The sequence below is a fragment of the Callorhinus ursinus genome, unplaced genomic scaffold (genome assembly GCF_003265705.2).
Source record: "Callorhinus ursinus isolate GAN/ISIS: 27379988/994484 unplaced genomic scaffold, GSC_fseal_2.0 scaffold50, whole genome shotgun sequence".
Taxonomy (NCBI): Eukaryota; Metazoa; Chordata; class Mammalia; order Carnivora; family Otariidae; genus Callorhinus; species Callorhinus ursinus.
Genome location: NW_027397112.1, coordinates 4,981,858 through 5,052,097, shown reverse-complemented (window position 1 = coordinate 5,052,097; position 70,240 = coordinate 4,981,858). Strand labels below are relative to the sequence as shown.

At 46.8% G+C, this 70,240-nt stretch overlaps 2 protein-coding genes across 5 annotated transcripts in view; one reads left to right on the top strand and one right to left on the bottom strand.

Moving 5' to 3' along the window:
• The window catches only part of PRKAR1A (protein kinase cAMP-dependent type I regulatory subunit alpha), a 22,067-nt gene extending 8,190 nt beyond the window's left edge, over nt 1-13,877 (top strand). For both annotated transcript variants that reach the window (XM_025889900.2, XM_073883210.1), the window contains 9 exons: nt 919-1,089; nt 1,904-1,995; nt 2,206-2,267; nt 5,712-5,758; nt 6,697-6,855; nt 8,137-8,197; nt 9,330-9,451; nt 10,950-11,031; nt 11,381-13,877. In XM_025889900.2, coding sequence (XP_025745685.1) covers nt 919-1,089; nt 1,904-1,995; nt 2,206-2,267; nt 5,712-5,758; nt 6,697-6,855; nt 8,137-8,197; nt 9,330-9,451; nt 10,950-11,031; nt 11,381-11,553 — 969 coding nt within the window. In that variant the 3' untranslated portion in view covers nt 11,554-13,877. The remainder of the gene's footprint in view (nt 1-918; nt 1,090-1,903; nt 1,996-2,205; nt 2,268-5,711; nt 5,759-6,696; nt 6,856-8,136; nt 8,198-9,329; nt 9,452-10,949; nt 11,032-11,380) is intronic.
• A 4,584-nt stretch (nt 13,878-18,461) lies between these two features.
• Nucleotides 18,462-66,866, bottom strand: FAM20A (FAM20A golgi associated secretory pathway pseudokinase). 3 transcript variants are annotated; one of them, XM_073883211.1, is made up of 12 exons: nt 65,929-66,866; nt 57,119-57,208; nt 28,120-28,304; nt 27,346-27,396; nt 26,233-26,311; nt 23,898-23,990; nt 22,994-23,109; nt 22,465-22,645; nt 21,853-21,962; nt 21,368-21,449; nt 20,864-20,923; nt 18,462-19,099 (listed from the first exon to the last, which is right to left on the bottom strand). In XM_073883211.1, exons 1-12 carry the CDS (start codon nt 66,318-66,320, stop codon nt 18,835-18,837), a joined length of 1,704 nt encoding a protein of 567 aa, XP_073739312.1. In that variant the 5' UTR covers nt 66,321-66,866; the 3' UTR covers nt 18,462-18,834. The 3 variants fall into 3 exon arrangements, with proteins under 3 accessions (XP_073739312.1, XP_025745796.1, XP_025745797.1); XM_025890011.2 differs by lacking the exon at nt 57,119-57,208 and having other exon boundaries at nt 21,853-21,986; nt 65,929-66,865; XM_025890012.2 differs by lacking the exon at nt 57,119-57,208 and having other exon boundaries at nt 65,929-66,863.
• Nucleotides 66,867-70,240: the final 3,374 nt, after the last annotated feature.

Genomic DNA, 70,240 nt, shown 5'->3' with positions numbered 1-70,240 from the left:
AACTTTCTTGGTTTTAATTTTGGTGTAAACCCTGATAATAAAGAAGGCTTCTAGCTCTGCTGGGAGAAGTACTTTTAGATCTGATCTTAAGATTTTATTTATTTGACAGAGACAGAGCGAGAGAGGGAACACAAGCAGGGGGAGTGGGAGAGGGAGAAGCAGGCTCCCCGCAGAGCAGGGAGCCCGATGCAGGGCTCGATCCCAGGACCCTGGGATCATGACCTGAGCCGAAGGCAGACGCTTAACGACTGAGCCACCCAGGCGCCCCGTTACATCTGATCTAATTTAAATTCTTGGTTACCATCACATCATTTTGTTATTTGTTTCTGTCTGAGACTCCAGCTAGAATATGAATTCCACAGGCTTAGGACCCTTTCCTGTTAGTTTTGACACCGTCTTTTCCTAGCATAGACTTGACATGGCAGATCTAGAGATACTTACTGAGTTAATGAAATAATACAGTAACCTAGACATTTGTGTATTGCTTTGCTGTACTAACATTCTTTTGATATGTGTGTGTGTGGGGGGGGGTCTTCATGCTATCTGTAGCAGCATACAAAAACCCCAGGATTTTGTTTTGCAGTTTTATTACTGTTGTGTGCATTACAAAGCATTGTTGTCAGTGTATTACCATAACAAGTATCTAATTTTTCATTTGTGGGTTGTGTCTGTATTAATGGTTTTTGCTCATTAATAAGTATAGTATCTGTTATTGTCTGAGGAAACATTATAGTCCTTTCAGAGTATTTCTTTTCAAACTTGACTCCCTTTTTTTGCATTTGGAATTGGCATTTCCCCTTTCACATTGGTAATAGAGGAAGAGATTTGAAGTGATGGAGATTGGTTCTCACTGGGATGTGAGCATACTAAATTTATATCCTGAAGGATCTCATTTTATAAAACGGTAATTTTTTTCAGGAGGAGGCAAAACAGATTCAGAATCTGCAGAAAGCAAGCTCCCGTGCAGATTCGAGGGAGGATGAAATCTCTCCTCCTCCCCCCAACCCAGTGGTTAAGGGCCGGAGGCGACGAGGTGCTATAAGTGCTGAAGTCTACACGGAGGAAGATGCTGCATCATATGTTAGAAAGGTAGTCTTGTCACCTACTCATTGGGGCGATGTGTTCAGGACCCACGTGGTAGTCAGCCAGCCTCTGTTGATGAGTACATGTACCGTTTTGCAGAGTAAGACACTGACAGTATGGATTGTACTTCATCCTGTACAGGTCTTGGGTACTGAAGAAACAGACTTTCTGTAATAAGCTGTCATCAGAGGAAATAACTAACAGTGATTATAAAATAGTGAATAATTGTATTTGGAGGGGGTTTCCTTTCCATGTTGTGTTGCAGTAGAAGAAGCAGGCAGTACTCTTTTTTTCTCTTGAATCATGGTTGGTTTTTTGACATCCTAGAATTCATGTTGTGACTTTTAACTTTTTATCCTATAAGCTTCATCCTTTTGACTCCTCCTTAGAGTTAGCCTGCCATTTTGAGTTATGCTATTAGACCAAAGGGGGAAGAGAATTGCCCTGGCAAGAGGCTTGTGAAGTTAGTAGTACCTAATCACAGTTTAAAAAATGACTAATTATCATAAAATGCTTAGTTTTGCCTCAGAATAATGACCTTACTTAAGGTGTGGATGATTTGTTTCTTTAGTTGTTGACTGGAAACCAAATACCAGCCTTTAAATACAGGCTTGGTTGTAGGCAAGGGGATTAATTAGCCAATATTTATTGAGTACTTTGTAGATCAAAGATATTACAAGTGTGTTGTGTTAAATACTTAACACAAAGCTATCTTGTTTAAATACTGTAATGTATCTTGACATTTAATTGAAATGCATGTTCAAACATGGATCTGCTTTTCATTTATGGACTTGTTATTCGACCTTCTATTCTTTTCTAGGTTATACCAAAAGATTATAAGACTATGGCTGCTTTGGCCAAAGCCATTGAAAAGAATGTGCTCTTTTCACATCTTGACGATAATGAGAGAAGGTAGGTACAGGTTCTTTGTTACACTGTTATTTCAGTACAGTTGTGGCCCCAAACTAGTTTCATCATTGTTGCGAGTTTTAAGACTCTTAATAATTGTTCACCTGTGGACAGTCCAGGGTGAAAATCTGGGAGCTTTAAGTCTAAAGTTAATGTTTGAAATCCATAGAAGACGCAGATGAGATGTAACTTGAGGCCTTTTGTCTCTTGCAGTGATATTTTTGATGCCATGTTTCCGGTTTCCTTTATTGCTGGAGAGACTGTTATTCAGCAAGGTAAAGGCTACTGCCTCTGGGTCCTGTAGTACTGTGGGAATGTAGGATTTCTTTATTGAAGTTTGTTTTCCTCTTCCAGTCTACCATTTTCTTCTGTTATAATATGATTGGATTTTCGTATTTTTTTGTCTTCGAGTATAGCTGACAAACAATGTTATATTAGTTTCAGGTATGCAACTTCATGGTTTGACAAGTTTATATATTATGCTATGTTTACCACATTTGTAGTATCATCTGTCCCTTTATCGCTATTATAGTATTGTTGGTTGTATTCCTTATGCTGTGTCTTTTATTCCTATGATTCATTCATTCTATAACTAGAAGCCTGTACCTCCCACTCCCCTTCACCCATTTTGCCCAACTCCCCACCTCCTTTCCCTTCTGGCAACCATCAGTTTGTTCTCTGTATTTATAGGTCTGATTCTGCTTTTCGATTGTTTATTCATTTGTATGTGTGTGGTTTTGCTTTTCTTTTTTTTTTTTTTTTTATTCCACTCATGAGTGGAATCATATGGTATTTGTCTTTCTCACAGTCTTAGTTCACTTAGCATAATACCCTTTGGTCCATCCATGTTGTTTCACATGGTACCGTCTCATCCTTTTTATGGCTGTGTAATATTGCATTGTGTATGTACACCAGATTTTCCTCCTCCATTCATCTGTTGATGGACACTTTGGTTACTTCCCTATCTGGCTATTGTAAATAATGCTACAGTAAACATAGGGGTGCATATATCTTTTCAAATTAGTGTTTTCATTTTTTTCTGGTTAGTACCCAATAGTGGGATCATTGGATCATATGGTAGTTCTATTTTTAATTTTTTGAGAAACTTCCATAAGTTTTTCCACAGTGGCTATGCCAGTTTACATTCCCACCAACAGTGCAATGAGGATTCCTTTCTCTCTGCATCCTCCCCAGCACTTTGTGTTTCTTGTCATTTTGATTTTAGCTATTATAACTGGTGTTAGGTGATACCTCATTGTGGCTTCGATTTGTATTTCCCTGATGGTGAGTGATGTTGAACATCTTTTCATGTGCCTGTTAGTCATGTATGTGTCTTTGGAAAAATGTCTATTCCGATCCCCTGCCCCATTTTTTAATCAGATTGTGGTTTTTTTGGTGTTGAGTTGCATAAGTTCTTAATATATTTCAGATGTTAACCCCTTATTGGATATATGATTTGCACTTATCTTCTCCTATTCAGTAGATTGCTTTTTTGTTAATGGTTTCCTTTGCTGTGCAGAAACTTTTTATTTTGATGTAGTCCCCTGCTTTAGGAGACATATCTAGAAAAATGTTGCTACGGCCAGTGTTAGAGAAATTACTGCCTGTATTGTGTTCTTTTACAGGATTTTTATGGTTTCAGGTCTCACATTTAGGTCTTTAATCCATTTTGTGTTTATTTTTGTGTATGGTGTAAGAAAGTGGTCCAGTTTCGTTCTTTTCCATGTAGCCGTCCGGTTTTCCCAGCACCATTTGTTGAAGAACCTGTCTTTTCCCCAGTATATTTTCTTGTTTCTTTTGTCATAGGTTAATTGACTGTATACTTGCAGATTTTTCTCCGGGTTCTCTCTTCTGTTCCATTGATAGAACAGAAGAATCCATTTTGTGTCTGTACCATACTATTTGGGTCACTACTGTAGCTTTGTAGTATATCTCAGAATCTGTCTGGTATTGTGATACCTCCAGCTTTGTTATTCTTTCTCAGGATTGCTTTGGTTATTGGGGTCTTCTGTGGTTCCATACAAATTTTAGTATTATTCTAGTTTTGTGAAAAATGCTGTTGGTATTTTGATAGGCATTGTGTTGAGGCTGTAGATTGCCTGGGGTAGTAGGGACAGTTTAACAACATTAACTCTTTCAGTCTATGAACATGAAATATCTTTCCATTTGTTTTTGTCATCTTCAATTTCGTTCATTAGTGTTTTATAGTTTTGGAGTACAGATCTATCATCTCCTTGGTTTATTCCTTGTTTTTTATTCTTTACTGGTGCAGTTGTAAATAGTGTTTTTTAAATTTCTCTTCCTGCTTTGTTATTAGTTTATAGAAATGCTATTTATTTTTGGCTTTTATTTTGTATCCTGCCACTTTACTGAATTCATTTATTCTAATAGTTTTTTGTTGGAATCTTTAGGATTTTCTATGTGTAATATTGTATCATCTGCAAATAGTGGCAGTTTAAACTTTTTTACCAATATGGATGCCTCATTTCTTTTTCTTGTCTGATTGCTGTGGCTGGGACTTCCGGTATTATGTTGAATAAAAGCGGTGAGAGTGGACATCCTTGTCTTGTTCCCCACTTAGAGGGAAGGCTTTTTCACCATTGAGTATGATGTTAGCTTAGCTGTGGGTTTTCGTATATGGCCTTTACTATATTGAGGTATATTCCCTGTAAAGTTCATACCTCCTCAAACTATTCCAAGAAATAGAAGAAGAAGAAAAGCTTCCAAATATATGCTACAGGGCCAGCATTACCCTGATACCAAAACCAGACAAAGACACCACAAAGAAAGAGAACTACAGGCCAGTCTCAGAACATAGATGCAGAAATCCTAAACAAAATTTTAGCATTCAACAATCCATTAAAAAGATCATTCACCACAATCAGGTGGGATTTTTTCTGGGGATGCAAGGATGGTTCACTATTCACAAGTCAGTCAGCATCATACACCACATCTGCAAAATGGCAAAAGTCATATGATCAACCTAAGTGATCCTGTTTCTTTCTTAAGTTAAAATCCTTTGAGCTAAGAGGTACACTTTCCTTAAAGGACTACGATTTTTCTAGTATGTGATACGGTTTTGTTTATAGTAACTCTTAAAGAATATTCTTACATTTTAATTTTGAATGTTGTGTCGGATTTCAGAACCATATGTATTTCATATATCCCTTATATTGATTAGTAAAATAAAGTAGGAAGTAGCACAGCATTTGCATTCTTAATCATATAGCCCATCTGTTTGTAAGGTTCTGTGCCTTCTCCTGATTCTTAACCTTTTTGCCCTGTATACAGACATGGATCTCACTAACCTTATGGGTCCGCCCCCCCACCTTTTAAAATTTATTCTTGAATATTTTCATTATGGGTCTCCATAATTCATGTATTTTCCAGGTTAGTGACAGTCTGATATTTTGTTACTTACTCTTTGAGTTGTTTCTTGTTTTGTTGTTACAAATGATGTAGCAGTTACTATCTTTGTACACATGTAGCTTTTTTTTTCCCCCAGAGATATTCTTCACTATGAGATGACTAAAAAAATTGATCAGTTTTATGGCTTTAAAAATATATTGCTGGACTTTTTTTCCCCTGAAAGGTTGTGTTAATATAAAAATACGTATTTTAATGTATAAAATAAATTTACTATTTTACATTAACTTGGTAGTTCTGATATATGTTTCTTTAATTTCTATTATACATCTAACATTTTTACTCTCTTTTAGGTGATGAAGGGGATAACTTCTATGTGATTGATCAAGGAGAGATGGATGTAAGATTTAATGATAGCAAAAATATATTGGTAATCGTAGAAGTTAATGTGTTGATATTTATTACTATTAAGAGTTTCTGAAGGGCATATATAACCCTTGTATGTCAAATTCTATCAGCATCTTTTGCTAAATATTTTAATGACACAGAGAAACTTTAAACTACTGAAGACAATTTCTTTAGCTAGACATTACATTTTACATTTTTTTTTTTTAGAGAGAGAGCGCGTGCATGTGTGCTTGAGAGTGGCAGGCGGAGGAGGGGCAGAGGGAGAGAGAGAATCTTAAGCAGACTCCATGCCCAGCGTGGAGCCTGATGCGGAGCTCTATCTCACAACCCTGAGATCATGAGCTGACCAGAAATCAAGAGTTGGATGTTTAACCAACAGCCACCCAGGCGCCCCTTGGTTTAAATCTTGCTGGAGTCACGGTTGAAGCCTGTGTGTGTGTGCTGTGTGGTAAGACAAATGGAAGGGAGAGGCTGAGTCCTACATGGTCATTAGCTCCGAGACTTGGTGTAGCTTTCTTAATTTTGTGAGTCTTGTTTACAAGTGAAATGCGGATAATAACAGCATTGCTGTCCCAGGATTATTAGATAGTTCAGTGTCTTCTGCAGGGGAGATGCTTAGCATAGTACATGACACAACACTCTGTGAATATACATGGTTGTTAATGCTGTTTACCTTTTTGCCCTGATCATCCCTATGGGAACATTTTTCTTTCTTATCTGGTAATTAAGTCAGGTAAATCACAGACCCTCTGGGTTTTTTTAACTCACTGTCAGACAGCAACTGTTTTGCTCTGCTTTGTAAAAACGTAATATACTCTATTTTTTGAAAGAAAATTCAGGATTCTGCCCCCTTAGAAAGGTTTGTGGGTTTTTAATAGTTCTGTGTTTGTATATGTGGAAAAAACTGATTCTTTGTCATTTGTGTTTTAGGTCTACGTCAACAGTGAATGGGCAACCAGTGTTGGGGAAGGAGGGAGCTTTGGGGAACTTGCTTTGATCTATGGGACACCTAGAGCAGCCACTGTCAAGGCAAAGACGAATGTGAAATTGTGGGGTATTGACCGAGACAGCTATAGAAGAATCCTCATGGTGAGACAGCATGGCTTTTGGAGTGCAATTTTGAATTTCAGTCTGTGTAACTGATGTTTGAGTAATATCACCAGATCTTGTAGAACAAACATGTGGCCAGAGAAAGCATGGGAAACAAATGTGTGTATGTAATGGTTAGTTCATGTTTGGAAGTCTGTCCATTTGCTGATCTTTACTTACTTTATCTTTACACTTGAGGTAGCTTGATAGATGCTACTCGTAAGTGCATTAAGTGACTTAAAGCCATTCAGGAGTAATCCACTTCTCTAAACTGCAAGTGGGTTATCAGTAGTGCAAATGTCCCCTTTCACTGAAGGAATAAACAAAATAATAAAACCATTGGAACGTTCTGCTGATATAGTCAGACTTCTTGAGAACTTTGTGACAGATTTATAGAGTAGCTTTAGATGATTAAGTGCCAGCTAATGGCATTCGTCATCTTGAATGATTTCCTTAAATGTGTACAGTGCCTATCTGGCTATTTGACAATATACAGTTGGATGTACTTTGAATATTTTCTGTATTTGGGGGATGTGTATGTATAGATAAGTATATATGTGTGTGTAAGGATATTGTAGAGGACTGTGTTTCCCTCTGGCCTTCCCCCAGATATATTTAACAAACTTTACAGATAAGACAGCTTGGTTGGGTTTGGGGCTATGGCAGTGTTTTTGGTGGGAGGTCTAGAAGTGGTAGCAGCTTTATTTCCTTCCTTCTGTGGAGAATTGGGGTTGTGGGGAAGAACCCTGGGCTGGAAATATATTCAGCTATAGTCACACATGTAACTTGGCTGTTTTTTTTTTTTTTTTTGAGAACTGAGTATTTATATAACATTTCACTTATTGGTGGTATTAGGCACCTTCTTTGCTGTATGCCTGGTGTTATACTTCTTTGTTTTTTTTTGAGGAGGGGTGGGAAGGGGAAGGGAGAGGCAGAGAGAGAATGCCAAGCAGGCTCCACGCCCAGCACACGGAGCCTGACCTGGGGCTTGTTCTCACAACCCCAACATCATGACCTGAACCAAAATCAGGAGTTGGACTCTTAAGTGAGACACCCAGGTCCCCCAGCTTGGTGTTACTTTTAAGAATGAGTTACACAGCTTTTTATTGAGCTGAATCAGAGGGTTTACCGTCGCCGACCTGAAGAAAAATAATCATGTATCAAGAAGCAGCAGCAAGCGTGGACTTTTTATTGTTTACTTAACACTTAGTATTTATTATTCCACAGCATTATGTGATAATTACACATTTTTGAGATGACTTTTATTTTTTTCATTTATAGGGAAGCACTCTGAGAAAGCGGAAGATGTATGAGGAGTTTCTTAGTAAAGTCTCCATTTTAGGTGAGTTTGGGAAGATCGCACAGAGAATCATTAGATTGAAGCGTTGGTGATGGTTAAGGAAAACCTGTTGCATTTCATAAATACTGCTCTGGTTATTAACTCGCTTTTTTTTTTTGCTAATAGTAATGAAAAACACGTGGGATACAAAGTTGAAGTTTGACTAAGAAGTAATTTTACAGTGTATTTAATTTGCTAGTATGTGACAAACCTCTTAACTAGAAATGGTGGACCTGAGAAAAGCTTCCTGGAACTATGTGTTCCTCATTCCTCTGGGGGAGACAGAAAGGCTGAAAGTGTCCTCCTTTGACAGTGGACATTGGTAGTCATCCCCCTGAGATGTCTGTCTCTGTTGCTCCGTTTGGTGAGTTTATTGGTTCAGGACAGTGAGTGTTGCCAAGAATGCCTTTTCTCTGTAGAAAGATTAGGTGTTATTTTCTGGCTTTCTCTGAAAAAGTGCTAGAAGTTTGGTGAAGTTTAGAGTAAAGCAGGTTAACTTGAGATAGCTGTCTGTATTTTGTTTTGTGGCCTTACAATATTGTTACAACCTGTTCTTCCCTGGGAGGGGGTGTGTGGTGATTCTTAAGTAATAGTCTTCTGCCATCATTAGAGCGAATGGACTTTTTCCCTTATTTTTCCTTTCTCTGAAAGGATTACATTTACTTAGTGACCTGGGTTTCAGTTTGGCCTTTGGGAACTAATATTACTGTCTGGTTCTCCTTGTTGGTTTCGTAAATAAATTCAACTTAGGATTTAAACAGATAAGTTATTTCTATGAACCTTTAGAATAGTACGGTTGCTAACACTATGACTTTTGGGTCTTGTAGGTTTGATTTGCATTGCTGGTGTTCATTAGGAAACTTAATGGTTACATTTTTTTACTCCTTTACCATTGAGTGCAGTTGATATAAATTAACGTGGCCACTGGACTACTGAAGTAAGGATCTAAGGGTTATCTGTAAATAATAGGAGGATCTTGCTGAGATTTGAGGTAATTGAAGAGGGGTGCCATGTTTAATCTGTGACACTAGAATATTGAATGGGCATGGCTGTTTGATTCTCTTTATAGTTTTGTTTTGACATTTTTAGCATTGACAGTTAATGGAGAGAAATTCTTTTGATTCTTGCCTTTCAGAATCTCTGGACAAGTGGGAACGTCTCACGGTAGCTGATGCATTGGAACCCGTTCAGTTTGAAGATGGGCAGAAGATTGTGGTGCAGGGAGAGCCAGGGGACGAGTTCTTCATTATTTTAGAGGTAAAGGCATCTGTGTTTGATGCTATTAAAAAATTGTATAGCGTAAGAGAAAAAAGGGCCTAATTCTGATTTATAGTTTGGTTTTTTTTTTTTTTAAGAATACCTGACAGTTTTATTTAAAAATTATCTTTCACTTTGAAATGGTGCCCTTTGGTTTTCTGCCAGGTCACCACATTTTATTTATTTTTTAATTTTTTAAAAGATTTTATTTATTCTTTTGAGAGAGTGAGAGAGAGAGAGAGAGAACGAGCAGGGGGGAGGGGCGGAGGGAGAGGGAGAAGCAGACTCCCTGCTGAGCAGGGAGCCCGATGTGGGGCTCCATCCCAGGACCCTGGGATCATGACCTCAGCCGAAGGCAGACGCTTAACGACTGAGCCACCCAGGCGCCCAGGTCACCACATTTTAAATGAGTTTGTGTTAGAATTCTGGAAGGGCTATTCATGAAGTAGTAGCCAAATTCTGGCCTACTCAGTCCTTATGCAAGCCAAATGAAACTCAATCATTTAGCATTAACTGTTAATGGTTCTGTACCATTCTTGTTAAAATCCTATGTTTGGACTATTGGCAAACAAGGATTAAAAGCAAGTACTAAATTCTAACTGTTACTATGTTTGTTTGTTTTTATATTTGCCAAATTTTAGTTTCTGAAACAGTTTTCTGTAATCTTTTTTTTTTTTTAACATATAATGTATTATTTATGTCAGAGATACAGGTCTGTGATTCCTCAGTCTTACACAATTCACAACCCTCACCATAGCACATACCCTCCCCAATGTCTCTCACCCAGCCACCCCATCCTTCCCACCCCCCACCACTCCAGCAACCCTCAGTTTGTTTTTGAGATTAAGAATTCCTCATATCAGTGAGGTCATATGATACATGTCTTTCTCTGATTGACTTACCTTGCTCAGCACAATACTATTACTATGTTTTATATTTTCACAATTCATGGAAATGTAGAACATACTCTTGCCTGCCAAGCAGAGCCAAAGAGCAGATTTTCTATGAAAGTGGCTCAGTAGATGCTAATTGGATAATTCAGGAGTCTAGGGACTCTTTCTCTGAAGGGCCAGTTGGTAAGTCGTCGAGGCTTTTGTGAACCATAGGGTTTCTGTTGCAAAGACTCAGCTCTTGCCATAGTGCAAAAGCAACATAGACAGTGTATAAATGAATGGGTGTGTTGTTCCCGTAATGTTTTATTTATAAAAACCGGCTGAGCTTGGGTCTGGCCCTCTGGCTGCAGTTTGCTAACCTGGGTGTGAGCTCTCTGGGTTCCTCAGTGTGATGAGGCGGCCCTCCCAGCGGGGGCTGCTGGGTAGATGGGGTTTGATCCTCATGCTGGGACTCTTCTCAGTCACCTTTTATATGGACGGGAGGATTGAAATCACTGCTAAATCCTTTTTTTTTTTAAACAAAGTAATCAAAATTGTGTTGGATGTTTAAAATGTCACCCTGCATTTGAAAGTATTTGTTCTGCCGTTTGGTGATTTTATTATAGGGTTCAGCTGCTGTGCTACAGCGTCGGTCAGAAAATGAAGAGTTTGTCGAAGTGGGAAGACTGGGGCCTTCTGATTATTTTGGTATGTGGATTTCCTTGAAATAAGTAAGCTTAAGTCGCCTTTCATTGAGATAGCATAGTTTTTTTTAATTTTGTCTTTCTCCCGACGTTTATTTTTTAATTGTCTTTTTGGCTCTCAGAGAGTGTGAGATTTTGGAGTGCCTGCCTTTACTCTGTGAATAATCAAGTTACTGGTTGTTTTCTGTCAGTTTTTTTTTTTTTTTTAAATGCCCATCTGTGGCCTGTCCTAAGTTATTGAGTTATTTCAGACAAATAAATCTTGTTTTCTCATTGCTGTCAGAAGTGCGCCCCCGGGCATGTGTTTCCCATCGATGCTCACCCCACCCCGTCGTGTGTCCTCCCCTCCCCAGGTGAAATCGCACTCCTGATGAACCGCCCTCGTGCCGCCACGGTGGTGGCTCGCGGCCCTCTGAAGTGCGTGAAGCTGGACCGGCCCAGATTCGAACGTGTTCTCGGCCCGTGCTCAGATATCCTCAAACGGAACATCCAGCAGTACAACAGTTTTGTGTCGCTGTCCGTCTGAGATCTGCCTCCTGTGCCTCCCTTTTCTCCTCCCCCCAGTCTGGGCTTCACCCCTGCAGACTGCTTTCTCTTCCTGTTCGCAGCGCCACGTGGCCGCTGGTACCGCAGCTTCTCGTCTGTTTATATTAAAAGTTGCTTTTACTGCACCGTTTTTAATTTGGAGCATTGACCGAATGCTCATACACAGTTAAAATAAATAGAAAGAGTTCTGTGGAGACTTTGCTGTTACTGCTTCTCTCTGTGCAGTGTTAGTGTTCAACCTAGGCGGTGCGTGCCCTGCTTCCTGGTGAGGGCGCAGCCCTGCACCACGTGAATTACTGTAGAGTAACGGTGTAACAGTGCAAGATTTGTTTTTTTAAGTGACATAATTTTCCAGTTATCATAAGCATATTTTAGACTGTGGCCATATATGCTGTGTTTCTTTATAGAATAAATGATTTCTCATTAAGCTCTGAGAATTAGGAAAAACAGATCTAGAAAAATCTTAGTATAGTAGAAAGACATCTGCCTGTGTTTAAACTAGTTTAAGGGTGGAAAAATGCCCATTTTTGCTAGTTCTTGGATGGATAATGATCTGTTGAGTTGTTTTTTTTTTTTTTCCCTCTTAACCAGAATTTTTGTCAAGCTCATCTGCCTGGTTTTGTTTGGATCTTGTTTAGTAGTGTTTCCTCCAATTCTGAAATGTGGGGGTGTGGCTACCTGTGCCTGCCTTTGGAGTTCGAAACCAAATCATAGACTGCAAATACTGAGTTATGATTTAACTACATCTGCCTCAGCTCAAAAATTCTGATTAGACCTTTATTTATCCAGCTAGTGCCAAATATTGATCACCAGATGCTGAATTGGGAATTAGAATTTGAGGTCTACACTCTTGGTAGTTCACTTAGAGCTTTTGGCTAAATGTACGACGTCCTTCACTTGGCTCCAGGATTCTCTCCTGTGCTCAAACGCTGCCTGCAGGAGGTTGGGTTTGCTGGGACAGACGTCCCCAGTAGGAGAGTGGAGGCGATGGTGGTAAAGGAGGGATCCCAGGGGGACAAAGCTCAGTGTTGGGGACTCTGTCCCACTAACTTCACTGGGACATAAGATTAGGGAAGAAGTGTTTTACTTTGGTTTCACCTTTTTCCCTTCTTTTTACGTCAACTAGAGTTTGGGGGGGTGGGGGTGGGGTCGGGTGTGTCTTTGCTGTTTCAGTGGTCTAAAAGGCTGTCCTGCTGAAAAGGTCTGCTTTTCTGTTTAGCGTTTATTTTCTCTGGCAAACTTTTTTGATTTTTTTAAAGTAAACTTGTGTTTTGAGTCTTAATTGTTTTTCAGTATTTTCCAGCCTTATCATCCTTCTGTTACATTATTCCATGTGCACCAATGATACCCAACAGTTTATTTGTATTATGTTTGATTTTTTTTTTAAACAAAATTTCACAGTTCTGTAATGTTAGGCACTTTTATTTTCATTGTGATTTATATATAATGTAGGGTTCTATTTGGGAGTGACTGCAAGCATTTTTCCATCTGTGTGCAACTGGGTCTGATTATTAATCCCCTCTCCTACCCTTTCCCGGGTAATTTAAATTGGTCATGGTAGATTTGTGTCATAGATTTGAACAGTTTTTAGGTTTTACTAAGTTTGGAGTTTAGATCTGGGAAAGAGGTTTTCTTTACATTTCAGTGTGAGATAGAAAGCCACCTTATTACAAATTTTTTTATTTTTCAAAATAATCTATATTAAATGAGGGTTTTCTGATCTGTACTTTGTGTTTAGCTACCTTTTTCTATTTAAAAAATTAAAAATAAAAATGTTCTTATTAGCTTAAAGCTTGATTTGATCTTTGTTTAAATGCCAAAACTGTACTTAAATGAATTATTTAGAATGCCACAAATTTGCACAGTTTTCATATATGTATATAATCACGTTCATGTATATTTAGATACATATAACGCTTTCTAAATGAGTTTTGCTCTTAAATCATTTGGCTTGCTGTTTACTCCCTTTTGTAGTTTTTAATCTAAGGAATTTTAAGTCTCAATTTAAAAATTATCACATTTAAAAGCTTTCTCTTTGTGCAATCTGAGTATATGTGAGAAATCACAATTGGCATAATTTGTCTTAGTGGATATTCAGGGCTTTGGAAGTCATTATTTCTGGGCTTGGTAAGTGAATTTAAGAGACCTACTGCTCTAGAAAGTGTAGACGGCCAAAGGACCATTTTGTATCGTTTCCTGGTTACTAGTCTAATTATACTGTGTGTGCTAATATTACTCTATTCTTTTTGTTATAGATTGTCTTAACAGTAGGTCAAGTAATAAAAAAAGATTAAATAATTTAAATCCTTAAATGAATCAGTTTTTCTTCCCCTTCTCCTGTCCTTGTCTTCTTCCCCCTCTCCCCCAGGAACTTTTAATCTGGTGGGCAAGAATGAAAATCAAGAGTGAATTATGGGATTAGTGTTTTGAAAGAATAATGTTTGTTTTCAGTGTTTCCAATCCATTCCAAAGAATGAATCTCAAATCCTTACTTGAAGCATGATTGAGTTGAAGCAGATCTGTTTACTGAGTAGTGGAAGGAAAAGATTCAATCAAAAGCCAAGAGTTCCTTTTTATTCAAGACGGACTGGTTCTCTGGTCTTGGAACTTTCCCAGACTTCATGGGAAATGTCACTTCTGGATCAGCATACTCTCTGGTTTAAATTTAATACATGCCTTTGGGTATTTAGGTATGCTTACTTATGTATATTTTACATTCATAAAGTCTTATTTCTGAAATTCTTCAGATTTCTGAGATGATTAAGTTGTACTCATTAGTTTATTGGTATTCCTTCATATCCAGTGAAGTTGGAGATGTGTCGTATTCTATTATTTTTTTCTTTAAATTTTTTATGTTAATCACCATACATTACATCATTAGTTTTTGATGTAGTGTTCCATGATTCATTGTTTGTGCATAACACCCAGTGCTCCACGCAGAACGTGCCCTCTTTAATACCCGTCACCAGGCTAACCCATCCCCCCACCCCCCCAGAACCCTCAGTTTGTTTTTCAGAGTCCATCGTCTCTCATGGTTCGTCTCCCCCTCCGACTTACTCCCCGTCATTCTTCCCCTCCTGCTATCTTCTTCTTCTTCTTTTTTCCTTAACATATATTGCATTATTTGTTTCAGAAGTACAGATCTGTGATTCAACAGTCTTGCACAATTCACAGCACTCACCATAGCACATACCCTCCCCAATGTCTATCACCCAGCCACCCCATCCCTCCCACCCCCACCACTCCAGCAACCCTCAGTTTGTTTCCTGAGATTAAGAATTCCTCCTATCAGTGAGGTCATATGATACATGTCTTTCTCTGACTTACTTCGAGATATGTCGTATTCTAGAACATTCTTTAATTTGTGCTGCTTTGGAACAGATGCACTTTGTCCGGATTCAGTAGCCCCTTCCCTCAGCCTGCTGAAGGGGAACATTCAGAGTCACCACAGAATATAATGGAGGAGAACTTCCTTGGATTGACTATACTGGTTCTAGTTTCGTTCTTCTAGAACTCTGGCTCATGTGGAATTGTCTTTTGTTTTTTAATGACTTAAATATTGATATTATTTATTTTTAAATATTGACATTTTAAAATTGAAGTAGCATGATGTTCATTTTCTTAATACTGCTTTATCTCCACAATCACAAATTAATAACTGAACCTTTTTGTATTTTTGTTTGGCCCCGGCAGCGTATTTCTAGATGGGCTAGAACAACATCGAGAGGCAGTGGCCAGATCACCAGTTAATGTGTCCCCCAAAGTAGCCATCATAACTGCTGTCAGTAAAGGCTGCAGATAGGAGATTCTAAAAGGGCGAGTCTTAAACCTCTCCCTTCTAACCCCGTGGAGCTTTCACATAGAAATCAGTATTGTTGTGCACATTTAATGTTAAAATTTGTTAACATTAACTTAAGAGCTGTGACTTCATCCTGAGCCGACCCAAAACTCAAACCACTGATGAGCGTAATTTTTTTTGTCGTGTGCAAGTTCTGCCAATTTAGCTTCAGTAGCTTTGTGATTCCCAAAGTCACCACTAGATGGAGAGCTTTTGTTTTATCATCTTGGTGAATGTCAAAGGCGTTAACAGTTGGTCCTCGTTATTCATGGTGTTGTATTTGCGAATTCTGTGAATTTGCCTACCTGCTAAAATTTATTAGTAACCCCCAAGTCAGTACTCGGAGCACTTTCCCTGTCCTTCCCGGATGTGAGCAGAGTGGCAAAGACGTCGATGGCCCTGACGTGCGCGTGCCCCGGGGGGCTTGAGCGAAGCGCCGCTCTGCCTTGTGGTCCCGGCTGTCCGGCTGCCCTCGCGTGTCCGTGGCCGCCTAGCGGTCTGTCCGGTGCTGCTCTGGCATTTTTGTGCTTTCTCTGGGTGATTTCAGTACTTAAAATGGCCCTCAAGTGTAGTGCTAAAGTGCTGGCGCGTGTTCCTAAGGTCGAGGAGGCTGTGATGTGTGTCTTGTAGAGAAAATAAGTGTATTAAGTAGCTTCTTTAAGGCGCGTGAGTTATGTTGGCCACAAGTTCAGTGTTCTTAACAGTGCCTACTGTGGTGTCTTTAACACACCTTAACACGTAAGAGAAGATTACATATTGATTTATTTACAAAAATGTTGCAACTAAAGGCTCCTGGGAACCTCAGCCCTGTATTTCCTCTGGGCGCAAATGGTTCTGTCTCCACTGATTTGGCATCCATGGTGACTTTATAAAACTACCACAAGTAAGATAACCAACTGCACTTTTTACAGTCTTCAAACTCAGATTGTCTCCTGGCTTTTGGGCAGGCAAAACTGAATTCCTTCAAACCCCTTTCCCTACCAGTTTTTGTACTGACAGTTCCCTTTCATTTTTCATTTCATTGTCAGTAGTAACGTGAAAAGTTTTTATAAAGAGAATTTTTATGTGATGGGAAGTTGAACAGTGGTCCAAAATGGACATGTTGGAAGAACCTGACAGTCAAAGGAGTCTTCTGTTCTCTGGTATTTTTGACAAATGATAGAGTCTTAATCTTTGCATTAGTGAAAAAATAATGGGGTGTTTTAAGTAAAAAATTAGGTAACTCGGTACTTTACGTATTGTGGTCAGACTCCGTTCTATTACTCTTTGTAAAATACACCACAGTGTTTATTCTAGTCCATTTGAAAACCAGCGCATTTTCTTAGAAGTGGCCGGGTTTGAGACGGAGCTGTGGCTTACCTTCCTTAGGCTCAGGGGTTTGACACCCCAGACCATTCTGTGCTGTTCTTTGAACAGCTATCTTTGCTTGAATATTTTTCTGCCACTCGTCTGTGTGCAGTTACCTAGTCCCTCCACCCAAAGATAATAGTGTCTCGAAGTAGGAGACAGTTCATGAAGTGGGAAGCCCTGAGCAGCGGTAGAGCCTGTGGGGGATGGAAGTCTCTGGGGGAACGGTTCTACTAAGGGGTTGAGTTTTTCTAAACCAACATAACTTCACAGACTGATTGAAGTACTGCTGGGTTTTTATATGACAGTGGAAAGAACACTTGGGAGTAAGTTTAAATCATTAAGTTGTGTGATTTTGTGAGACCGTTTTTTTCTGTGTACCTTGGAGATAAGGGATTCTCTGTGTGTTTTCGGGAGGCTGGGAAACCTGTCCGCTGACTGTCACCTGGGAAGAGCTTCGTGAGTGGCCCTGACGTCATTGTCCCGGAGACTGAGGCTCAGGGGTATGTAATGCGCCAGGGATATGGGGTACCGGGTGGGTCAGAAAACCCGTGTCACTTGTCAGGGCTTGGACGACCTCTCTGCTGTCTGACCTGGCACCTGACAACTTCTTTCGAAACGCCCCCCCCCCCCATACTTCTAGAATGTGAGCCTCTGGCCCCTATCGGGAAAGAGGATGTGCTGAGATCGGCCATTTGTACTTGTTGACTGGTCCATCACTCCACAGTATGAATACATTCCTATCATTTGGGTTTTCAGACATGAATTAGGGAATAAGAAACAAAGCCTCCCAAGAAAGGTGTCTCGGCTGTTGGCAAGTCAGTAGGGAGAAGGCTGAGGGGATGGGATCCCCCTGAGGCATCCATTTTTAAGGGAGGCTTCAAAAGTCAACTTGAGGGGACCCCTGGGTGGCTCAGTCGGTTAAGCGTCTGCCTTTGGCTCAGGTCATGGTCCTGGGATCGAGCCCCACGTCGGGCTCCCTGCTCAGCAGGGAGCCTGCTTCTCCCTCTCCCTCTGCCCGTCCCCCCTGCTTGTGTGCTCTCTCTCTTGCTCACTCTGAAATAAGATCTTAAAAAAAAAGTCAACTTGATTGACTCCTTTTTTGATAAAGCAGTGAGAGGAGGGGTATCTAGAGTGTCAGGCCTCTTCAGAGAGCTTCCTGCTTTTGGGGGCGGGTGGGCGACAGTCCTGGGCCCTTACGGGAAAGAGGATTGTAGTGGGTGGGCAGTGGGAGGCCCTGGCTTTTCTCCTGCCCGAGTCCAGGCGCATGCACCTGCTAGGCCCATTCCCCTGCTGTTCCACCTTCAAGAATACACTGGTTTTCCCTTCAGTACAATTCCTTCTCTTGTTGCTGGAGGCTAAATCTGACATACTGGATGTTATTTTGGTTGGTATTTAAATACTCTTCAGATTGAAAACGTCCCTTTTCAGATATTCTGAGCAAATTCCTGTTATTTTTACCCTTTGTAATAACGTTTCCAAGAAATTACTTTTGGACTGGTCAATAAGGGATTACTGTATTCAGTTGAAGCCACAGTGACTGGACAGAAATAGAAAGTGTAAAGTCTACTTTGAACTAGTTTGGGAGCTACCATGTTTACATTTTTTTTTTTTTTTTTTTTTTGGTCTACTCCGGAGATGCCAGATGTTTTATCTGGATCAGAAGTGATCCTTGTAGATATAATAAGGATCTGGAGGTCAGCTAGGTATCCATTGGTGTCCTTTAATTTTATTTGTTCTACTCTTTTCTGGGACAAGGCTCCCAAACCTTCCAAGCCCGGCTCCTAATCCAGATTTCCCAGTGGGCTCGGGAGATGGTCTGTGGCCTTGCTGAAGCAGTGCTTTCTGGGAAGGGGGGGTGGCAAGGAGGTCCACTAGAGAAGCTGTGCACCAAGGAAGAAAATTCAGTGGATCCCTCCTCTTTTGCCCCTGTGGAATCATCCCAGTGCCCTGCCTCTTCCAGAGCTCATGACCCAGTCCCTCCAGCCTTGACGGGGATGCAAGGAAGCAGTGGTCTGTACCCAAGTCCACCTCTGGCTCCATGGGTAGTTCCTGAAATCTGGCTTCATCTAGCCCTTAGCTTGTCAAGTTAGCCTGGCTAGAGTCAGGGGCGGACTGTTCTGATGGGTCCGTGGCTATGACATTCTGCTCTCCGTGGGCCTCCACGCACCCCTCCACTGTCTGCAGGATGATTTGGAGTCTCCGGTCTAGGGCCAGGAGGTGGGGCTCGGTGAGGACGGGGCTGAGCTGGTCTTCTAGCAAAGACTCCCGCATCACGTCACTGAGTCTATAGTCGGCCTGGGCCAGCAGCTGCAGGTGCAAAAGCGTTTTCTTTTTTATCCTGGAAGGACAGAATATAGGAGGCAAATAAGTAAATGTGAAGAGAAAAGCTTGCCTGAACGTCTTTCCCCACAAACAGCTGTCGTAGGTGATGTTCTGGGAGCCTTTTCCCCCAGTGTCTTCTCAAGCATGCGTTAATGGAAACCAGGGAAAAGGAAATAAATGACCGTTAACGACATCTGAAGGAGATTTAAAGCCACTGAGAGAAGTTTCTGGTAGGTTAAATGATGAAGAGGTTTGCCATCTCAAAAGCCATAGGTACCCTCAGCCTCTCAGTTGTTTCTTGCCAACTTTATATTGCTCTGGGTCAGACTCTTAGAGGGATGGAAATGAGGTGGATTTTGATTGCTTTTTATGTGAGAATCTGACTTGCACTCAGATGTGTAAGCAGCTTAATTGTCTGACTTGTCATCAACGGCCCCTGCCTCGCCTACTCGGGGAGAGGGAGGGCCGGAGGGAGGCATGTTTAAATGAACCTAAGAAGCGGCTAAAGAACATGCTTTGCTCAGAGTTTTCCAGCTGGAAATGAATGAGGTGGTTTTGCTAGGCGTGCATCCCGCATTTCTAGTTAGGTCTGGAAACTGCAGCTGAGCAGGCGGACCATTTTACCAGCCTGACTTCGACACCAGAGAGGTATGGAAATGGGTTAGACATTCTCTAGAGCATGGTGGCCACGCAAAGTCCAAGTACTTCCTTTCAATCTGACATGAGTTTATAGGACTTTTTAAAAATTGTTTATTGTTATGTTAATCACATACATCATTAGTTTTTGATGTAGTGTTCCATGATTCATTGTGCATAACACCCAGTGCTCCGTGCAGAATGTGCCCTCTTTAATACCCATCACCAGGCTAACCCATCCTCCCACCCCCCGAGTTTGTAGGACTTTTTAAAGATTTTATTTCTATTTTTTAAGGATTTGTTTATTTTTGAGTGGGGAGGGGCAGAGGGAGAGAGAGTCTTAAGCAGACTGTGTGCAGAGCCCGACCTGGGACTCGATCCCACGACCCCGAGATCACGACCTGAGCCAAAACCAAGAGTCGGACATTCGGCTGGCTGTGCCACCTAGGCACCCCTAGGGATTTTATTTTTAAGGAATCTCTACACCCAACGTGGGGCTCGGACCCACGACCCCGAGATCAAGAGTCGCGTGTTCTACTGACTGAGCCAGCCAGGCGCCCCTAGTTTATGGGACTTTAATCAGGATATTATTTTATTTTTTTTTTTTTTTAAGATTATTTATTTGAGAGAGAGAGAGAGCACGAGAGGGAAGAGGGTCAGAGGGAGAAGCAGACTCCTGGCCGAGCAGGGAGCCCGATGTGGGACTCGATCCCGGGACTCCAGGATCATGACCTGAGCCGAAGGCAGTCGCTCAACCAACTGAGCCACCCAGGCGCCCAGGATTTTACTTAGATGGTGAGCAAGTCATATTTATGAGCTTCTCTGAGTGCTGAGCAAAGCAGAGATCTGATTAGCCGTGTCCAAGACTATCAGACTCTGCAAGGATGAGCTCTTCTCTGAGTGGGTTAAAGATCAAAGTTAGCGACTGAAGGGTTTAAAAGACGAGGTCCTCATTCATCCTGTGCGGACAGATGCAAAAGGGAGGCATTGCTGGGGAAAATTCTGTCAGTGGACAAGAAATGAGGTCATTCCTGTCCGCCTACCCACCGGGGTCCTAGGCCAGTGAACACTAGGACCTTCAGAGCTTGGTTGCAAGTGGCATGCAGGGTCACAGTGGCCACCTGCCCTGGAGCTGGGAGCTCACCTGCAACACTGGGACAGCGGCGACAGGATGGAGAGTTCGTCTTGGGAGTGTCGTCCAAACCTGGAAGGGGGGACGGGCTTTCAGGGCCATCTCCCCCCACACCTCCCTCCTAATGGTTTCCTCTCTCTCTCTCAGCCTTGTTCTGACAGCCCGGGGTAAAATGCCTGGGATCAGCTCCCAAAAGCCTCTGTGCAAAGGGATTACAACCAAGCATCGTTCATTCGTTGATTCGTTCGTTCATTCATTCATTCCCTAACTACAGAGGGCCAGACGCTGAGGATGAGCCCCGCGCTCTGCCTCCAGGACTGAATCACTTAGTAAAAACATGCCGGAGGAGAATCCAGCATTATTTAGCAAACATCGGGAGAAAAAGGAAATGGAACAAGGAGGGCAGGGCGACCGGGAACGTGACCACGGAAGGGCCTCATTCTCGGGGGGCCTCCGGTTGGCCCTGAGCAGCGGCACCCAGGGCCATGGCGGGGACAGCGGTGTTTGGACACTTACCCTCTGGCATTGTCAAGGTGAATGAGGAACCCATCGTCCCCGAATTTGGTGAACATCTCATAATGGTGCCGGTCCATATTTCCTGCAAAGGAGGGCAGGTGCTTCCGACCTCTGCGTCCTCCCCAGGCCTGGGGGCCCTGATCGCAACTGAGTCAGGAGTCTGAACCCAGGGCCCCATGCTGTTTCCCGCGGTTATTAGTGATGGTGCAGGGGGAGAGGGGGGGCTAAGAGAGCACAGAAACCCTCATCTGGGCAGGCTGTACACTGTGTGCCTGCCTTCTGAGTGAGGTCCTCTCTAAAGAGGGGAGCATGTTGTCAACCTCTGTCCTCTGGGACCTCTGCCACTTCCAAGGCTCTGGGCCATGTGCGTTTCCTCAGGCCTCACGGTCCAGGCTCCAGCTCATTGCCCAAGGTCACGGCGAATCCCAGCCCCACAGCAGAGGCCACTGCCGTCAAGCGCCTGAGCGCGGGGTTCGGGGACCCACCTATCAGGAAGTCGAAGATGGCCATGTCGATGATGTTGAGGAGACGGTTGCTACTGTTGTACGGGTAGATCTGCTTCACGGTGTCGCAGTAAAGTGGATTGACCTCCCACCTGAGGGGAGAAGAAATCCTGGGGCTGGAAAAGCCAAGACGGCAAGGTGTTGGGGGCCCTCCTCCCACCTCCCCGTGCCCCCCCAAATCCCTGCCTCCCGATCCCAACTCTGGGGCCTAGGCTTCCCGGGGTTTACTCGGGTGGGGCAGGTGTCGCTCCTGCGGGCTCCTCACGTGCTTCTGTCTATGACCGCAAGTGCGCTGCTGTGTTTTCGTAAACTGCCTACTCGTCCGACCGCCCCCCTAGGCCGGGGGGAGCCTGTGTCTTGCATTCCCGTACCCCCAGCACGTAGGAGGCTCTTTGTAACTGAATACATGAGCCAAAGCGGGGACAACGGGCACAGCTGGCCCCAGGACTGGTCTGAGATCAGGAAATGATTGGGGTTTGGGTGGGGGTCCAAGAGCCACGCTGGCGGCAAGGCCTCGGTGCGGGGAGGCAGCCACTCCCAGGGACCAGACGGCAGGGCCGTGGGCATGGCATCGTGGCCAGGGGGCCAACTCACTCCTCTTTTCCTGCCAGTGAGTAGGAGCGGATCCAGGGGTTGGGCACTGACAGCCTGGGGGCCAGGTTGAGAGACGGCAGGAACGCGGAGAGGGAGCCCTCCAGCAGGTGCGGGTTGCCACACACGGCGTATTCGGTCTTGCACATGTACGGGCACTTGGCAAAGAAACACACGTTGCTGGCTGGAGGGCACGGGAGGAGAGAGAGAAGGAATAAGCAGGCAGTGCCCTGTTCCTGCTCCCCTCTGCCTGGAAAATCCCCTAGGAGGGAAGGGAAAGCCTCAACTCACAGCCTGGGCAGAGGCAGCAAGAAGAAAATACTGCTTTCCCAGATGTCGGGGCTTGTGAGTGCTCTTAAACTCAGCATCCCCATCCCCAGTTCATCTGGTGTGGGCCAGGATGGGAGAGTCTGGCGGCAGCATATACCCCTCCCAAGGAGGGCCGGCAGGCGCTCAGACCACTGGGAACGCATCAGCGGCCACAGGGGCCGACCCTCCTACACCCAAAACATAGCTCGGGCCAGTACTCTACCTGGAGAGACGAAGAAAACACTCTGCAGGATTTCATTCTTGGTGACCTCTAGGATTTCCTTGGTGACATTGACTAGCCTCCCCACTGTGGGTGGCACCCGTCGGAAGTCCAGAATCCTGGAGGAGAGAAAGCCCTGTTCACGTCTGGGGGATCGTCAGAGGGTCGGATGGTCGCCCCTTAGAAACGGGCGGGCATTCCTGACCACGTGCAGCCCAGGGCACTCTGCAGTACTGAGCTGACCACACCCAGGGCAAACCTGTGTCTAAGGAGGAGGGGTGGCAAAAGACTCCCGGTTCCAGCAAGCCTCCTGGGCAAGCCTTCCCACAGTCCAAGCTATGTTCTAGGTCAGAGCTTTTCATATGTTACTGGGCATGTGAGTGACCTGGGCTCTCGTTCACAGGCAGGCTCTCTTTCAGTGGGTCCAGGGTGAGCCCGACCTTCTGGATTTCTGAAGAGCTCCCGGGGTGGGGCCCCGGCTGCCAGTCCGTAGAACACACCTTGAGTAGCCAGGACGGGCCGATGGGAGAGGAGGAAGTTTAGGCATGTGCTTTCACCTTTGGGTGAAATGGGGCACACGGAAGTGGATGCATTCTCCCCGTTTCCAATCAGGAAACTAGAGTGAAGGGCAAGGTCAGGTACAAGGTGGCAGCCTGAGCAGCCTGGCAGGGTGGTTAGTTTTCTTTCTAGGTCATTCTTTTCACTACATTAGAGGCCTTGTATTTTTCAAACGTGGGGTTGAACAGGAGATGTGTTGAGTTCAAGGGCATCACTGAGGTTCGTGAGGAAGACAGGATGCTGCAAGGAAGAAAGGCCAGGGAGTTCCCACCTGAGGGTCTGCCCAGCACCCCTCGGCCCATCGGCCCTTGCGCTCAACGCCATGTCCCTGGGGCCCAACCCTACCTACCTGTCCAGGTGGAAAGCTGCGATCTCGGCATTGTGTCTCTGGAAGTCTATGAAGTAGAAGAAGTCCGCGGGTGTCTCTTCATCTCGCTGCTGTCTGGAAGGAAAGGGGGAGTCCCGCCCTGGACTCAGACTTCGTCAGGAGCCTGAGCAGAGAGCTGAGAAGCATGACCAGAGGGAGAGGAAAACAGGCTTCGTGCTTTTAATGTACGTGTGCCTGATGGAACGACACAGCAGGGACAGCCCGCGGCTCCCGCGGCTCCCGCGGCCGGGAGAAGACACGCGGGCTTCTTGCAAGACCTTGTCCTGCAGGCACTCCCTGGACCACGTCCCCTGTTTGAGCCACTCTGGTGACAGCAGCTGATCCTTTTTAAAAGGTAGTTGAGTCGGGAAGATACAAAGACATTCTTGGGCAGGTGTAAACAGAAGAGAGGGACCTGCTAGCCCACCAGAGGTGCCACAGACCCAGATGTCAGGCGTTAGAGGTGGGGGAGGAGGCGGGGCTTTTATAAAAGGAAAAGTGTCCTAGGGATGCCGTTTAATACAACTGATATTTGAAGACCAGAAAAGGTCCAGGTCTTAGGGTGACCGGGGTGAATAAATGAGCCTGTCCCCTCAGAGAAACCTCAGCTGGGGTCCTGAGAGTGAGCCCAGCCAGAGGCTTGAGGGAGGCCGGTGCAGGGGATATTGATTTGCACACATTTTAAAATCGCTAATGGATTCCTGAAAAGCATCAGGCCTGCCCGAGTGTGACAGGCTGGCCGGGTATGAATGTTCGGAAAGGTGCCTCCCCGTCCTTCAGGGCAGCGTGGCCTCTGGCCCCGAGCTTGACTTGCCTTGCTGCGAATACGCATGGAAGAATGATGATCTAATTTTATAATCCGCCGTGGGGGACTACGTGAGGGCTGCAGGAGCAATGTAAATACCCATAATGTTGCAGAAAGCTGTAAATACCCAGCTCCAATTGAACTAGCAATGTGCACTGTGCCAAAAACACGAGTCCTGGAAACCACGGCGAGGGGCTGCCAAAAGCAGGCGTTCTGTTTTAAAAGGTGCGGCCACATGGAAAGGACAGGTCTCTGTGTCCAGCGGTGCCGCTATTCTCCTCCCGAGCACCGCCACCACCGCCGGATGCCTGGGCAGCAAAGGAGCGTGTCCACGGGTCCCCATCTCCACATTTTAATTCGTGAATTCCATCCATAAGAATCCACAGTCTCTCCGACACCTTTTAGAATTTTCTAAAACATCATTTCCCCGTTTCTGTATGGCCTACCCAGATGTGACTTTAAATCTGAAAATCATTTTTACATCAGTGCTTCTCAGGCTTGGTCAAGAGCTGACGTATTTTTCCGTGTCTATATTCTATAGATTTCATGAGAGACACGATCTTTAATTATGGTCATAATTTATATTATCCAAAGATAAACTTCTACTTTCCCTTTTTAATAAGGGACACTTTTTTTGTTTGCTTGTTTGTTTTACTTTAAATGACATATAGAAAAAAAACGCATGCTTTTCCAAGAAGTACGTTTTTAAAATGATGCTTTTTGGCTTTGGATGAAATTTTATACAAATGCTGATTAAAGTTTGTGTTATGGTCTAAGAATAGACAAGATGGCTTTTATGACCCAATGTTGGAAATTCCTGCATTCTATTCAGCAAGGAAACTGGTTCCTTTAGACAGTCTTTGCGTGTCGTTTGTAAGTGACGGGGCAGAGAAGCGGCGGAAGGCTGGGACTTCCGGTCCTTTCCTGCACAGAAAACGTGGCCAGCGTGAGTGGTTTTCCTCCCCACACGTGAAAAGTGAAAGTAAAGCTCCCCCTCTGTGTAATCAGCTTTAAGTTCATAAAAAAATCACAGCCATCTTAAGGTGCCAGATAAAAAAGCTGCTCAGAGCATGGATCTGATGAGGGGTGGTCAATGTGCAGATTTATCATTTATCATTGTTTTTCTGCTTCCCTTTAAGGTCTCGTGTTTCCCCATCGGTGTTCGCTCCTCCTGCCACCTCTCTTTAACCAGGGCTCACTTCTGAGTCTACACTAACCCTGCATGACTAAACGTCACAATGACTTAAAACAATGTAATGCCTCAAACGTGACGGCTCTGTGTCCAGGGGAGTGGTGCGCCCAAGAATCACCTGGCTGCTTCTGGAGCCTTGGCTAAACCAGCCAGATGGGCTCACCGAGATCGCTCCCTTTCCAAAGGAACACAACTCTTTCTTCCCAGGATTTGAGAGGCCTGAATATAAGACAAGATCCCCTCTCCAAACTCTCCACATCCACTGATTTTTGGTCGAAACTCCCTCACGGCTGCCACAGCTGAGGAAGGCGGTCACTTACCTCATGGGTTTGAACATGGCCTTCCCGAAGTCTGAGAACCTCAGAACCAGCTTGAGGTGGACCCCGCTGGGTTTCACAACTGTGAGGGGGGGCAAGGGAGAGTGAACACTGTTTCTGGGCCTACCCTTGGGGCTGCAACCTTTTGTTCATTCAAAAAACCCAGCCGATTTCTTCTTTTTGCTCTTAGGTAGTAAGACCCCGAAGACTAGCATTTGCTTTCGAAGCCCGCAGTGTAAATTCTAGTATTTCGGGACATGGAGAGCGTGTTTGGGGGCTCAAGACAATCCTCAAGTCTGCTCTTATGGGAAAAGGGTAAACGGGGCAGGTTTCCTGAGATAGACACCCGCTGAAAACCCCTCTTCTGTGCTTCTGAGGGACCCCTATGGCTTCCGGTTATGCCACCTGCTACATCGCGTTGGACTAGTTTACCTGCATCTCTTTCTATTTCAGACTGCACACCCGGGCCGGGACAGGGTTTGGTGACTGGGACACCTGTGGCACTCTCACCTCACCCCGCGCTCAGCACTGCCTCCTGACACATTGCGTTCTGGCCACTTCACTCGCTTTGCCCCGTGCAGGCCTTGCTATGAGCCCCGCGAGGGTTGGGACAATGTCTTACTCACCTTTGTGTTCTATAAAATGGCAAATGGTGGGCAGGTGCTAAACCAAAGCAAAGGGAAGCCTGGGGCCCGACAAACTCTCCTTCGAACCTTTAACACCTCACGGCACATATGGGAGTTTCTATGTGTGTTCAGTATATTGAAGTAAACGGATGAGGTTTACTTCAGGTTCTGATTTGGAACAGCAGAGCGGGGACTGAGATTTTGCATTCCTAATAAGCTCCCCAATGATGCTGATGATGCAGGGGACCACACACTCTCCAGCAGGGCCCTGGGAATAGCCCCTCCCGAGTGCCTTTTCTTTTGTGCGGGTGGGTGGGTGGTGAGAAATGTCGAGTTCTTAGAGATTGGGCAGAGAGAGTCATGCTCCTTCAACTTCCAACCAGGACCCCCACGGAGTGGACGGTGGGCCCCTCATGTTGCTGCCAGGTCCCGGGGTTCATAGCGCTCTGGCAGTGAGGGGGCTGGACAGAGGTGGGGTCAGGCCACTTACTCTGGGTGCAGTCACATGCCCCAAGCAAGGCCTTCTCGTCCTGACTGTAATCTGAAAAGGAGGAGAAGGGCAGTTGAGAACGTCCAGGCTTGTTCCTAGGAGACCTCACCATGCAGGACCCTTCACGCTGGTTCAGACCACAGAGGGGGAGATGGTGAGGCAGCCTGGGGCCCTTGTCCTTTCAACAGGGGATGGCTCCGGGCCCCAGCTGGATGCAGCCTCCACCCTATTCAATCCCAGGCCCCAGGCCCTCTAGCCCTTCAGTGGCTGCTCCGGCAGCACCTGGCGAATGATCGAGCCTAGTTTGGTCTCTGTTAGTGATTAGACCGTTGAACTGCTTGAGAGCACAGACCTGGGGCAAGAGGACTGTGTTTGAATCCCAGCACCACCGCTGGGTCTCTGGCCAAGTTGCTTAACTTCTCTGAGCCTCAGTTTCCCCACCTGTAAAATGGCCATGATAATATCTATGTCATGTAGTCACTGTATAAAAGAGAGTGGCCAGGTTCCCGAGAAGCACTCAATAAATGGTAGCAGCCACCATTCTTTTATGTGCACAGAAACACTTTCTTAGGGCTCTCTGATGGGGCTGTGATGAGATTAGAATGATAAGATCTCCTTCAAAGGGAAAAAAGATCAGTGTTTGTTTTTCTTATTATCCTATCAGGTGTCAGAGCCAACCCTTTAATATTTCACGCTAGAGCCCAGGCTGAGATGGTCTATGTAGCCTCTCCGGGAGAAAGTCAGTGCATCCTGCCTTGACCCTGTGAATCTCACCAGCACTGATGGTGGGAAAGCGCCTCATGTCCTGGAGAAGTTGGCTGACGACAGGACTGGACCGGGAGTACAGCCCGTGGCGGCTGATCCCCAGGTGGAACTGGACCCAGCTGGCCTCAAGTCGGAGCTGCTGTGGAATGTCCAAGGAGGTGAGGTTGAGCTGCTCTTTGTACATCTTGTGTCGTCTGAAAGAGCAGGGAGAGTTTTGTTTTGTTTCAGTCGGGACTATAAGAAATGCGAAGACTTGCCAAAGCACCTTGTCTGGACTCTCTATGCATTCTTTCGTTCATTCAACAACAGTAGTCAGCACCTACTTTGTACCTGGCTTTATGCTGAGCTTAGGATACATGGGGGGCAAAACAGGCATGTGCCTCCCTTGCCCTCAGAAGGATTATAATCTGGTGAGTGCAACGGGCACCCAGTTACACATTGCCATACACAAATACACAAATACCTAACTACAAGCCATGATCAATATGGCAGAGGAAAAGGGCAGACGGTTAAGAGTAAAATTAGGGACCTCATATAATCTGGGATCTCGGGGAGGTATTTGAGATCTTTCTTGTTTCTTGAGAAAGGCTTGTATTGCTATATACTTTCCTCTTAGGACTGCCTTTGCTGCATCCCAAAGATTTTGAAGTTGTGTTTTCATTTTCATTTGTTTCCATGAATTTTTTAAATTCTTCTTTAATTTCCTGGTTGACCCATTCATTCTTTATTTTTTTTTAAAGATTTTATTTATTTATTTGAGAGAGACAGAGAATGAGAGATAGAGAGCACAAGAGGGAAGAGGGTCAGAGGGAGAAGCAGACTCCCCGCTGAGCAGGGAGCCCAATGTGGGACTCGATCCCAGGACTCCAGGATCATGACCTGAGCCGAAGGCAGTCGCTCAACCAACTGAGCCACCCAGGTGCTGCCATTCATTCTTTAGTAGGATGCTCTTTAGCCTCCATGTATTTGAGATCTTTCCAAATTTCCTCTTGTGATTGAGTTCTAGTTTCGAAGCACTGTGGTCCGAAAATATGCAGGGAATGATTCCAATCTTTTGGTACTGGTTGAGACCTGATTTGTGACCTAGGATGTGACCTATTCTGGAGAATGTTCCATGTTCACTAGAGAAGAATGTGTATTTTGTTGCTTTGGGATGGAATGTTCTGAATGTATATGTGAAGTCCATTTAGTCCAGTGTGTCATTTAAAGCCTTTATCTCCTTGTTGATCTTTTCCTTAGATGATCTGTCCATTTCTGTGAGGGGGGGTGTTAAAGTCCCCTGCTCTTATTGTATTGTTGTCGATGTGTTTCTTTAATTTTTTTATTAATTGACTTATATAATTGGCTGCTCCCATGTTAGGGGCATAGATATTTACAATTGTTAGATCTTCTTGTTGGATAGACCCTTTAAGTAGGATATAGTGTCCTTCCTCATCTCTTAGTATAGTCTTTGGTTTAAAACCTAATTTGTCTGATATAAGGATGGCCACCCCAGCTTTCTTTTGGTGTCCATTAGCATGGTAAATGGCTTTCCACCCCCTCACTTTCAATCTGGAGGTGTCTTTGGGTCTAAACTGAGTCTCTTGCAGACAGCATATCGATGGGTCTTGTTTTTTATCCAATCTGATATTCTGTGACTTTTGTTCGGGGCATTTAGCCCATTTACACTCAGGGTAACTATTGAAAGGTATGAATTTAGTGCCATTGTCTTGCCTGTAAGGTGACTGTTACTGTATATTGTCTCTATTCCTTTCTGGTCTCTGTTACTTTTAGGCTCTCTCTTTGCTTAGAGGACCCCTTTCAATATTTCTTGTAGGGCTGGTTTGGTGCTTGCTAATTCTTTTAGTTTTTGTTTGTCCTGGAAGCTTTTTACGTCTCCTTCTATTTTCAATGACAGCCTCGCTGGATATGGTGTTCTTGGCTGGATATTTTTCTCGTTTAGTGCTCTGAAGATACCATGCCAGTCCTTTCTGGCCTGGGATCTCAGGGAGGTATCCAGGGTCTTTTTGTGCACTTTTCCATGAAAAAGTCTGTACGTTTATATTTCCCACTATTTTCTGACCTACGGAGTGAGGAGATGGGGGACAGAAAGAAGGTCCTGGTGAGAAGGAAATGGAGGGTGAGGACCCCTTCAGTCGAGCTGGAAGCCAAGGAGATTCACAATAAGTCATATAGGAAAAGAAGAATCCATTAGCCACTTACTGTTTGTCCCACTCCGGAGGCTTTTCTTCCAGGGTACAAAGAAAAAAGTAACAGAACAATGCCAGTGCTGTATGGAGGCTAAGAGTCTAAGAGGCTAAGAGTCTAGTTTGGGACACAAGTTGTAGGTCTATGAAATCATCAGAGAAAAAACAGAAAGCAGTTGTAAATTGACTGCTAAATAGGTGGTTCAGACTAAAACACCCCAATATTTTGGAGAAGGCAAAGATGCTTACATGATGAAGCGGTCAGATGAAGACAACCGTGGAGGAAGGTGGGCTTCAGCTGGGTCCTAGAGAATGGGTGGTGTTGGGATTGAATGGGCGTTATGAGGGCACTCCTGGGTTGGGGATACGAGGGCTAGGAGAGGTTGGCAGGGGACAGGTGTACGTGAGGATCGGAGGGGCAGGTTGCGTAAATGGATGGTCGGATAAAAGATGGAGGCCTCCAGCTGGAAGGCAGAGCACGTGAGCATGATGTCGTCTGGTGAGGTAAAGCTGACTGTGGGGGCAGGGAATGGGTGGGTGTTCCTACACAGCCATATTTCTCCAACTGATAGCTTACCTCTGAGGTCTGTGATGGGACTGAGGTGTCTTTTTTTTTTTTTTTGCTATAACTTTTGAATTCTGAATTCTTATCACTTTGAATTCTGTTAAGAATAAAGTATCTTCCAATACCACCGAATCAACACTGACTCATTGTTTTGTAAACATTTAATTACAGATGAGTTCGTTTTGATTTTGGAGTTTTCATTTTTGAGCCTATATAATACATTTTCTTTGCTCAGGTCTTGGAGCATTTTAAAAGCTTTTGTAATTTGGGCACTGTGTCCACATTGCGAACGGGTAAAGACCCCTGACCTACTGTCTTAGTCAGCTCAGGATGCCCAAACCAAACACCACTGACCGGGGAGCTTCAACACCAGCCATTTATTTTCTCACACTTCTGGAGGCTGGCAGTCCAAGATCAAGGTGTGGTTGGGTGTGGTTTCTCCTGTGACCTCCCTCTCGGGCTTGCAGATGGCTGTCTTTTTTCTTGTCTCCTCATGTGACCGTTTCTCTGGTGTATCTTCCTCTTCTTATAAGGATGCCAGTCCTATTGGGTTCAGGCCCACTCTATATAGGAACCTTGGGGGGGGACACGAATCAGTCCATAGCCCTTGCTCACCCACAAGGTTTGCTGCTAATCACCAGAAAGGTCCACCCCAGAAGACTGTCCTCAACTCAGTTCAGGGGGGCAGGAGGGAGAAGGGGTAGGATGACAAGGTAACTGTCCATCACGGAGACCTGCGACCTGAACACATTTCCGCCCATCTACGGAATTTGATTAGACTCACTGCTGTCAGGCGGGGCTACTACTTCCATTCTTTCTTTAATCAGCTTCTCTGGGGGTTAAGAGAAGTACTTGGTATTAGTCAGCTCTGGCTGCCATAAGAAAATACTGCAGACCCAGTGGCTTCAACAACAGACATTGATTTCTTGCAGTTCTGCGGGCTGGGAGGTCCAAGATCAAGGTGTGGGCAGATTCAGTTCTTGATGAGGGTTTACTTCCTGGCTTGTGGATGGTCACCTTCTCACTGGGTCCTCACACGGAGAGAGAGGAAGCGCTTTTCCTTTCCTTATAAGGATGCTAATCCCATCATGGATCCCTACCCTCATGACCTCATCTAAACCTAATTATTTTCCAAAGGCCCCACCTCCAAATACCATCACATTGGAGGCTGGGGTTTTGACCTATGAATTGGGTGGTGGGAGGGGGGGAAGGGAGGACTCATAAATATTCAGTCCATAAAAAGAGGAGCCTATTTTTCCACGCTTTACTCATCTGCAGAGAACATTTACTTAACATGCAAGGGAAAACATACTCCCCATCTAAAGGAGACAGCTGCTATTAAATTTCAGTTAACAGTAGTCATGCCTTGTCATTGCTCATTCATTTATTCATTCACCAAATATTTGTTGACTGCTAGACACTGATCTACATCCTGGAGCTAAGGCTGTGTACAAAACAAAGTCTGTGTTGTCATGAAACTTACATTTCCTGGGAAATCATTTATTCTGAGTTTTCAAGAGAAGCTAGAAATCCAGATTTTGGTCAGAATGTAGAATCTCCTTTTTAAAGCACATTGACTTAAATCTAAAAACATCCTGCATCGGCTGCATATACACACAAAGGAAACAAAACCAGTATCTTGAAGAGATACCTGCATTCCCGTGTTCATCGCAGTATTATTCACGACAGACACGGAAGGGACTTACATGTCTGCCAGTGGACGAGTGGATAAAGAAGATGTGGTATATATACAATAGAATAGTATTCAGCCTTAACAAAGAAGAGAATCCTGCCATTTGCAACATCGTGAATGAACCCGGAGGACATTATGCTAAGTGAAATAAGCCAGACGCAGAAAGACAGATATTGCATGATCTCACTTACATATGGAATCTAAAATAGTCCAGCTCATAGCAGCAGAGAGTAGAATGGTGGTTGCCAGGGGCTGAGAGGAAGGGGAAATGGGGAGCTGTTGGTCAAAGGTACAAAGTTTCCGTTCACAGGATGAATATGTTCTGGAGATCTAATATACAGTAGTGTCACTATAGTTAACAATACGCTATTGTATGCTTGAAATATGCTGAGAGAGTAGATTTTTAGTGTTCTCACTACACACACGCCTGATAGTGATGAGTTATTTCACAACGTATCAAAATATTATGTATATCAAAATATTAAGTTGTACACCTTACAAACATACAGCTTTTGTCCACTGTACCCTAATAAAGCTGGAACAACAACAAAATAGCCACCCGTTCGTGTTCAGTGCCCTCTGCTGTTAAGGCAGATGCAGATGTGATCTGAGTCAATGCAGGGTAATATTAAGACACACATAGCTCTGGGGAAGTCCATGCACAGAGGAGACAGGGCATGGCAAGGGAACTCTATTATTTTAAGACTCTGATCTCCAAGAGCAGAAGAGAGAAAGATGGCTGAGACCTCTCTCTCCCAAGTCAGCAAGCCTATGGCGGCCATCCAGCCTTGGGTGGGGGAAGATTTGACCTACTGGTATCATTCTTTAAAATGACACACGTTGAACTGCTTTTATGAAAATCAGGGGAAAGGACTAATTGTGGACCAGGTCTGTAGGCCTCCCGCCAACTGTTCCTTACGTTATTAACATTTGTTTTTATTTTAACAACTAGTCGGGCCAGGCTCTCGTTCCCAAGCCTACTTTGAGGCTAAAGCTAAGTGACTGCTAAACTTTCTTGGGAGTCTGGTGGAAAGATTGCACAGTCCCGAGCTAAGCCAGTCACCCTGAACTAGAGCAGGGACCAACGCAAGTTAGGAGGAAAAGAGACATTTGGGCTGAGCTGGCTTTTGGCAGAACGGGTGGGCTGGTGGTGGGGCTCTCTTAAGTGGCGCTCTGAGCTGATGAATTCCAGCCACTGCAGCCGGGCATACAGCATCCAAAGGAAAAAAACACATGTGGCAAATTGAGTGTCACTTCTGGACAAGGACAAACTGCTCTTTAAAGCATTCCCATTTACTGCAAGGTGGGGACACAAGGCTCTTTGGCTTGCTATTCTGCCCTTGCCGGAGCCAGCATGACAACCTTGGGGAGAGGGTGGGGAGGGTAAAGAAAGGGTATCAGGTACCCTTCCTACTGTTTTTTTTTTTTTTTTTTTTTTAATGATTAAGGTAGAGCTGTCAAGACAATTTGTTTCTGGTCAGAAACTTCGGGTGCCCTTGGTTCCTTGGGGACAACCAGCAGGGTGGGCTGGAGCTGGCATGGACAGGTAGCTTAGAATTGGCAGCGGTGGGAGATTTGATACCACGGCAACTGGCAGATGTGACATCTCGGGGTTTAAAAGTACAAAAGTGGTGAACACAGAGAGGATTTACCTGCTTTCTTTCCTGTTTGCTATACTTAAAAGAAAAAAAGTAGTTTTCTAAAAGAGCAGCTCCCCCACTACGTTGGGGGACGCCTGGGTGGTTCAGTCAGTGAAGCGTCTGCCTTCGGCTCAGGTCATGATCCCCGCGTCCTGGGATCGAGCCCCGCATTGGGCTCCCTGCTCAGCAGGGAACCTGCTTCTCCCTCCACCTCCGCCCCTCCTCCCTGCTTGTGTTCTCTCTCTCTCTCTCTCTCAAATAAATAAATAAAATCTTAAAAAAAAAAATACCACTGCGTTGTTAAACAGGTATGCATATGTGTGTGTGTATATACATACATATCTTGTTTGAGAGCCTGGGTGCAACCGCCATGTTTGGACCTTGCGATCATCTGGTTGGAACAAGTCCCCTTCCTCTAGCTGGTGGGGGTTGGGTTTCCACCACTTGCCCTTTGAAAGCTGCAGATACTGTTCCTAGGTGTCGCACGTTTGCTCTGGGTTTGGGAGATGGGGTCAGGTCCCCTCTGTGTCGCCCACACACACTGTGGAGGGATAGAGCCTGGCCACCTAACTCCCAGTCAGGACTCTGGAATTCATTCCCCATGCCCACAATTATTAGGGACTTTTTTTTTTTTTTTTACTGTAAACAAAACCACTTCCCCACTCCCATCTTATATGTGGATGATCTGTAAGTGCTTTTTTCAAGAACCTTTATTACTCAATGCCTAATTGAGCCCTTGCTTCATTTCCAGACTCAGTTATTGGTTTGGTTGGTTGGTTGTTTTCTCGATAACCTTAAATCTTTTCCATACGATGCTTCCCAGACTTTCAGCCCACTGGGACAGAAACCCTCAGCCTCAGAATTCCTACAAGCGCCATCCCCAATGCTCCCATCTCCAGTGTGAACATTTCCTTGACTTTCCCAAATAAACAATAAACACAAAAGCCACACACGAGACCCGTTTGGGGTGACAATACTGACAATGGCAAAGTTTTCCCCCTGTGGAATGAGATGAGTGTGTCACGCAGACAAAATGAAGCAGACCAGCAGCTAATCAGCAGTGCGACAACAGAGAAGGACACAGACTTTTGTGTCACGAAGACCTGTCCTGCCTCTTACCAGCAGAGTGAGCGACCTTGAGGATTGGGCTATACACACAGTACCTCCTGGGAGCCTACGACCACTGCATGAGATACATATTCTCATGCCCAATTCGAAAATGAGAACAGGGCATGGCCTTTAAAAAAAAAAAAAAAAGGTAGTTTAAGCCCTCTGAGCCTCAGTTTACTTATTGTGGAAAATGGGCATACTGACATCTAGCCTCATTGTGTTGTAAAAATGAAGTGTAGTAATATCCAACCACAGAGAAGGCATCAAAGAACGGTTGCTTTTTAAAAAGTTATTATTATTATTACTGTTTATAAAGACTGGAGATCAGTAATAAGAGAATACGTTTTCAAAAATACAGTTGTAGTGGGTAAGTAGAAACAGCTGGCTTTGCAAGTCAGCGTGAAGTCCTTGGAACATCCCACGAGCAAGGGAAGGACATCTAGGTCATCTGTTACATTAGACACCGCCAGGTGCATGCTCTGGCACATCTTCGAGGTCAGGGATCATCCACAGGACCTCAGAATTCCTCTGCAGCTTGTCTGTGGTCTCCGGGTGCAAACAGAGCACCAGTCAAGGTACCTTCGAGGCATTAGGGTGAGACGCTGTGTTCTACCTTTTGAGTGTTCAGGCAGGTCTGGCCTTGGGACACTGAGCTCACTGGGAGCCTGGATCCTCATTTGCTTCCTGGCCAGTGGGGAGACGCGAGCATGTGGCGGGTGCCAATCTCCCCTGTTCCTCCTGAGACCCTGAGGGTGCGGTATTAATGAGCCAGGTGCTGTGGGCGTGTCGGGCAAGGAGGGGAGACAGCTGTGACTCGGAGGGCTCAGGGAGGGATCTGGAAGGTTCTCCACAGCTTGGATGAACTCCCCAAGCTCCCAGTCCCTGACCCCATGGCTTCAGGTCTGAAAAACCTCCCTGGTGCCTGAAGTTCCTTGTCTGAAGGAAATAGAAGAAATAGAATTCACCACCTCCGCTCCCAAACAAGGCATAGATGCCTCGATTATATTTACAGAGTCCCCGTGCGTTGGGGTCAGGTGCTTCTGGGATAATTTTGGCACCAGGCCATGCAAATGTGTACACGATACTTTGCCTTCATACTTTTTAAAACAATTTTTTATTGTTATGTTAATCACCATACATTACATCATTAGTTTTTGGTGTAGTGTTCCATGATTCATTGTTTGTGCATAACACCCAGTGCTCCACGGAGAACGTGCCCTCTTTAATACCCATCACCAGGCTAACCCATCCCCCCACCCCCTCCCCTCTAGAGCCCTCAGTTTGTTTTTCAGAGTCCATCGTCTCTCATGGTTCGTCTCCCCCTCCGACTTACTCCCCGTCATTCTTCCCCTCCTGCTATCTTCTTCTTTTTCTTTTTTCTTAACATATGTTGCATTATTTGTTTCAGAAGTACAGATCTGTGATTCAACAGTCTTGCACAATTCACAGCGCTCACCGTAGCACATACCCTCCCCAATGTCTATCACCCAGCCACCCCATCCCTCCCACCCCCACCACTCCAGCAACCCTCAGTTTGTTTCCTGAGATTAAGAATTCCTCATATCAGTGAGGTCACATGATACATGTCTTCCTCTGATTGACTTATTTCGCTCAGCATAACACCTTCCAGTTCCATCCACGTCGTTGCAAAAGGCAAGATCTCATTCCTTTTGATGGCTGCGTAATATTCCATTGTGTACACGATACTTTGGGTTGGCCGCTGAGGTGGGGACGCCAGGGCAACACCAGAAGGGGAAGGGGAGGACGTTGTTTATTCTCCAAAAGCAAGGAGCAAGCTATTTGTCCCCAAAGTTACCAGGGGCAAAGCCCAGACTTCTGACTCCTTTCCCCTCCAGTTCATTTCTAATTACCTCCACGACCTCTAAAATTTCCCTTTTCTTTCTTTCTTTTTTTTTTTTAAAGATTTTATTTATTTGAGAGAGAGAATGAGAGAGAGAGAGCACATGAGAGTGGGGAGGGTCAGAGGGAGAAGCAGACTCCCCGCCGAGCAGGGAGCCCGATGTGGGACTCGATCCCGGGACTCCAGGATCATGACCTGAGCCGAAGGCAGTCGCTTAACCAACTGAGCCACCCAGGCGCCCTAAAATTTCCCTTTTCTTCCTGTTGCCTGTGTCAGCTCAGCCCTCATAGCTCTTCCCTAGACCCTGGGATGTCATCTTCCCTAATACTCTGTAACGCAGTCTCCCCCTCTGCCCTCCGGGCCTCCCTCACAGCCAGACAGCCAGTACAACACAGCTCCAAGTGTGTGTCTCCCTGCAAAATCCTCCCCTAGGTCCTCGCCACCCTCGGTGTCTCAAGAAATCCTTCTCAGCCTTCCGGGGCCAAAGTCTCATGGAACTTCCTCTTTGAAGCTTTTCCAGTCCAACCACCGGATATGATCTCTCTTTCTCGTGCCCACAGATTTCCATGCAACTCCCATTTCTTCTGTTGCTCCTGCCCCATTCTGAGTCATAGTGATTTAGACTCATTTCTTGTTCTTTCTGGCACATCGCGGGCAGGGGCAATGTTTTCTTTTCTTTGGTCCCCTTCCAAAACCCAACACAGCCCCTTGCCCACGGAAGGCACTTAACATTTATTATTGAAAGAAGTCGGAAGCCCTCAGCTAGCACCAACACATGCTATGTCTTGAGTATATTTCTGCTTCAGCGTGCTGCAAAATATTTCAGGGACTGCATGGTCTATAATTCGAAATGAGTCTGGTCTTGCCCAGATTATTTTACCCCAGCTGTCCACAAAGAAAACTTTCTAACTAAGGGAACTCCAGAGGAGTGGGGCAATGACACACTAAGTCAGAGAGGGTAACTTGCAGAAAGGTGAGTGAGGATGGGACGTCTCTGAGTGTAAACATCACAGCATCATTTATAACCAAGACCTGACATACAGATATTTATGTTTTTAGCTGCACTGGGCCAAACTAACTTCCAAATAATTTTTTAAAAAATTTTTATTTATTTTAGAGAAAGCGGGGGGAGGGGCAGAAGGAGACAGAGGGAGAAAATCTCAAGCAGACTCCATGCTGAGCACGGAGCCCGATGTGGGGTTCCGTCGCAGGACCCCAAGATCATGACCTGAGCCGAAATCAAGAGTCGGATGCCCCTTCCAAATAATTTAATGCAACATCGTTTTGAAAGTCCTGGAGACAGCCCATTAATTTTGCTGGTTGCCTTAAAAGGCTGATTCTACAGAAGAAAATTAAAAAAAAAAAAAATCCAATATCCCAAGACATAAAAATGAATGGGCAGCACAAATGATGTTTTTCTGGTCTTTGGAATTTCAGGGAGCTCTCTGGGTTTTGCTCTGACCTTTCTGGTCTCTTGGTCTGGTTCCCATTCAGGCTTCCTTGATCCACCATGAAGTGCTAGAATTCCTGAAGGCTCTGTTCTGGCTCTCTCCCTCTAGCCCCACCTTTGATATGATCACATCCACACCCATAGCTTCACTTGCCACTTGTATGCAGAAGGCTCCAAAATTCATACCTCCAGCTCTTTGAGCTGTAGACCCCTAGATACAGCTGCTTATTTCTGTGAAGGACCAGATAGCAAACATTTTAGCCTTGGCAGCCCATCCAGTGTGCGTCTCAAGTACATAGTTCTGCCACTGTAGCGTGAAAGGAGCTTCAGACAAAACACACGTGAATGGGGGGAGCCGCATTCCAGTACTTACTCTATTGACACGAACAGGCGGCCAGGGGCCAGATCCGGTCTGCAGGGTGTCCTTTGCCAAGCCTGTTTTAAAAGCACCTGCAGTCAACAAGTTCAAACCAAACTCCGGCTCTTCCCTCCAACCCGGGGCCTCAGCTGTGGTTTCTGCCCACTGAAGTCCACCTGTCTTGGGTCAGCGTCTCCCTGAAGCTGACCCTGGGCTTTGGGTTTAGGAGCAGACAATGTGTTAAGAAGGTGCTCCCTGGAGAAGCTGGAGAAGGTGTGTGAGAAGCAGGGCGGGGGGAGGGAGAACCCAGACAAAGGTGTGATTTTAGGTGAAGTCCCCTCAATCAGTCTGATCCTTTGGGGAGGGTGGGGTGGGTGGGCTCTGCAGCTTGTTACATCTAGAAGTTTGTCCTACAGTGAGGCGAGGGAGCCGGGCTTTTGTGCTCTTCCCCCGGTCAGTCACTGGCCCTGCTATTCGCAGGGAAAGAGATTGAGAACAAAGTACCACAAACTTCGTAGTTGAAAACAACAGAAATGTATTCTTACATATTCTGGAGGCCAGAAGTCCAAAATCAAAGTATTGGCAGGGGGCTGCCTGGGTGGCTCAGTCGGTCCAGTGGTCAGCTCTTGATCTCGGCTCAGGTCATGAGCTCAGGCTCCTGTGATCGAGCCCTGCACTGGGCTCCATGCTCGGTGGGGAGTTTGCTTGAGGTTCTCTCTCTCCCTCTCGCTCTGCCCCTTCCCCTGCTCTCTCTCTCTCTTTCTCTCTAAAGTGAATCTTTAAAAAATATATTGGCAGGATTGCACTCCCTCTGAAGGCTCCAGGGATGAAGCCTTCCTGTTTCTTCCAGGTGTTCCTTGGCCTGTGGCCACATCACTCCACACTCTCTGTGGTCACGTGGCCTTCTCTTTTCTCCCCTAAGGACACTTGTGACAGCACGTTGGGCTCATCCAGATAATCCAGGATTATCTCATCTCAGAATCCTTAATCACATCTTTGCAAATACCTTTTTTCCAAATAACGTAGCATTCAAAGATTACAGGGATTTGATGTGGGTATCTTTTGGGAGGTATTTTTTTTTTTTTTTTTTTTACCTAATGTAAAGGGTAAAACTCCCAGGGACTCCTGGCCCCTCCTAAGGGTGAGGCTGGTAGCAAAGCATGAGGAAGCTGGAGGATGGGTGCAAAGCTGGAAGGGAACCAGCTGTGTGGATTACACTGCTCTCCTCCTGGATGAGCCAGAATCCTAGCAGCCATTCTAGAAATTTCCCTCTCCCTCCCCGCAATGTCCACTCCATCGACTAAGTCATATAGATTTGGGGCAAAGTGGATTTTAGTTATTTGTTGAGAGAGAACAAGAGAGCAGGGGAGGGGCAGAGGGAGAGGGAGAGAGAGAGAATCCCCAGCAGACTCCACACCCAATGCGGGGCTCGATCTCACAACCCTGAGATCATGACCTGAGCTGAAATCAAGAGTCAGACACTTAACCAACTGAGTTCCCCAGGCACCCTATGGCTTACTTTTTCGTTGTTGTAGTTAATAAATAATCCCGAATTCTTTATAATTAAAAAGAAAAAAAAAAGTCAATAGCTCTCGAAATCAAAATGATTGTTTTTCAAAATGCAAACTCATCCTGTCAGCCTCTTGCCCAGAAGCATTCCGCGTCTCCCTGTTGCTGTTCGATGAGCTTCTTTACCATTGCTACAAGCCTGTGTTGGCCAATGTGATAGCTAGGAGCCACATGAGGCTATTTAAATTTAAACTAAAATGAACTAAAATTAAACATTTGGTTCCTTGGTCACATTTCAACTGCTCAGTAGCCACACGTGACTAGCAGCTACTCTTGTGGAGACTGCAGATCATAGAACGTTTTCAACATCATGGAAAGTTTGATCGGATGACACTGGTCTAAAGCCATGCTTCTCTACTCCAATCACAAGGTTATCGATCTGTCCCAACGCAGGGACTTGGAACATGCTATCCGCTCTGTCCGGGGCACTGGTTCATTCCCTCTTTGCCTAAATCCTTCTCGTCTGGCCGCCAGCTCAAGCCTTCCTTCCTTGAAGGTCTGCATTGACCCTAGACAGGTCCCACGTCCCTACCTCTGTGTTCCATTGTATTATGTCTTCATGTCACTCTTACCATTTCACACTTGCTTGGGTTTATCAGCCCCAAGCACTACAAAGGTAGAGTCTTTTTCTGTTTTCTTCTTGACACTGGATCCTCAGCATTTGGCGTCTAAGCGGTGCCTAAGAAATCTTTGTGGAGTGTGTGAAAGTGCTCCGTAGCTCACACGTAGTGGATGCACAGCTGTGTAAGCACCACCGACTGTATTTTTCTGGAAAGACGGTAAGTAGAAATCACAAGCTTACTCAAGAGAAGCTGATCTGCATGCTTTTTCGATATCACATGTTTGCTATAATATTAAAATCTCCAGACATTCTACCTGCCATCCTTCTTTCTTAATAGCTGTGTCATTTTTTAAATTTCCTGCTTCTCCTGCATCAGGACAGACTGAGCTGATCTTGGGAAATAACCTCTGTCCTTTCTGCTGAAATAACAAGTCTCCTTTTGGCATCTGGACACAAATTCCCTTCCAAAAGCGGTGCAATGATGCCAAGCCCTCTCAAGCATAGCGATTTCAGTTGTGCACCACAGAATTTATATTTTGCTAAATTTGGTGGTTATGAAGCTGTAATGAGAAATGACACTCCCTTTTCTGCTGTGAAAGCTCACACTGAGGTCCCCTGCAGAGGAATTTGGTGATAATCCATTAATTATTTTCTAACTACTTGAATCCCTGTTCATTTCCTGGAGCTGTTCATTCCTGAGCAATTCTAGAAGGTGCTGTGCCAGGTGCAGAGGCATGACGGGGCTCCCCCTCCTGCTCCATCACCTAAGCTAGGACGGATGATCTTTGGAAGTTCGCGGAGCCCTGGCCATCTGTACCCAGGATCCCAAACAGAGGGAGGGAGGTGGGAACGGGACTGTCAGGCACCCAGGCAAAATCCTCTCTGTTGGAAACTCAGTGTAGTGGTCCTTATGCCACAGCATCAGCAGAGAGAAAGAGCGAGCGTGAAATATTTCAGAGTCACGTTATTATCTTCCCAACTAAGAAGCTCTACATTTCTCAAGGGGAAGGATCGGCCTTGGATTGCTTTTGCTCCCGCCTCAGTATTTGGCAAAGTGCTGTGCACACAGTAAATGCTCTATAAATAATGATTCCAAGATGTCTGAACAAGTTTCCTGCTGCAAAGATGCCATCAGGCTCCAAAACACTAGTATCAAAACTTGGTAGGGGGGATCCCTTGAACACGGGAATTGCACTAGATTTTGATCTCTGTTAGAACGGAACTTAGAAGGTTGGTTTTCCTCGTTTTATAAATTTCCAAAAGCACTCTGTGAGGAAGAAAATTTAAAAAGCATTATAGTGAGCCTTATGGGACTTGGCTTTCCATTTAAATCTGTGCACCTGCTTGATCCATATGTCTGATTCGGTATTCTTATCCTTGACATTGGTCTTAGAAAGAACATTTATTCAGAGATGTTTATTGTGGTGGTAATGAGTTTGGAAAATGCTTCTTTGGATTTTTCTATATCTCCTGTGACCAAGAAGGATCCAGGTTTAGTGGGGCCTGACACACATTTGGAGGACCATTTTTTAAGAAAGAGAGTACAAAATTATGAAAACAAAATTAGGCATGAGAGTGGCTATTTATTTAAAATAAGAGATATCAACAAATTAAGAGTGCCTTGAGGATTTAGATCCTTTCTTCTGAGATTCCATGTTTACCCAGAAATAACATCTTGACTGCGACCTGGCTCCCTCCCTAGCTAGCTTTCCTCCACACCCTACGGCTTCCAGCACCCACAGGGGAAGTCGGGGACTCTGGCTGACGCTTTATCATCATCATGGTAACTCTGCCTCGGACAGGCAAGTATGCAGTTCACAACCCAGAAATATTTACTTAGCACCTAGCATGTCACTTTCAAGCACATTATCTTAGGGCAGTCTTTAGGGGCTTTATGTACTGGATCTTCTCGATTCCCTTGGCCAGTAGCTGAGTGTGAGAACGTCAGAACAACAGCATCGAGCAGAAGTGATTGAGGCCAAGAAGGGCGTGAGCTTTTGGAAATGGCTTTTTCTGTTCACCATTCAAATGGACTTGATTTCTGAGACCCAAGCCCTGAGCTCCTGCTGGCAGCATGGGCTCACTATAGAATTATGCAGAATGACCAGCCTTCAGCAGACTGCTTGACTCACCATCAAAACCCTGTGGCTCATCATATACACAGGTCACAGGCTGCTGACTGATGTCTCCCTGCCGCTCGGTCCCATGGGTTCAATGAGACTATTTCCCATTGTGTCCCTCTCTACTCATCTGCCCCCTCATCCGTTCATCTCTGTGCCCTGGAGGCCAAGGGAAGCCCACGGGAGCTGTGATGTAATAGTGGTGACCCGGAGCCGCAGACCCCAAAGTGACCTCCCCCACTGCTCCTCATTTCCTCATTTCACTTCCCAAGACAGAAGTGCACTCACCCCCAGAGTCTGTCCTTGAGCTCGGAAGGAATATCCGCTTCCATTAGCTCGTGGATCAAAGCTTGATTTTTAGGGGTAGGTGACAGGTGGTGAGGCTGCTGTGTCTCTAAGTTAATGATGAGTTTGCGAATCCAGAGAGAGGGGAGGGTGGAGAGGCAGGTCCTCAGTCCTGAGTCCTGGCGCTGCCACTCACGGCTGTGTGACCTGCGGCAAGTTACCTGACCTCTCTGTGCTTCACTCCATCTGAACAGTAGGGATGGTGAATGTACCCAGCTTATGTGATTTGGGTGAAGATTAAATAAATTCATTGTTATCTATGTGAGTTATTAACTATGATTTCTGGGACTCCATTTTCATAGGGCTCTGTATGCCTCACGCTGGTGGGGGAAGGAGGACTGTGAAGAATTTTGCACAAGAGCTGCTTAATTTCCCAGTTATCTGAGTTCTGCTCACGAGGGTGAAAGCAAGAGCTCTGGTCTACCTTCCCTAGGATGGCTCCTGCAGTAGGCTAACCAATGGCTCCCCCCAGAGATACCTAAATCCTAATTCTGGAAACTGTGAGCATTTCCCTATATGACCAAAGGGACTTGCAGGAGTGATTAAGTTGGGGATCCGGAGAGGCGGCGATGATCCTGGATTGCCAGCATATCATCACAAGAATCCTTATAAGAGGGACACATGGTGGAGAAGACAGAGGGAGGAGGGGAATCAATGTGACCACAGGGGCAGAACCCAGAGGGAAGGGACCTGGAGAACACCAGTTCTCCCCTAGAGCCTTAGGCAAGAACATGACCTTGCCTACACCTTCACTTTGGACTTCTGGCCTCCAGAAAAGTAAGAAAATAAGTTTCTGGTGTTTTAAACCACCCAGGTTGTGGTCGTTTTTTTTTTTTTTTCTTTCCCTGCAGCGCTAATACCAGCAGCCCCGGGCAGGCACAGCCGATGAACCACCAACGGAAACCACCGGCCCTGGGGGGGTTCTCGGCACCGCGGTTCCTGAGAGCAAGTCCAGAGGGCATCCCCTCAGAAAGCACCGTTCCGTGCCCAGGAGCTCGCACTGGGGGAGGTGGCTGCTAATCGGTTGGAGAAAGGTATCGCTTGTCCATTCCACCCCGAATTCTGAAAGCTGGCTGCGTACTAGACTCTTTAACCAGCTCTGGCCAGACAATGAAACAAGCTCCCACAAAGACACGAGAGCCCAGCAACAGGCAACAAGGGGGCGCCCAGGCAGATCCAAATCCAGGCTGCTGTGACCTTGCCCGGCGGCTCCCGAGAGCCAGCCCCTCACACCTGTGGCCAGCACCCTTCGCCACCACCCCCGCCCCCCGCACCGGTGCTCTCGCATATGGTGGTCAACGGTCAACATGAGGGAGCTCTTGCTCTCTGCCCGCCACTTCATAAGCCCTGGCTCATTCCTTGTCACAACTACACAATTACCCAATGAGGCAGGTCCATGTTAGCCCCATTTCATGGGTGAGGAGGCTGACCTGAGTTAGGGACCTGTGTGGAGCTGCCTCAGGGTCACTGGGCTGGTGAGGGGCAGCTGCAGAGCAGGGACACACATCTCACCGACTGCCTTCTGAGGGCATCTCCTCATCACCACTCTGGATGCCTGTCGCCTCCTGGGCCATTTACCACCCTCTGGCTCCCCGTACCGGGGCTCTGAGCGAGGCTCGCTGATCACTCCGCAGGCTCCTCCCTGGGGAGAGGGATGTATAGGCCCACAGATGCATCCAGGAGGCCCATCCAGGTAAGGAGGGCATCACTGCACACATCCTTCACACTCGGTGGAGGGTACCACAGAAGACATTAGCTACGTGCAGTTGGGAACTTAGGCATGAAAGGACTTGCTTAACTGATGTGGGAATCTGAGATAAAATAAGGAAGGAACCCTTGGTCCTCACGCTCCAGAGTGTGAAAAAAAATAAAGATCTTATCAAAGTGGCTAGACTTATCCATTTTGGGCAGACCTTGTTGATTTTGGATGGTTAGACACCCGTGGCAACAAGGAGGGACATTCCAGGAGCTGAGACAGTGACCTCAGTGGGAAACCCGCTTCTCTCTCTTCATAACAACCTGAAGACCGATCACCGAAGATGTGAGTAGACTGGACACTCTAGAGAGAAAGGCAAGAGCAATCCCTGGTCTCTGGGATCCCCAGACTCAAGTCAGGGAACCTGCAGATACCTTCCAGTTGGGCTACGCTTCCCAGATTTAGGCCTGGGTGTAGAGCTAAGCACCAGCATGACTCACAAACATCACTGGTTGCACACAAATAAATTTGGAAGGAGCGGCACACTGAAATCTCTCCAGACGAGTCACAGTGGTGGGAAGACAGTAAAGGCTCTGGGAAGTCCTGCAGCCAGCCCTCCTGTCCCAAGGGCCCTTCCTGTTCACAGCCCGTGTCGGCACCCCCTGGACTCCGTGGCGCACACAACACATTTGGGAAACATTAAAGATGAGTACTGGACCAAGGAACCCCTCCACCCAACCACGATGTGATGATTCATAGAGCAGGGGTCCCATAGCTGTTGCCCATTTTTTCCATAGGACTGCTGCCTCTGGCGAAGACCAGATCTTCTCAATGAGAGGCCATTTCACCCCTCAGGGGTGGCCATACTTAGAGACCTTTTTGCAATCGAGTTGGCGGGGGGAGGGGAGTGCTCAGGGACGCTGCTAAAACACCCTACGGTACATAGGAGAGCCGAGCACAACAGAAAATCGGCCCAAAACATCAGTAGTGCTGATGTGAGCGACCCTGGGCTGGAACCACAAAATCACAAGCAAATAAAGCACTTAATCCTCTGATGATGACCTGAAAATTGCAGCGATGGGTTCTGGACTCTGTGCAATTTAATATTTTCCACAGACAGCACACAAGTCTTCCTCGGGGCCTCCCACACTCCTCCTATATCTTCCGTGCAGCAAAAGTTAAAAATGTTACTTAATGGTTTATAAAAAAGAAAACCCCAAATGTGAGTCAGCATTTACTGAGCTGTCAGACTCATCCCAGCCTCACAAGCACGTGTCTAAAATGCTAACACACCTGTTACCTGCAAGAGATGCAGTACGGATCCGTTGAAATGTCATAATTTTGGTTCTTTTCATCCTCCGATTGTGCCGTCCCCAGAAAAACAGACAGATGCCTCACATACACACACATACTACGCATGCATACACACACACACACACACACACACACACACACACACACACACATGCTGTTAGCAAATGATACTGACGTTGAGCGGATGTGGGTCCTCTCTTTCTTGGACTGTTTCCCTGACTGCAGAAGACAGAAATGTGGTCTAAATGCAGTCTTCGGAGTGGACCCAGAAAAAGGAGGAACCTTAAAAATCCACACCCGGGGCCCTCTGATAATCAAAGGCTGATCAGAACATACTTATTTTCCAAAAACGTTTGAGCTCTGCCTTATTTCCTATCACACAGACGTGAGCATTTGAAGGATAGAAAGGTCTGAATGTGGGGAGATCTAACTGCAAGGGGTTGCAATCGGGGTTTAGGCTGGGGGCACATATTTTCATGGTTTGCAGGCCAGTTTCCTTGTGGCTCAGCCACAGATGAAATTCTTTCAAGTCCTTGGCCTGTGAGCTAGGGCTAATTTGCATGGCATTCTTTTTTCCATCTAATTTAGAAACTGAGAGAGTGATTGCAGATCTTGGCCTGTTTTCCTCCTCGGCACGAGCAATGAACCATGTGGAAGGATAATTTATTGAGATATTAATGTGTTTTTTGTTCTTGTGGAATTTTCCCCACCCCTGTTCTGAGCAGGTAGGTGGGCTTTTGAGTTTCCTTGTCTCAGAAGGGGTGTTTATGATCGAGGAAGAAGGAGACATTTAGACAGGCTACCCCACTCCTTCTCTGGCTTTTTTGATTTTTGATTTTTTGGAAAGCCTAAACTCAGTGAAGGGATACGCTGAACAGGGGAATTTGACAGACTGTAGGATGTGCCTACCGAAGCACAAACTTTTGCGGGAAGTAGGCACAGTCTGTAAGCTGCTTAGGAAAGGAAAGTTGGCTTGGGGTCGTGAGTCTGGTCTGTTTCCTGGGGGTGACCCAGGGTGCTGGAAAGTGACTGTGTGTTGTGCCTTAGGAAGGTGCATTTCAGGTACCAGGAACCCACCTCAGCAAATAATCCTACGCTTGTGCTTGAGCTTGGCACAGACGCAACAGAGCCTCCCCGTGCCCCGCCCCGGCTTGGCACCTGCACAAGCCCAGGTGATGAACATGGACTAGCAGGTCCTCCTTACCTGTTCCGCCACCTGCGACCTTAAGCATGTTCCCCCAACCCTGAGAGCCTTTGGGAAAAAGGGCTCCCATGATGACTTAGATTAAATGTCTAGCCAACTTAACAGGAAAGGGGGCTTAGAGTTTCATTTGATTGGATTTCTCAGAAAAAGAAATCCATGTCACATTCCTTTCCCACTTGTGTTGGTGGAGTAAAAGCAGGTTCTGCTAGAGTTACAGTGCAATCCTGAGATCTCAGTGGCTTCCCAAAACACAGGCTTCTTTCTCACTCATGCTACTTGTTTAGTGAAGGTCACAGCGTGATTCAGGGACCTGGCGTTAGGGATACGCCAAGATCCCAGCGTGTGGCCTTCCGAAGTCATCAGGGTCGGGAGAGGCCCTGGAGAGTTAACTACTGGCCAGGAAGTGATGTAGGTCACGTCCACTCTCCTGCCACTGGCTAGAACTGGTCAGATGTCCCCCCACCCCCGCCCGGCTACCAGGGGGCTGGGACACAAGGGGAACACGTGGATTTTGGTGCCTCTGCCACAGTCTCGTGGTATTTAATCCACATAGGATGCATCTTTTTATTTAATGTTACTAACTTGCATTTGTGTAGAGCTTATTACACATGTATTTTGGGGGTTCTTTGCATGTATTATCTTATTCTAGTTTCCCCAAGCCCTGTGAATGGGTCACCCCTCCCTCCAGTCTCTGGAGGGAGAAATTAAGGTCCACGAAGGGGCAGTAACAAAGTGGTAAATGAAAAGGAGGAAGGAACAGCTAGGGTGTCTGACCCGGACCTTTTCGGCTCTTCCACAGAGGCAGCAGAGAAAGTGACGCTTTGTCAAGGATTTATTTAGACTATTGGTGGGGCCTCCATAAAGATCAGGGAGGGGTGGTGAGAACACCAAACGTGCTTATCTGTTTGCTGTTGGGAAAGCAATGACGGTATCAAGATTTTAGTGAGGTTTTGCCGAATGGGCTGATTTCTCGACACAAACTCTTTTCTATCTGGTTGAAACACGATCACTTCCTCCTCTCCGAGCTGGTTTCATGCTATGTTGCAACAGACTACTTGTTTTCACTCGGGGCTAACTGGGTCTCCAACCCCATCCTGACCTCCCCGGGGTCACTGCTCTGGCTCAGCGATTGAGTAAGACCTACCCAGTGTGACAGGGGCTTCTGAGCTGGAGGGGACCCAAAGCAGAGGAAACCTGAATCAGAAGGGGCAGATCGGGGACCGTCCCAGGTGTGGGAACCACGTGGACCTCTGTTCCCATGAGCAAAAATCAGACTCAAGAGGAACCAGTGACCCCAAATGGGTCTCTAGGTCTGAATAATAATAAGGAAAGTAGCTAACCTTTACACAGCACCTACCCTGTGCCAGGCACTGTTTTAAGTGCTTTGCAATTTTAACCTATGGAATCCTCACGGAAATTCCATATGAAGTCAGTATTATTATTAGTACTTCCTTAAAGACACGGGGACCGGTTTCAGGCAGCGAAGGTGACTTGTCCAAGGTCTTACAGCTAGGGAGTGACAGTGCTGCAATTAAGCCCAAACCTGGAATCAGAATATGGGAGAGAGATTCTACCATCACTGATTTTCCCCCTGATTATAAAAGCAACATTTTTGTGGCGTAAAAATAAAACAAACAGCTCTACGGTGCATCAAGATTGAGGAGCTGAGCTATTTTTACAGCTTTTGGCACTTACTGCCAACTTGCCCTCGGGAAGACCACACGATCTGTGTGTCCGTAGCAGAGGGCTGGGAGCATTTCCGCCTTGCCCACCTCGGGGCCATGATGCAAGGGGTCACTGAGAGCACAGCCCCCAGGCCTCCCGCACTCGAATCTCATTTCAGCTCTGCTGCCAGGACCCATCTCAGATAGGAGGCAAAGTTAAAGTCAACGTTGAATTTCTGCCTTGGAAATCCAGTTTCTCGTGTCACCTCGCCTCACCTGAGCCTTTCTCCTCCATCGAAGATGGGTGCAATAATAGTACCTCTCTTACGGGGTTGTTGTGAGGACTACGTAAGATAGTTTGTGAAGGAGGCAGCGCGGGGCCCCGAGGAGTAAGTGCTCCTTGGGTGTCAGCTCTTGGCAATGTCACTGACTCACCAGAGGCTCGGTTGCAAGGGAAAGAAAGGTCTGCAATGAGCAGAGAGCAGCCTGTTTAAGTGGCTTAAGAAACGCTTTGTGAAAAGAAAAGAGAAGGGAAGAAAGAAAAGTCATTCCTGGAATCTGCAGGATTCTTGTCATTGCAAGTCATGTCACTGAACAAACATTAGCCGACCGCTTTTCACTCAGAAGCGTGCGTGCATGCATGTGGGGTGGGAAGTGATGTGATTTCTGAACGAGGTAGGCTAATTGCACATTGACCCGGTTCCATGTTTTGTCTGTCCGCAAGCACTAGGTATCTGACATCCAGGTGACCGTGGGGACATCAGTACACGTATTTTCTGTCTCTGGAAGCCCCAGATGTGGCTAAGGCAAGCCAGGGTGCTGGCCGGCCTGGAGGCCCTGTGCTTTCCCTGGCAGGGAGTGGGAGCTGACCAAAGCTGCTGTTTCATCATCAACCATGAATCCCACGTAAATGGATAAGGCTGGAGACGGACAGCGGGGCAAGTCACCCATAAGGAACATGAAAGAATAACCAACGAGTGGTTCTTCCCTATTGGTGACTCAGTGCCGTATGGCCCAGGCACCCCGCTCAGGGTGTTACATATGTGACCTCACTCTGCCCTCCTGACACGCCTCGGGGTGGGTATTCCTGCCCATACTGCCGACCAGCACAACAGGTCTCCAGAAGATGAGCCTCGGGCCTCCCGGCGGCACGTGGCAGAGCCAGGATTTAAACCCAGAACGGCCTGACCACAGAGCCTCTGAAGTACTCTTTTTCTCTTTCATGCACCAAACATTTATTAAGCACCTACTATGTACAAGCCAGACTTTTAGATACCGGCTTACATTGTCAAAGAGGCAAGCAAGGCTCCATCCTTCTATTAGGCTCCTGGGGCTGCCGTAACAGATGACCACACGTTTGGTGGCTTTCCAGAAATTTAGTGCTCTCACAGTTCTGGAGTCCAGGAGTTTGGCATTGAGGTATCAGTAAGGCTGTGCTCCTTCTGGTGGGGGGGGGGGGGGGGAGGGGGACCCGTGCGGGGGAGAGTCCATTCTCTGCTTCTTCCAGCTTCTGGTGGCTGTTGGCATTCCCTGCCTGGTGGCCCCATCACCCTGCTCTCTGCTTTCTTGCTCACACTGTCTCCTCTTCTGTGTCTAATCTCCCTCTGTTTTTCCTTAAAAGGATACTTGTTTTAGGATTTAAGACCCACCCAGATTACCCAGGATGATCTCCTCATCTCAAGATTCTTCACTTAATTACATCTACAAAGACTTTTTTCCTTTTCCAAATAAGATAACGGTGACAGATTCAGGGAATTAGGATGCAAATATATCCATTCAATTCAGTACAATCCTTAAAAAACTTGTGATCTAGTGAGGTTATATGCTGAGCATATCAATAAACAAGAAGGTGTTAAGTCCTGTTAAGAGTCCTGATGAGAATAAGGCAGGAGCCGGCAAACGAGGCCCTGGGACCCCTCTAGGTCGCTGGGACAGGAAAGCTCCCTGTGGGTGGGCAGCTTTGAAAGGAGACCCGAAGGGCAAGAAGGAGCCAGCTGGTTATCTGGGGCCCAAGGGTTCTGGCCCATCTGCTTGATTTTTTTTTTTTTTTTTATACTTAATGAGTAACTGATGTTTTTGGATGAGTTGGGCACGGCACCCCTGCCAGGAAGTCAGGAAGAAGCACTTTCATGTATGCAGATAAAATAGTTTTCCTATCACAGACTACAAGTAACCTTAACAGATCACTAACTCCATTATTGCCAGAAAGAAGGGCTGCAGCATGATTGTCATAAATCCAAGCTCATCATTTCTGGCTGACCTCCTCAGACCTTTTAATGGATTCACAGCTCATAACAGAACAGAAAGCCACCTCATTCAGTTACATTTTGCACTGAGTTTAACCCGCAGGGGCCACTATTAAATTCTGCTGCTCAAATTAGGCATTCAATGGTTGCTTTGTTGATGGTTTTTTTAATATCAAAGGTAGACATTTGGTTATAATCTCCTTAAATATTTTTCCAGCCCCCAATTTTGCAGTCACATGCTGTGGCATATGGCTTGGCAGTATTGATTACCCTTTGGCCCATCTGTCGTAACAGATCCAAAAGTATTGTGTGAGGTGGATCCAGACTGCCCTTGGACCTTTGGCTCCTCGCTGGACGGAGGTCGGTGGCTTTGAATTCACTCACCCATCCCGTTGGACCACGACCTTCACAGAGAGCCTTCTGTTCCTACTTCCAAGTTTAGCCAACTGCCAAGTCTCCTTCTCTGTGCTGAAGGATAACCTTGAGAAGCGGCCCTCCAGGTGCTTGCAGGCATCTTATCCTAAATACAATGGCACGCAACATCAATCTGCCATGGGGCGCGTGGCTGGCTCATTCGGTGAAGCATCTGCCTTTGGCTCAGGTCATGATCTCAGGGTCCCGGCATCAGGCTCCCTGCTCAGCAGGCAGCCTGCTTCTCCCTCTCCCTCTGTCCTTCCCCCCGCTCGGGCTCTCTCTTGCTCACTCTCTCAAATAAATAAAGAAAATATTAAAAAAAAAGAAGCAGCTCTGCTAAAAAAGTGAGATTGGTGGAGACCTGCCCAAAGGAGGTGTCTGCTACCCATTCCTCTGGAAACCGCAATGCTGTCAATTTTCTCCTTAGAAAAGACAGGCCGGTGGGCCTACCGGCCGGGACTGGCCCACATGGGGCCCTCGAGGACATAATTGTATGGACTTGCTGTGGGCTACAGTGCCGCTTATGCTGGGGAAGTCTTCCAAGGTGGGGGACCCTGGTCCTTATACCAGATGGTGTCCTCTGAGATGCAGGATGTGAAGGAGGAGGAGAGCAGGGAATTTCCAGGAATCCCTGTGCCCTTCCTGGGCCATGGGCTAGCTCTCGCCCTATAGACATGACTGGTGGTTCTCCTGAGCACAGCTAACTCTGGGGTGGGTGGGTTTTCACAGAGGTGTTTGAGAAGTTCTTCATTCTAGGGCCCGTGGGTCTTATTTTCCCTTTGACTTGTTTTACTCACTATTTTACATTTTTTTACAATGAGACATATCATAATTATCTTTATGATATATCTAAAAGATTATCTACTAGATAATGTTATCTTTTTTTATATATATATTTTTTTTAAGATTTTATTTATTTATTTGAGAGAGAGAGAATGAGAGATAGAGAGCACGAGAGGGAAGAGGGTCAGAGGGAGAAGCAGACTCCCTGCTGAGCAGGGAGCCCGATGTGGGACTCGATCCCGGGACTCCAGGATCATGACCTGAGCCGAAGGCAGTCGCTTAACCACCTGAGCCACCCAGGCGCCCCTAGATAATGTTATCTTTAAAATTTTTTTTTTTTTACAATAAAACAATGGTCACTGATAGCCTGTGTATTCATAATGGAACGTGACTGCAATGCGCTGCCGGCTGGTCTTGAAAAAGACCTAATGTCCATGGCCTAATCCTTGGGACCTGTGAATGTGCCCTTAGTTGGAAATAGTCTATGCAGATGTAACAAAGTTAAGGAATTTTGAGATGAGATGGTCTTGGATTCTCCATGTGCGCCCCAGATCCAATGACACGTGTCCTTACAGGAGAGAGACATAGGTGGTGGAGAAGACCCATACGCACGGGGACAGAAGAAGATGAGGTAATGGGACCATGGAGGCAGGGCTGGGAGTGATGCGGCCACAGGTCAGAGGATGCTGGCAATCATAGCAAAGAACCGGTTCTCCCCCAGAGCCTCTGGACAGAGTGCTGTGCCCTCTGCCACATGGCCCCAGGGTTTCAGAGTCAGCCTCCAGAATCGTAAAAGAATAAATTTGTTACAGGAGCCCCAGGAAACATGCCAGTGACGGGATTCCCTTCTCAGACCTTGCTCAGGGAATGCTAACAGCCAATGGCTCAGGGGCATGTCTTCTGACTTCTGAGAACTGGGACATCTTGGGCGTGCCGCGCATCTCGTCAAGTGTTCTCTGCCGAGGGGTCCAGGCCACTGAGCAACATAGTGTGTGGCATTAAAATCCCATCCTTGATGGTCTATTTCATTTTCTGGCAGCAAATTATCCTGGACGACCTCCGGTTCTCGCTATGACATTATAATGACACAATGATTGTGATTACAAGAAACATGGCACACACATTTTTCCCCGTGTTGCTTTGATGCCATTTCACGAAGGGAGTTTTTGCGAATTTCAACGGAGGGTGTTCCAAGAGGCGTGGTCTCTGAGGGTCTGGGCAGAAGACAGCACTTTTCTTCCCAGGGGTCCTACACAGGGTCCGCTGCCCAAGGCTGAAGCCAAAGATGCTGCTCTATATCCAAACACATATTGACTGGATGCCTTTCCATGGGAATACTCGGGTCAACCTCTTACTGGCTGTAAAGACCCATCCTTTTCTACAGTGAACTAATTACAGACTGTTTTAAAAGAGCTTCAGGAAGTACAAAGGACTCTACATATTCATGCCGTTAATCATATTAACAGTTATTGTCACAAATGCCCTAGAGATAAATGAACGGATAATGGTCTTTGGAAATTTGCTTATAAAATACAGGCTCTTAATGCACCTGAGAAGTGAAAACAAATTTTCATCATTGTTCTATTATGGTGGTTCATAGGAAAGGAAGTGTTTAAAAATTTACAGAACAAGGGATGCCTGGGTGGCTCAGTCGGTTAAGCGTCTGCCTTCGGCTCAGGTCATGATCCCAGGGTCCTGGGATCGAGCCCCACGTCGGGCTTCTTGCTCTGCAGGGAGCCTGCTTCTCCCTCTGCCTACCGCTCCCCCTGCTTGTGCTCTCTCTCTTTCTGACAAATAAATAAATAAATCAATAAAATCTTTAAAAAAAATTTACAAAACAAGTTTTAAACACCTGGTGAGATGATGCTGTGTCCTGGACCCATTCAATCAGACTGTGTGTGGCCTTGGCGAAGATTAGGACCATCGTGGGAGGGAGGCAGGGAGACAGAAAGCCCAGTGTCAGCTTCGGACCTCAAAAATGGTCTCCGGAACAAGGGGGACCTTCAAGTCTGTCCATGACCAGGTAGAGTAGAAAGAGTCTGAATGAAGAGCTAAACAAACACTTGGCCCTAAGGAGGGGATTGAGGCTGTCTTGTCTGGGAGTGAGGGAGTTTTCAAGGGCTTGAACAGGGAGTCCCAGAGGCTTCATGAAGCTGGAAGAACCACACCAGGAAGAGGGGACAATTTCAGAGATGACTTTGCCTGTGCCCCAGGAGCTGAGGGGGAGCCAGGCCCAAGCCAGCCGATCAGCCATGACTCTTTCGCATCAGTTACCTCTGTATTAGTCTGCTCAGGCTGCCGTACCAAAATACAGCAGACTGGTGCCGCTTAAACAATAGAAATTTATTTCTCACGGTTCTGGAGGCTAGAAGTCCAAGATCAAGGTGTCAGCGGACTTGGTTTCTCCCAAGGCCTGTCTCCATGGCTTAAGGGTGGCCGCCTTCCCTGTGTCCTCACATGGCCGTCTCTCCCTCTTCTTTCAAGGACACCAGTCATGGTGGATTAAGACCCCACCCTTGTGACCTCATTTAACCTTAATCTGAATTATCCAGTCTCCAAAAACAGTCATATTTTGTGGTGTACGGCAGGTTAGGACTTGAATGTATGACTTTTGCGGGAACATGACTCAGTCCATAGTGGCTTCATTTGATTTTTGAAGTGTGACTTTTGAAGGGTTATGTTAGACTTCTTTCTCACTGACATATGGGGCTGGCTCTTGCCACTTACAGCCGCCGGCTCACTGCCTGACAATTCACCAGCGAAAGGGACCTCTTCTGAGCCTTTGCTCAGTGGAACACTACTAAGTTATTAGACCACCTCCTCTCCAATGGCCAGGAGACCTGAATCTCCCCAGATGGCCTTTGATCTACCTTGGCCAATGAAATGTAGCAGAAGTGACACTTAGCAGGTTCTGGCCAGGACCCCCAGGGGCTGTGCACACATCTCCTCTCTTTTAGTAACTTGCTACCACCATGTGATGAAGCCCGGATTAGCTGACTGGGGGGTGACAGGTGATGGAGAGCCACGATCATCATCTCAGCCAAGGTCCCAGACAACGGACCCCAGAGGAGAGGGCGCATCCCAGATCAGCAGAACTTATGCAGCAGCGCACCATAGATGTCTCAATGAGCCCAGCAGAGGCCAGAAGAATGCTCAGCTGAGCCCAGCCCAAACTGCTCACTTGCAGAATCATCAGCTAATAAATTGTTCTTGTTTTTCCTTTTTTTTTTTTTTTTAATGGTTCTTGTCTTAAGTCAGTACATTTTGGAATGATTTGTTGTGCAGCAAAAGCAAACAGTATATTAGCCCTAAAAGATGCTCTCTTATGCTCAAGGAGCCAGAAGCATTGGCAAAGCCATGGTGGGGGGTGTGGTCATTAGCAAGTGCCATGCTCTCATTACTGATAACAGATGGGGGGTGGGGCGGGGGCTTGGGTTCTAGGCACATCAATTTGAGAGAAAAGAAGAAAAGACGTTTACTCTATTTCTGCATATTTCAAATCAGTGGTTTTCACAATTTTTCTAGAAGTGGAACCTTCCTTACAAAAGAAATCTTACACGGAACCCCCAATGTATAAAACAAACAAAATGTTTAATTTATCATTATAAATCTAATTTATAGGGTGAAGTATGTAAACTTATCTTTTTTTGTAAACTTATTTTTATTTTTATTTATTTTTTTTTGTAAACTTATTTTTAAAAGCTAATCAACAAGAATGAGAGTGGTAACAGGATTATGAACTCAAGCATTCAAACTTGGAGGTAATGGAAGACAGAAATAGTCTTATTTCAGTACCTGATTAATTTCCACACATTGTGTTGGTAGTAGAGCACAAAAAATCCTGATCAATACACATAAGCACTGGGGATGGGAGACAGTTTTTAACAGCTCACCTTGCAATCTCAGAATACTCCTCAATTAAACAAAGATAGGAGGAGAGGGCATCCATCCGCATAAATTACCAATGTGCTGTCACGTGCATAACACAGTCAGGTGTGTTTTCTCATCTTAAGATCATCTTAAAGTATACTCTTTCAAGACGAAAATTAATCAATCATTTGCAGAACCTGAGAAGCACCTCCCCAAACCCTAGAAGTTCATGGAGTGCACCTGGAAAATGACTGCCCCATATTTTCACTCTGATAGACTTTGAAGAAGAAATCTTGGTCAAAGATGAGCCATGCTTGGAAAACAGAGCAGCCAGGAGCCTTCAGGGATCACAACTCACCCTCTTCGTTTCCGAAGGGAGGCAGGCCTGAAGAAGGCAAGCGATTTCTTCAGGATTGACACACAGACGTCTTGGCTCCAGGTAGAATCTCTTTTCAGGGGACAGAGACACGAGCCCGTGAATGAGCTGGGTCCACATCAGTTTCTTCTTTGGGCTCCCATGAAGGGAGTAAGGTTGATTTAAGCCCAAATACATAAAGATGCCTAGCTTCTTGGGAGGATTTTAATGGTTGGTATAAAAAGTCTGCACGCTAGGAATTTGTTATAAATGAATTTGGCTTTATTTTTATATTTTTGTTTTTTAAGATTTATTTATTTGAGCGAGAGAGAGCAGAGCGCAAGAGAGCACACACGAGCTGGGGTAGGGGGGTGAGGAGCAGAGGGAGAGGGAGAAGCAGACTCCCCCCTGAGCAGGGAGCCGGAGGTGGGTCTCTATCCCAGGACTCTGGGATCAGGACCTGAGCCAAAGGCAGATGTTTGACCGGCTGAGCCACCCAGGCACGCCTGAATGTGGTTTTAAAAAGGATTAATTATGGGGAGCCTAGGTGGCTCAGTCGTTAAGCGTCTGCATTGGCTCAGGTCATGATCCCAGGACCCTGGGATCAAGCCCCGCATCGGGCTCCCTGCTCCGCGGGAAGCCTGCTTCTCCCTCTCCCACTCCCCCTGCTTGTGTTCCCTCTCTTGCTGTCCCTCTCTGTCAAATAAATAAAATCTTTTTTTAAAAAAACTAAAAAGCCTTAATTAAAACTCCAGAACAGCGTCTACAGGAGTCAGAAAGTGCCTTGCGCTTAAGCTGAGACACTTTCCAGCATCACTGGTCAGGGCTGTTCCTCCAGTTCCCCTGCCCACCCAGTGTCAGTTTGGGGGATTGCTCTTCCCCACACTGAGCCACCTGGCTGAAAGGAGTTTCCAAAGCTCCGCCTCCCTGACGCCCGTGATTGGTTGAAGGGTGGGCAGCCGCCTCAAAGGTGGGCCAATCATAGCTCTCTACAGCCCGGCTGTTTTCTCAGACCCGGCCAATCAGCGTCTCTCCTCAGAATCTTTTTGGAAATCGGAGAAACACTTTTCTCTCCAGTCCTAGGACTGTTGGGACAGGAAGCCGCAGGAGGGGATTCAAACTAGGGAGACAGAAAGGACACCTGCCCCTGCTGAGTTTTGGTTACTGGAGTCTCTACATTTCCTTTTCCAGCTTGCATTACTTTGAGTTGGGTCTCTGTCACTTGAAACCAGAGTACACTTTTCAAAAATCATAAACTATTTCCTAGGGAAATAAACATATGCACAGAATGCAAACTTGGCATAAAATGTAAGGGAAACACAGACCTCCTCACTTGAACTCGATGGGGTCCAAAGACTCCGTTAAAAATCCCCCGCAATGGAACAGTACTTAATAAGGGGCTTGATTTGATTGTGGAGCTGTGGTTGGTCTTTCTCTAGCGTCTCTGACTGCTCAGAGGGGCACAGAATGCATAAAAAAAGCGGCTACTGGTTGTGCATCATTCTTAATTCAGAGCGAAAAACACGAGCTGAGCTGTTAAGTGCAGACAAATACACGATTCCTACAGAATTTGCAACTGTTCAGCCACGGAAGAAAATGAGTCAGAAATAGAAAACTCACATTTGAACTGATGAAACGGAGACCCGTGGGACACTTGAATTGGCCAGGAAAGACCATTTGTCCCCGCATCTAGACTCTCCTTTCCAGCAGCATCATCAGACATATTTCCCTCCGGCCCACGAGGCTTGCCCAGGGGTTGACAGCACGTTTGCTATCTGCGCGCTGGCCTTGACTTCCCCGGGGCCAGACAGCGCTGATTTTCTTTTGCCAGCAGAGATCTTCTCTAAGCCCCCAACCTCTTCCAAGTTTTCTAAAATTCCGTCTCTCGCCGAGCCAGCTGCTTTTTTTTTTTTTTTTTAATGGCCCAGCTTCTTGGTCTATGGGCTCCCGTGCCAACGCGCCTTAGGTTTCTTTTACTCTCCATATTTTGCTGAATTTTATTACACGTTCTTGGCTGCTTATCCCCTCTTCTCTATTCCTTGCGGCTTCCCAAATGGAACTGGTCTGTTACTAGGGGATCCAATAAATTAGAACTTTTTCTGACTCTTAACTTTGCCTCTTGCCCAAGCCAAATTCTACTGGCCACCCCCTGTGCTTGGCCTCCGAAGTCCTGGATGCCAGCATCTTTCCGGCTTTCAAACTCAGTCTGTCCTGATTTCACATTTCAACCCTAGGACATTCTGCCAAGTGACAGGGCACAAAAAGAAGGAAGCGTTTTTGTTGTTGTTTTCTCCTCGCTGTGGCTTCCATTTGGCATATATCTGTGTGTGCCTCTAACAACAGGCTCACAGATGCTCCTTTGCCTGGTAACTTCTGTTCCACTGAAGTGGCAGCTATTGAGAATGGCATCCCCCCTCGGCTTTCGGCCACATGCAAGCCTCCTTCAGCGGAACCCACAGGCTCTTGTCAGCCTCCCGCTTAATGAATAATCACAAGAAAAACACAGGTCTGCCTCTGCCAAGGGGCAGTGCAGGGATTGCTTTGGCTAAGTGGGGGTCTCCGTGCTTCCCACGTGCTTTCATGCAAGACTTCTTGGCTGCTCTTCTTCAGAGAGGACAGGAAACTAAGGAAGTTCCCTCCTCCTGGCACCTGACACCTTCTCAACTCTGCTTCACGGCTTTTTTTTTTTTTTTTAATTGACTTTACTTAGGCTATTGCAATAAAGAGAACACCCACCCCAGATCCAAATTTTAGGTTGTCTCAGTAGGGTGGTTTTGTCTTAGACCTTTATAGGGAGGAGTCGGAAGTTATAGGTGGGGTGATTTTATGGTCGGCGTTGTTTTGGTTCGAGGCTTTTTTTCATATGATGGAACAGGCCATTTACTAACAGTCCCCAAATCCTGATGTTGTCTGTTCCCAATTATTTGCTCCACTGGCTCCCCCTGGGCGCCCCCCCCCCCATGAGAAACCGTGAAACAGATGTATTAGCGAGACCACGTGCAAGCCGGGGGCTTTTCATGCCGGGAGCGAAGGGCTATTCATTCTCACAGGAAGTTCCAGACAGCCGCCCTGAAGCTGGATGGGGCCCCGTCATAAAAAAAATAATATGGTGCTATATGGGGAGGAACCGTATAGTCAGGGAGGGACCAGAGTGGGTGGAGGCAGTCGGAAAAGCCTTTCCAGAAGAGGGAAAGCAAGGGCCTGTGGACATCAAAGGATGCACAGTGGAGATGCTGACGGTTAGGCACGCATCCTGGAGCCAGACCCTCTGGGTCCAAAGCCTGCCTGTGGTTTGCTGGCTGCCTGACTTTGGAAAGCAAGTTATGCAACCTTCTTGTCCCCAGTTTCTTTTACAAAATGAAGCCAACAGCAGGACTGTAGTTGTTTGCTATTGCTGTGTAACAAACTACAGCAGACCTCCCGGCTTAAAGTCGTGCCCGTCCATCAGCTCGCAGAGTTAGAGGTCAGCTGTGTTCTCTGCGCAGGCTTTGCAAGGCTGATGCTCAGCTGTCGACCAGGTCTGGAGACTCGGGGGGGAAAATCTGCTTCTGAGCTCGTCCTTGCTGTTGGCAGAATGGATTTCCTTGTGGTTGTGGGACTGATGGCCCTGATTCCCTGCTGGCCATCGCCTGAGGGCCAATCTTAAGTCCTAAATGTCCCTTGCCACGTGGTCCCCTCCATCTTCAAGTCGGCCATGGTCCATCAGATCCATATCATACTTTGAATCCCTGACTTCCTTTTCTTCCATCAGCTGGAGAAAAACCCCTGCGTTTTTTTTTCCTTTTTTAAAGATTTATTTATTTATTTGAGAGAGAGTGTGTGTGCACCAGCGAGGGGAGGGGCAGAGGGAAAGGGAGAGAGAATCCTCAAGCAGACTCCCCGCTGAGCATGGAGCCCGATGCGTGGCTCGATCCCAGGACCCTGAGATCATGACCTGAGTCAAACATTCAACTGACTGAGCCACCCAGGTGCCCCCAAACTCCCTCCTTTTAAAGGGCTCCTGTGATTAGGTCAGGCACACCTGGATAATCTGTCTCAAGTCAACTCATCTGGGACTTTAATTACATCTGTAAAATCCCTCTTTACAGCAGGACCTAGATTAGCATTTGGTTGAATAATGAGGAGAATATGTGTGTACACCAGAGCTGGGAATCCAACGGGGCCATCTTGGATTTTGTCCAGCGCATGCACCTCCTTCTAAGGAAACTATAAAGCCCAAGTTAGCAAGTTTATGTGACGTACCTGGGCCAGATCAAGCATGTTTCAGGTAGGGGGTTTGCATGCAAGTAATTAGCCAGTTGAGTTCCCAGGACTGATGAGAACTTCGCGCGGTGAAAGGAGAGTGTTGGGGGTTGGGAACAAGGGAACAGCTGACTGACGTCCTCCGGTGCTTGGCCGAGGGACTTGATTTTGATATACTTGGACATAGGAAATGCCTGTCCTCCTTGGACGAACACCCCTGAGATCCTCCCTGATTTCAGTCTTTGCTGCCGTAATGGTAGCATGGTAAAGACTGGGCTCTGGAATGAGGGAGAAGGGACCCGAAAATGGCCTCTGGATCAGCCCTCTCAGAAACCATCTGTTTGGAGTTTGTGGCCCTGAGAAGACAGGAGAGATTTCCTCCAGCTACAAGCCCAGGGACACAAACTGCTAAGATAATAGCTCTTCCCAAATCAGTCAAACAAAGCTCTGATTGGAAAAGAGAAATGGAAGTCAGGATTCCTACTCCCTCTGCTAACCACACACAGGTCTGGTCGAGGTCCATTTGCAGACCGAAGGAAGCCATTTCCTTTCTTAGCCTGGCATCACTGGCAGAAGAATCAGACAAGGGGCCGAGGGCCTGGTGACTCTGGGAGAAAGGCAAGTGGCCGACATCCAGAAGGAAGAATCTGGACATTTAGCTGCTGGGCGAGTTGAACCGCCTGCTCCGGATCAATGCGTGCTCCACATGGTCTGGGGCCGGCTGGAGACCAGCAAGAAAGAGACAACGAGGGGCAAGTGAGGGGAGAGACAGAGGGGGTGAGAATAAAGAGAATGTATTTTTCACTCCCAGATGCCATGGTGGGAAGAAGCGTTGCCTTCAAAACCCCCTAGACCAGACAGTTCTCATTTCCAGCTGGCTTCTTTTTCATCTCCCCTGGCTCCTTCTCCCCTCCCCTCCCCCAGCCCGCCGCCCCTCCTCTATCTGCCTCGCCTGCTGGATCTTCTCAAAAGCTTCCCTGGAAAAACTTGAGCCAATTTACTCCCCTTAAACAACTGTCATCTTTGAAAAGCTGCCCAGGCTCTTTGCTGTGATTTTCAAAGGGAAACTCGGGGCTAGGCTTGCTTTCGGTGACAGCAAGTAGGTAGGAGGAGAAGGAAAGACAGGTGCTTCCTGTCGCTGGGCTGGTGGGAAAAACACAGATACACACATCCACGCTTCTGAGAAATGCTGACACTGTCATTGTAGGAAAATACAACCTTCCCGATACCTGAGGGAACGTCAAGAAGGAAAAGCAGAGAGTAGGGAACTTGGGTTTGTGTGGTGGCTGCTGGAATTTCGACACCAGGGGGGAGGACCCTGTTTGACCTTGCCTGCCAAGACCAGAGGGTTACAGAGGAGCCAACCGAAGCTATGTGGGCAAAGGGCCAGGCCAAGCTGGCTACTTCTGACACGTCAAAGGACAGATGTTGTCTGGCTTGGGCAGCTTGTGGGCAGAGAAGAAACCCAGCCCACAAGCCCAGGAAGCCCGGCCTCTAGGAGGTAGGGGATAGCAGCAAGGTGAGCAGTTGTCTGTGTGCCAGGTAAGCCCTGCCTTCCGCTGTTACTTTGAAAAAGGAGAAGGCTTCGTCTGGCTGGTTGGTTTCTGGCCTTGAAGTCATGCAGACTACGTCCCCTTGCTCCATGCCCTCTCTCTGCTTTTCACTATTCAAGACAGGTGCCAAATATGTCATCAGGCCTGATGGAGCCTGGCGTTGGCTCGCTCGCTGTGATCAGCGACGAACGACCTGACAGAAACACTTTCCCTGATTGCATTTTTAACTTGGATTGTGCCACACTTAGTTACATTTTGAGGGAGGAAGGAGAGGAGGACAGGAGGGAAAAACAGTGGGTTGAGGAAGTTTGCAGAATGCCTGAGTGTCAGATAGCACGAGGGAGTCCACCCGGCACACGATATATCTTTGGCATTTCAACTTCACCAAATATTGACATCGAATTAACAAAGATTGATTGAAGACCTAAAACATTCAAAATGATGTATAAGCTCCATCTTCCACTAAAATAAAAAAGGAATGTGCTGGGGGGAAAAACAGGTCATTACCTACCTTTTATTGGTAATGAGCTCACGTTGGAGAAAGATACCTTCCAACTTCATACCATTACTTATTAGCGTGGTGGTTAAAAAAAAAAAAATTATTCAGACTAATGATCTCTTCCGGGCAAAGGGTGAAGAATGCCGATTTGGCTTTAGCTTATCTCACTACCTGAAACTGTCCTGGTGTGGCAGATGGCTTGCTGCTACAATTATTTTGGATAGCAGTTAATGTTAGGTAATTATTGGCATGGTGGCATCCATATAGGTCTATAAATCTCTAGTTTTTAAATATTGGCTGGGTTGTGGCTGCAAACAAGGAGGGCTTGTCCGTGCAAGAGATACACAGTTTGTAAGGTCATTCACTGTTTCTTCCTTTGCTGTCTGTTCTAATTATTTGCTTGCACAGAACTCTGGAGCCTTCCCTGGCCCAGAGTAGCCACAGAAGCCCATAACAGCAGGTGTGCGGGCTTCCTCAACACTCCCATGTGCTTTGTATTCGCCAGGGCACTAGCTGGCTTCAGGTAATGAGTGACTCTCTCTGACAACAGAACTCTGAGCGTGATTCAGATTCACACTGGCTACTGAGTCTTCCATGTTCCATTTTTAACCTGACATAAGTAATAGCACATAGGCTTGTTAGTATCATCCCATTGATGTTTACCATACAGGTCGGGGGAAGGTAGGTGTTCTCTGTGTCTGAGGTCAAGTTTCAACCCTGGAGAGTGCAGCTTCCTCTCCTGTTACAGCCCACAAACCTCACTTGGGATCTCAAGGTATTAAAAGGGAGAGGAAAATAAATATCACAACTGTCACACTCAACCAACCACACAAAACTACCCTGTTAGCTCCGAATACAGCAAGGTTAGCAGTCCCCATTGGTCGATCCTCTGTTAAATGACCAAAATCATTTCTGGCCAGGAAATGTGTTTTTGTGACACATGATGGTGTGGAGGTCAAGCTCAAAATCGATTGTGGGACACGTTGGTGAGAAAGATTTTTTGCTTTTCTGCCAAAATATTCCCCTGGACTTTCCTTCAAGATCCGAAGGAACATAAAGAAGTGCAAGGCCACAGAAATATGAATACATGAACGCTGATCTGCGATTACAAAAGCAAGCGACTTTGCTCATAGTCCCCTCATTCTCGAATCTTCTACAGATGTGTAGACAATTTTTCTAAGGGCAAAATTTCCTAGACCATTGATCCCGACGCCCACATTATTGATAAAATCAAGGTAATGTTGAACATGACAGTGTCTGAGAAGCAATCTCAAACTGCCTTTTTATTACACACAATTAGCAATGAAATGGAGAACCATCTCCTTTCTAATATAAAGTCATCAGCCACAGAGCTGCAATCAAAATTCACCACAGCGATTTCAGCCAATAGCTCTCCATTTCAGCCCTTTCTGCTTTCTGAACGTCCTCCCTCCCTCCCTCCCTCAAGCCACAGCCGGTCTTAGCACTACAGAATAATGAGCAAACAGTTAAACTGGGCTAGCACTGAGCTTCTACCGAGATTTATGGCCTACCCACCCTCAGCGGGGACTATAAAACCCTCCGATGACATCTCACTTTGAAATCTCTTGTATTAAGAAAAGTAATGGGTGTGGTGCAAAAATGAACTCTAGATGTGAGTGATATTTAGACAAGTCTGTACTTCAAAACAGAGGTTCTAGCTCATGTGAAGGTCTCTGTCGTTAGCTGGGGATCTCAGTATTGACTATTCCTCCCTCTCCAAACCAACCCCCTTCCTGCCCTTTTACAAATACATCTTCTTAATTGAATCCTAAATAGGTTTGGGCTCCCCCCCCCCAACATTTTGCTTTGGATTTTTAAAAATTCCCAGGCAGATTTTTATCTCCTCTGTGAAAGCATCAAACCGCAGATCCAAATCAGCCCAAATTACCCCAATGCTAAAACCACCTTCAAGTTAGAGCACTAGCCAGAGGGACAAGCCACGTTTTAAATAGAACAGGTCGGTGACCAGGTCAGGGACCTAAACCGTTTACTTTCTGCCCCAGCTGGCCTCTTGTGATCCCTGACCTGGGCAGAGGAATAAGTTAAGAGAATGAGCTGGGTTTTCAGGGAGTAGCATTGCTTTCTGGAAGGCGCCCAGGTCTAAAGCTAAGTGCGGAATGCGAAGCAGCTCCGGAGTCGCTCTATTTGGGAACCTATTCTGAAACACCCAAGTCCTGCAGCGGCTTCCCACATCAGGACAAGGAGAAAGAGGGGGACAAGGGCCCAGGGGACAGAAGCGGGGCTACGGAGTGTACAAAGCTCAAGGCGAGAGGCTGAGAGCCTTTCTTTGCTGTGCCGCTGAAGCACAAACTTTTTCTCCCACTGAGATGCACTCGGGGCTGAACTCTGCCGTCTGCCCACAGCTGGTGGGGTCCGGGCAGGGAACACCCGCCGCGCAGCTGGCCGAGCTGCGAGCGCCGGGCGGGGGCGGCGGCGGCCGGGGGCGGCGGGGCTGGGCGGAGCGCGCGCGGTGGGCGCCTGGCGCCCGGGGTCCTCACCTGTTCCAGCGGGCCACCTTCCTCCGGTAGTACCGCAGCGCCTCCTGGCTGGCCAGGAGCGAGTCCTCGGGCCCGAGGAGCGGTGGCTCCTCCGGGACGCGGTACAGCGGGTGGACGAAGAGGGCCTGCAGCTTGGAGCCGCGGCCGCCGTGCCGCTCAGTCCCGGGCCCCGCTCGGGAAAAGTTGCGCGCCGCCGCGCGGGGGGCCGGGGAGGCGGCGGCGGAGTCCGGCGCGGGGGACGAGGCGCGGCGGGCGCACGGGCAGCCCCGCGGGTGCTCCCGGGACCGCAGCTGGCGCCGCACCTGGGGCCAGAGGTGGAAGTAGAGGTCGGCGGAGAGCAGCGCGCCCAGCAGCAGCAGAGTCAGCAGGCGGTCCCGGCGCAGCCCCGGCATGGCCCCGCCGGGGCGCGCGGGCGTCTCCGGGGACCCGGGGCGGGCGCTGGGCGCCGAGGGCCGGCCGGGGTGCTCACCGCGCGGGATCGCCCCTCCTCCCCTTGGAGGGGTGTCGCCCCTGAACTTGGGGACCCGCGGCGCTGGCGGGCGTCCCTACTCCGCGCGGAGTGGAGACCAGGGGATGGTGCCTCCGGGCCCCGGTCTCCGGCACCTTCTCTCCCCGCGCCGTCCGCCCGGCAGCCCGCGGCAGGGAAGGGCCGGGGTGAGGCGGGGGGGTGGGGTCGCGGGTGCCTGTTGCCGCCCGCGGGCGGAAGGGCGGCGGGGCCGGGGGCGACGGCGAGCGGGAGCGCGGGATGCGGGCGGCGGCGCTCGCCTCCGGGCGGAGGAAGGCGGCTGCGGAGGCTCGGGCGTCTCTCCAGAGGATGCTGTCGCTGGGCGGGCTGCGGCGACTGTTCCCCGCGGCTCCGTCTGCGGGTGGCAGGGACGCCCGTGCCCCCGGCTGCTCGGGGCGAGCTCGTCTGCGCGCCCGACTCCTAGAGGCAGAGGTGACGCCGGGCCTCCCCCGCCTGGCCCCGCGCCCGCCCCTCCGCCCCTCCGCCCCCTCGCAGCTGGCACCTGCCTCTGGCGCAAGCTCGCCAGCCAACTCCCGGTGCCTCTGCCGGCTCTGCCCTTGCACCTTGTCACCCAGCCCGCCTCTCGCGCCCAACCCCCCTCGCCCCAGGCCTCCCACTGTCCCTGCTCGCGGCGCAGTCCAGGCACTTTCGGGGACTCAGGGTGTGTGTGTGTGTGTGTGTGTGTGTGTGTGTGTGTGTGTGTGTGTGCTTGCGCGCGCGCAACCTTTTATTTTCATTTTCCTTTTTCAGAAAAAAGACAATCCCCCCGAAAGTCTTTCTTTAAGATTTGTCAGATGTGTGTGTGTGTGTGTGTGCGCGCGCGCGCGTGTGTGTGTTGTCTTTTGCTTCTTCCTATCTTCCTGCAGGGCACACACGAGGTCCACAACAACTGCATGTCCCGTGCCTGGCACCTAGTAGGCACTCAGGAAACACCCACTTAAGGAATAAAAAAGTTTGTTCTTTAAAAATAAGGCACGAATTTTACCTAGAATCTTGGTGATTTCCTGTTTGGATGGAGTTTGATTCCAACTGTGCCTGCCCTTTACAAAGAGGAAATTTCTCCTGTACTCAAGGAGGGAGGGGCCTCTCGATGACCCCACTCTGAACTTTTTTGCATTTAGCTTGGTGTGAAAGTGGTCCACCCAAATGAATCACTGGAGGACACATGTTAGACTTTCTTCTGATAGCTCGTGAAGTAATTTATACTCCCCCACCTCATTTCCCTTTTGAGGAAGAGGGAGGGGAGGGGAGGAGGCAGGCCAGGCCTGGACTCCTGGCTCCTCTATTTAATGGGGGAGGGCGGGATTGAAGTGCAAGTCTGACCAGAGAGGCAGCCCCACTGTGCTGAATGTTCAGGAAAATGAATCTTTGCCATGAGCTGCCTGTCCAGACATGGAAGCTTCCAGTGTATGTTAATCCTGCTCTTTAACCGCCTCCTTCCCTTGCTGGAGTCAGGAATCCTCAGACACACTTTGGCTTGTGGGTTCAGATCAGAGTTTTTTGCCCTGTGGTTCAGCAGGAGATTCTTGGGCTCTTTGCCATCCCCCTCAACTATAACTGAAGATAATGATAGGACCTACCCGGTAGGGTTATTGTGTGCTTGGAACAGCCCCCAGCACGTGGTAAGTAAGTATGATATATGTGTTTGCTAGAAATATTATGACTTCTCGGTTCCTGTGGCACACTGGGTTAGGTTAGATACTATTTATGAGCGGAGCAAGAGTGATAGAGTATGGGAAAGGAGGATGTCGGACAGGGACTATTTTCAGGAGCACATCACGGCCTAAAAGCTCAGTCCAAGTGAGAAATCTCAAGATGATGCTCTTGCCACCTGCTTCCCTCTGCTGGGTATGGTGGTGGGCGTTTGTCGATCTTGTTGAATGATCTCCTTCTTTTTATCTGGAATGAACTTTTAACTGGTCCCGTTTCTGAGAAACATTGCAACTCCTAATGCGTCCGATTAGGCATCATGGCCAGGGGATGAAGAAGTCAGGCACTGACCCGGGCCACATCTGCACTCTGTGGCAAGTTGGTGTGCATTTTTCTGGGTTGGCAAAGGACATGGGCATGAGGCCATTCCCCGGCCTACGACTCCAGTTCTCCCCTATTCATGGGGTCATACTCCCTTAATAGACTCTGTTGTCTGGCCTCAGCTCAGGGAACAGTATTTCTAACTTGATTAGAGATTATCTAAGCACGTTTCCCCTGCCCTATCAAGGTCAAGGACAAAACTCCCCGTAGAAGTCAGATGTTAAGTGTGAATGAGGTTGGGGAGGGAGGGGGGATACCCTCGGGGCAGGACTGGCCAGTCAGATGCAAGATGTCCTCAATATCCTCTTCCCCCTCTCAGAAATGGGCTTTGCCCTTCTGCTCCTGCTCTGACTCTCCCCATCTTGGCCCCTGGCTTCCTCATCTACATCCCTTCAGCCCACATCCAAGTTATTCCCAACTGATGTTTACCAGAGCCTGACATTCTGGGTCAAGCCTCCCATTGTAAATCCTTCCCTGCCTTTCCGTTCCCACGGCTCTTGAATGCAGTCAGGGTCTCCTCATTTCTTGCTTAGACTCTTGCAAATAGGCTCCTAACTGGTCTCAGCTTCCAGTGTGGCCCTATTGCAGTGTCCACCTGTGTGATGATAGAATCAAAACTTTGGCCAGAGTGAGCTTTCCAGCATGCAGATACAACAATGATGTCCTGTTGAAAAGCCCGCGTGGCTTCTCATTGCGTCTGGGTTAGGCTACTCACTGTGATGTGGCTCTTCATGGTTTGGCTTCTGTCTCCCCTTCCTGCTTCATCTCTCAGCTCTCCTATGCCCTTCAGGTTTCACCCCATAATACTTTTTGCAGTTCCCCAAGTGCTTCATGCTCTGGTAGACATGGCTTTATTCAAAAGCTCTTTTGCATTTCCCCACCTGGAGAATGTCTATTGTCTGCCCAAGCTGTGGCCCCTTTTCCCGCTTTCTCAGATGCCTTCCTTCATGCCTGTTAAGCTCAGTGCCATGTGCTTTCATCTACCCACGTAGCTTTTTGCATACACTCCGATTAAAGCATTGACCAGGTTGTGTTTAGCTGTTTGTATGAGTTAGAGATTGAGATATACCCCCCACCCCACCCCTGCCAATTTATATGTTGAAATCCTAACCCTTAATACCTCAGAATGTAATCTTATGTGGAAATAGGGTCATTGCAGATGTTGGTAGTTAAGATGAGGTCATATTGGAACAGAGTGGCCCCTTAATCCAATATAAATGGTGTCCCAATAAAGAAGGGAAATTTGGACCTGGAGCTATGCACACCGGGGGATCTCCATGTGAAGATGAGGGCAGAGATCAGAATCATGCTTCTTACAAGCCAAGGAACCCTAGAAATGGCCAGCAAACCACCAGAAACTAGGTAAGAAGCAAGCAGCTGATTCTCCCTCATAGTGCTTGGTGGAGATTATCCCCGTCAACATCTTGATCTCAGACTTGTTTGCCTCCAGAACCATGAGACAACACACTCCTGTTTTTTAAACCCCCAGTTTGTGATCCTTGTGACAGGAGCTCTGACACTAACACAGTACTCATGTCTCTCTTCCTCACTCAAGTGCAGAGGGAGAGTATTACTTATCTCTGGGCCCGAAGCTCTGAAGACAGGGCCTATCACTTGCAGGAGAAGTTTGAGCTCAGTGAATGCGGGGAAATCTTTGAGGCAGGGATCTCAAAGTCGTCTCTGAAACTGTAGGGTATCACAAAAAGCCTGGTACATGGAGGGGCTTCACTATGGGTGACATTAAAATGACATAGTTTTAGGCCCTGTAAGAGACAC

What these genes read in the sequence shown, in the direction of transcription:
- FAM20A (XM_073883211.1), bottom strand. Translation starts at nt 66,320, where the DNA reads ATGCCGGGGCTGCGCCGGGACCGCCTGCTGACTCTGCTGCTGCTGGGC. An exon ending in CTTTCCCACCATCAGTGCTG is followed by an intron (nt 27,397 to 28,119) that starts GTGAGATTCACA and finishes CCTCCTTTTCAG; the next exon opens with ATTACAGTCAGGACGAGAAG. An exon ending in GCAGCTTTCCACCTGGACAG is followed by an intron (nt 23,110 to 23,897) that starts GTAGGTAGGGTT and finishes TCTCTCCTCCAG; the next exon opens with GATTCTGGACTTCCGACGGG.